Source organism: Erinaceus europaeus, chromosome 15 (genome assembly GCF_950295315.1).
Source record: "Erinaceus europaeus chromosome 15, mEriEur2.1, whole genome shotgun sequence".
Taxonomy (NCBI): Eukaryota; Metazoa; Chordata; class Mammalia; order Eulipotyphla; family Erinaceidae; genus Erinaceus; species Erinaceus europaeus.
In genome coordinates, this window is record NC_080176.1 from 78,397,337 (window position 1) to 78,466,589 (window position 69,253).

At 43.2% G+C, this 69,253-nt stretch overlaps 1 protein-coding gene across 3 annotated transcripts; it reads left to right on the plus strand.

The window, feature by feature from the left end:
• The first annotated feature begins 8,627 nt into the window (after positions 1-8,627).
• On the plus strand, positions 8,628-57,981 carry SERPINB12 (serpin family B member 12). Of its 3 annotated transcripts, none has more exons than XM_060173981.1 (8): positions 8,628-8,652; positions 42,205-42,390; positions 46,406-46,540; positions 48,993-49,133; positions 51,687-51,804; positions 53,409-53,551; positions 54,269-54,436; positions 56,029-57,981. In XM_060173981.1, exons 2-8 carry the CDS (start codon positions 42,205-42,207, stop codon positions 56,431-56,433), a joined length of 1,296 nt encoding a protein of 431 aa, XP_060029964.1. In that variant the 5' UTR covers positions 8,628-8,652; the 3' UTR covers positions 56,434-57,981. The 3 variants fall into 3 exon arrangements, with proteins under 3 accessions (XP_060029964.1, XP_007523992.2, XP_060029963.1); XM_007523930.2 differs by lacking the exon at positions 8,628-8,652 and adding an exon at positions 30,082-30,106; XM_060173980.1 differs by lacking the exon at positions 8,628-8,652 and adding an exon at positions 31,786-31,924.
• The last annotated feature ends 11,272 nt before the right edge of the window (positions 57,982-69,253 follow it).

Below are 69,253 nucleotides of genomic sequence, written 5' to 3' on the forward strand. Positions count from 1 at the left end.
TAAAGAATAGGAAAGCTATCAGGAGAGGGGATGGGATACAGAGGTCTGGTGGTGGGAATTGTGCGAAGTTGTATCTCTCTTATCCTATGGTTTTGCCAATGTTTCCTTTTTATAAATAAAAAAATTAAAAATAAATAAATAAAAACAAAACAAAAAACCCACCTCACATCTAAAGATGTCCATGAAAGAAAGGACTGGATGTTTGTGGCCATTTCTAAGTGAACTTTAGGGATGCTTGAATCTTTCAAGATTCACTACACTAATTCTAAGACTTAATTGGTTTTGGCAAACACATTACTTACCTAAAGTTACATTTATTTACTATCAGTTGGGGGAGATTTCGGAAAAGTATTTTGGGGAACAGAGGACCTTAGAACCTTGCTTTTGGTGTTTCTATCTAATTACAGCTACTGAAAACAAAACAAACAGAAGAGGAGATATTTAAATTTATTACTGAAAAAGAAAAAAGGGCATAGAACAAAATCTCTCTTCCCCACCTCTCTTTCTCTCTTCCTCTCTCTCTCGTCCTCCCTTCCTTCCTTTTTCTTCCTTCCTTCCTTCCTTCCTTCCTTCCTTCCTTCCTTCCTTCCTTCCTCTCTTTCTTTCACCAACAGGGTTATAGCTGGGAATCTGTGCCTGCATGACTCCACTGCTTTACACTGAAGGGATGAATAGAGGAGACGCCACAGGTCTTACCCCACTGCTCCTGAAGCTTCCTCTCATAGCTGCTCCCGTGTGGTGGTCTGGGGCTCAAGCCAGGGTTCTCCTGCATGGTGTGCCCTTCCAGGTGAATTTAATTGAATAATTGAAAATTCTTGAGCTGGGTGGTGCTGCATCTGCTGAAGTGCACCCATTACCAAGCTCAAGGATCCCCACTCCCTACCTGCAGATGGGACACTTCACAGGTGTCTATCTTTCTCTCCCTCTCTCTAGTTCCCCATCCTCTCTGAATTTCTCTTTGTCCTATCTAGAAACAATAAAGAAAATGAAAATTCTTATATTTTTGTCAACTGAGGCTTCAGTGCTATGGGTTGACTTTTTTTTTCAGGGAGGGAGCGAGGGAGGGAGCGAGGGAGGGAGAAGAGAGGAGAGAGACAAGACCAAAACCTCCTGCGCTCAGTGTGGTGGGGGCTGGGGTTTGAACTCGAGTCACATGCGTGACAGAGCTGGCATCTGCCAAGTGAGCTATCTTGCTAGCCCTGAAACTGAACTTTTTTTTTTTTTTTTTTTGCCTCCAGGGTTATCGCTGCTCCCGGTGGCCATTTTTCCTTTTTGTTGTAGTTGTTGCTGTTATTGTTGTTGTTGGATAGGAAAGAGAGAAATTGAGAAAGGAGGGGGGATATAGAGAGGGGGAAAAAAGATAGACACCTGTAGACCTGCTTCATTGCTTATGAAGTGACCCACCCCCTGCAGATGGAGAGCCGGGGGCTTGAACTGGGATCCTTTGGCCGGCCCTTGCTTCGCACTATGTGCGCTTAACCCAGTGTACTACCGCCTGGCCCCGCCCCCGGAACTGAACAATTTAAAGAGCAAAAGTAGGGCAGGGGAGACAGCATAATGGTTATGCAAACAGACTCTCATGCCTGAGGCTCCTAAATCCCAGGTTCAATCCCCTGCACCACCATAAGCCAGAGCTGAGCAGTGCTCTGGTGTTTCTCTCTGTCTCTCTCCCTCTGTTTCTCTCTCTCTCTCTGCATCTCTCTAAAAAATAAAATAAATAAAAATATAAAAAAAAGAGCAAAAGTGGCTCCTGTGTGTGCAAGATTTAACTTTGAATTTCTATATCTGCGTTTCAAAATATATCACCTATCAAAAAAATCTCTCCATAAAACTTACTTTTAAGGGAGTGGGGCAGTAGTGCAGCGGGTTAAGTGCACGTGGTGCAAAGTGCAAAGACAGGCGTAAGGACCCGGTTTGATCCCGGGCTCCCCACCTGCAGGGGAGTCACTTCACAGGCGTGAAGCAGGTCTGTGGGTGTCTATCTTTCTCTCCCTCTCTCTGTCATCTCCTCCTCTCTTCATTTCTCTGTCCTATCCAACAACGACGACATCAAGAACAATAGTAACTACAACAATAAAAACAACAAGGGCAACAAAAGGGGATAAATAAATAAATATTTTTTAAAAAACTTACTTTTAGAAAATTTGACACATTTATTTTTCTTGGTAGAATAAGATCAAGCTTACATAAACCAAATGTGTTGAGATGCCCTAAAGAATCATTAATTGAGATGACTTATCTGACAGGTTTTGGCTTGTTGAAATACATGTCTTCAAAAAAGACAGTGCAACTGGACGCAGTTGTACCCAAGTCACCGAATCGTTGAAATATGGAAAGTTTGAATGGATAATAGTCTACCGAGAACAGTCTTCCCCTGAGACTGTGAGATACTTTACGATCCATACAAGAACTGTTTTTATCAGTTTTACTACTCATATAATGCAACTTTGAAAAGCGATGTGAAAACTCAGAAACAGTTAAAGACCATAATTTCTTTTTGATATTTATTTATTTATTTTCCCTTTTGTTTCCCTTGTTGTTTTTCATTGCTGTTGTAGTTATTATTGTTGTTATTGATGTCATTGTTGTTAAATAGGACAGAAAGAAATGGAGAGGGGAGGGAAAGACAGAGAGAGGGAGAGAAAGATAAGACACCTGCAGACCTGCTTCACCGCTTGTGAAGTGACTCCCCTGCAGGTGGGGAGCTGAGGGCCCAAACTGGGATCCATATGCTGGCACTTACACTTTGTGCCACATGTGCTTAGCCCGCTGTACTACTGCCCAACTCCCCAAAATCATATTCTATTAGCAAAAGTCATTCTTCAGAAAAATACCAGTGACATGTGCTTAGCCCGCTGTACTACCGCCCAACTCCCCAAAATCATATTCTATTAGCAAAAGTCATTCTTCAGAAAAATACCAGTGACATGTGCTTAGCCCGCTGTACTACTGCCCAACTCCCCCAAATCATATTCTATTAGCAAAAGTCATTCTTCAGAAAAATACCAGTGACACAGCTTTAAGGACCAGTCTATCTAAGTCACTATTTTCACCACATAATAGTAACTATGTTGTTTAAATTATCATTATTCTTATTCTTTTTCTTTTTAATGCTCAGATAATCATTTCAAGGATGTTTTCTTCTTTTAACATTTTGGCTAGTGTCCACATATATATTCTATTTGAAAAGAGAATTTCATTTTTGAGAATGATTTTATTATATCTGCTTTTATGGATATGATATTACATTATAATGTTATACAAGTTCCCACAGTTCAACGATGCAAATCAACATGTGTATTAAACCACACTGAGTTCAGCACTCAAAATCCAGTTTTATCCTTTACCAGACAACTAACTGATCTTACATCCCATCCAGCTCCCTCTTTTCCTCCACTCTTCTCATGACCACTAATTTTTCTTACAGTCCAAAAAAACCCAATTTACTTTCTTTTGCTCCAGGTCATCTGTTCTCCTACTCTACACAGCAACTATGAGTGAAATTCTGGTGTTTGTATATGGCTATCCTAAAGACCCACCAATCAAATGAAAACAGTTTTCACATCAAGTAAAGATTTTATGTGCCTTTATGTTTACGTCTATCTACATTTGTATCTTTCATTATTTTTGGTGTCCTATTTGTTTTAAAAATATTCTGGTTTTGAAGATTATTTATATGGTCACACAGTCTGTGAAAGAAATGTGAACAATTGTTTTTCTCCTAAAAGTCTTAGGAGAAAGGAAGGATGAGGTCAACCCATGCAATGTGGTGGAAGAGTAAAAATATTGTCAGCAACGGTTTTTACTGTTTGATACTCTTTCTTTTGTTAAATTTTTATTTATTCCCTTTTGTTGCCCTTGTTGTTTTATTGTTGTTATTATTGATGCCTTCATTGTTGGATAGAACAGAGAGAAAAGGTGAGAGGAGGGGAAGACAGAGAGGGGGACAGAAAGATAAGACACCTGCAGACCTGCTTCACCACCTGTGAATCGACTCCCCTGCAGGTGGGGAGCCGGAGGCTCCTTGCACTTCACACCACGTGCGCTTAACCTGCTGAGCTACACCCTGACTCCCTTGATTCTCTTTCATCTCCATGTTGGTGTTAGGAGAAAAGTTTCAGCTTTGATAAGTGATCCTGTCTGCTCTGTGTAGTTATTCAGAACGTGACAGACAGGAAGGGTTTGTTCATGCTTTCATCTTGATGCTGAAGCGGACATGAAGAGAGGTGAGGAGGGCAAGTCAGTGGAGGAAGATTCTGGAGCCAGAGATTGCTGAGAGTTGACATGTATGTGTTGTGACGACGTTGGAGATTCTGCAAGGCTTTGATTCAGCCACCCCATCTGATCCATTCAGATCTTAAGGAACACAGAGACTGCAACGTGCCTCAGGTCAAGGTTCAGGTGTGAGTCCTCTGACCTTCATCCTTTTGGGAGTAGTACAAGTGCTTACTTGGGAGAAGAGAAGTCAGGTAGTATCCTAAGCTCTCTCTTTTGGGGGAAGTAACACGTAGTTCTTGTGGTCTGTGCTGCTTTTGTAAACTGTAATCTCTAGTATTTATTCCTCCTCCAATGTAAAATAATCAGACGGAAATTGCTCTTCTTCACTATCTTCTGTTACACTAGATGGCGCTGTTCATCACACTATAACCCACTGTGCCTGGATCTCAGACTGGCAGCTTTCTCGGTAACAATTTTTTTTTTTTTTTAAAAACACAAAGTCAAGCAGTGCCCTGCTCAGTGCTCCATGCTCTTTTATTCTGGATAATAGAGATAAATTCCCAATTCAATGATCTTTTTGCTTCTCACTTCAGTATGAGATCCAGGAGGGCAGAGACCATGCCCCTTTGTGGACTGTGTCTCTGTACTGGATGAATTCACTGCCAGCCTGATCAAGGTGACGGAGGGTGGGGGGTGGGATGGGGTGAGTTGGGAAGTGTGTGTGTGTGGGGCGGGTGCTGTGTGAGGGCCACCTGAGGCCTTGGCTACAAAGGCTGCTGAGAGGCTTATCACCTGGGGCAGATGTCTACCCGCCCCATTTTGACAATCAAGATGAAGGCTGTCCTCGTTGATAAGGATGACTGCACACCTGGGACTTTTGTGTGGCGGTGAGGCGCCCATTTCTCAGGAGCAAGCTGGTGGCAGGAGCCTGCAAGCAGGTGAACTGAGGACATGCAACCTTCTCTTCCAGCTTTTGCTCTCTGGGACCATGCCTCAAATTTCAACTCTTGTGTCGACCCCTCAGAGGACTCCTTTAATGTCAAGTGCTTATTTTATTTTATATTTTTAATTTTTTTATTTATAAAAAGGAAACATTGACTAAACCATAGGATAAGAGGGGTACAACTCCATGCAATTCCCACTACCAGAACTCCGTATCCCATCCCCTCCCCTGATAGCTTTCCTATTCTTTAACCCTCTGGGAGTATGGACCCAAGGCCATTGTGGGACGCAGAAGGTGGAAGGTCTGGCTTCTGTAACTGCTTCTCCACTGAACATGGGCGTTGACAGGTCGATCCATACTCCCAGCCTGCCTCTCTCTTTCCCTAGTGGGGAAGGGCTCTGGGGAAGTGGGGCTCCAAGGACATATTGGTGGGGTTGTCTGCCCAGGGAAGTCTGGTCTGCATCCTGCTAGCATCTGGAACCTGGTGGTTGAAAAGAGAGTTAACATACAAAGCCAAACAAATTGTTGACCAATCATGGACCTAAAGGCTGGAATAGTGCAGATGAAGAGTTGGGGGGGTCCTCCATTTTGTAGATAGCTAGTAGGCATATTTTAGTTATATTCCAAAGGGCCTGTGACTATACTAGTTTTTTTTTTTCTTTTTCTTTTTTCCCCTGAGCCTGAAATCTGATATGCCAGTGGATTCAAGTTATTGTCTGGGGAGATGATGTCATTGTCTGGGGAGATGATGTCGTGGTCGGAAAAAGGACCAGAAAGCTGTTTATTTTTAAGGATCATCTAGTGGGTGAGGTACCCATTATTGAGAAAACACAGTGGCAGGGGCTGGCTTATTTGATTGTTTCAGGATCATGCTCTGATGTCCTCGAGTTGCAGGTCTGGAGGAGGGTGTGGGAGTGTGTGTGTGATGAACTTCAGTGGACCGGAGGCAGTGTGGGAAGCTGGGCACTAGGAAGCTTGTCTGTGGTGGTTGGAAACAAGAAAGGCATTGCTTTTCTTTTCTTTTAAATTTTATATTATCTTTATTTATTTATTGGATAGATTCAGGCAGAAATGGAGAGGGAACTGGGTAATAGAGAGGAAGAGAGACAGACACCTGCAGCCCTGCCTCACCACTCACAAAGCTTTCCCCTCCGGGTGGGAGCGGGGTCCTTGCGTGTTTTCACACGTGTGTGCAACCAGGCGCATCATCACCTAGTTTCCTCCACTTTTTTTTTTCTTACCAGAGCCTTGCTCAGCTCTGGCTTGTGGTGGTGCAGAGGACTGAACCTGGGACTTTGGCCTCAGGCATGAGAGTCTCTTTGCATAACCATTATGCTATCTATCCCCACTGAAAGGCACTTCCATGAGGAGCTGGGCAGAGAAAAAGCTGCAATGTGAACAAAATTCATTCAGCTCTGGTTTTGCTGGTTAGTTTGCACTTTCACAACCATTAGGTTCACATAGTTCATCAGTTCTGGGAATTTCTCAGCGGCTGTCTCTTTAGATTTGCCTCTTACTCTTTTTATGCTTCTGCGACTAAAACTAGGCACATAACTGCATATTCTATCACCTGTGCCTTTTGATACTATATATATAAAATAATTACATATATATAATATGTATATTCCCCCAGAGCACTGCTCAACTCTGGCTTATGGTGGTGTGGGGGATTGAACCTGGGACTTCAGAGCCTCAGGCATAAGCATCTCTTCGCATAACCCTTATGATATCTACTCCCACCTTTTATATTTTCCATCTCCCTATATTATTACATATTACACAAAGTCACGTCTTCACATCTCTCTTTTAATTCACATATTCTTCTTTCAACTTTGTCTATGTAATCTCAGTGCTTGTCTATCCTACTCCTAATAGTTCTGTTCAGTTTCTCTTTGGACACTCCTCAAGTACTGCAGAGTACTGGAAACCTCTCCTCTCCTGCTTGAGCCACTTGGCTCCAGGGTAAAGGTGAAAGACAGCCCCTGCACCTGCTGGGCGAAGAGTGTGGCTCTTCAACCTTGTATGCTCATCTGTTTTGCCTTCGGTCTGATGGGACTTCTTGCCTCCCGTGTTATTCTGGTTGACCCCCAGAGTTTAGGGTTGGGAGGCCGGCTCGCAGAAGCCAGGGGCACTGGACCTTAAGGAGGTGGAGTAAAGCACAAGCGCGCCCTCTATCGGCGCGAATTCCATCCGCAGGTGAGATGGCCCTTAACTGGTGGAGATACATGAGCACAGCTGTGTATGTGTGTTGGGGAGAGGGGGGCAGGTGACCCTCTGGCCTGGCTTCCTGAGCACAGAGTCTCGGCACAACACAATGTACATGGCAGGGGAATAAAAATTTTTTTTTCCCCTTTTGTTGCCCTTGTTTTTTTATTGTTGTCGTAGTTACTATTATTGATGTCGTTGTTGTTGGATAAGACCGAGAGAAATGGAGAGAGGAGGGGAAGACAGAGAGAGGGAAAGATAGACACCTGCAGACCTGGTTCACCGCCTGTGAAGTGACTCCCCTGCATGTGGGGAGCCGGGGGCTCAAACCAGGATCCTTATGCCTGTCCTTGCACTTGGCTCCACGTGCGCTTAACTTGCTGCACTACCTCCTGGACCCCGGGGATTTTTTAAATTAAATTTTTAAAGAAATATTTCATTTATTAGATAAAGACAGAAATTGAAAGGAGAGGTGGCGATAAAGAGCAAAAGAGACAGAGAGACACCTCTAGCCCTGCTTCCCCATTCATGCAGCTTTCGCCCTGCAGTTGGAGACCAGGGGCTTGAACCTGGGTTCTTGTGAATTGTAAGTGTGTGCTCAACCAGGTGTGCCACCACCTGGCCCCTCGCAGGGGAATTTTGTGGGCACAGCCTGGGCTGACATCTCTGAGCACCTGCTTTGTGTCTGGCATGTTCTCAACACTCTACACATGGTGCAGCTTCTGGGACAACCTCCCTGGTGACACAAGGCCCGGGTGGTGGAACCAGCACAGGACCTGCCTTAGCAGGAGGGGACGGTGGTGACAGGAGCCCATCCCTCCCAGCCCTGCAGGAGAATGACGGTTTCCAGGTAGGGTCAGGGCGAGGTGGATGGCATTGCTGACACGTGGATGCAAGAATAGGGTTAGGCAGGCACATCTGGGGAGCATGCAAGAACCTCGTGGGGCTGCAGGGTGCATGAGACGTGGGGAGAGAGGCTGCATCTGTGGGGACCCCCAGAAGGGCAGAGCCAGGACACTCACACTCAGGAGGTGACCCTTTGTGCCAACGGGGAGGGGATTAGCTGTGCCTCTTCAGAGGAGCATGTAGGGGGAGTGACGGGGGCGGGGCACAGGGGGGAGCTCAGGAGGGGCCAGGACCTGGTGGAGACTGTCATCAGACAGAATGATGACCGTGAGCCGAAACCCAGCTCCAATGACACGGGGAAGACTTGTTGCTGTTGTGTCTTACCCTCTGTCTACGTCTCTCTGTCTGCAAGAAAGTCGTCTTGGAGCAGTAAAGCCCAGGTGAGGATAAGAACAGCGTGAAGATGGTAGGAGTACAGGAGCAGAGGGTGAAACCAGCGCTGCCTCCAGGATTTCATACTTGGAGGAATGAGCTGACAGGCCATTCTGACAGGTGCGCCAAAGGAGGGAGGCCCCTGGCTGGGAGGAGGTAGGCTGGATTCCCCCTGGGCTGTGCTGAGTTTGACATATTGAAAGCTTTCTGCATGCCCAAACTGCAGCGCCTCAACGTGTGATTAAATATTGAAATATTCTCCAGTGATAAGGAAAGGAAGAAGTCAATAAGATAAAGTGGCTAAATGTTACTAGGACCTTCGCCTCCTTTAAGTTCTGGTCCTTAAAATCCTGAGGCTAATCTAACACCCCTCCCCCCTCCACCTAGCCACAGCTGTGCAGGAAGAGATGGCAGTAACCAAGTAACCAGTTCTCAGCCCCGCCCTGGAGTTTTAAATTCCTGTCTGTGGGACTTCTGGACCCAAGAGACTCAAGGACCAATGCCTTCCTAACACAGCCCGAGACATACCAGGGATGAACATTGAAGATGAGAGAGAGCCCCTCCCCCCACCTAACTTTGCTGCATTTGCTTCTGCAGTTACACTTCTTTTTTAAAAAATATTTTTAACAGTTTATTATTATTATTATCTTTATTTATTGGATAGTGACAGCCAGAAATCAAGAAGAAGGGGGTGATAGAGAGGGAGAGAGACAGAGAGACACCTGCAGCCCTCTTTCACCCCTTGTAAAGCTTTCTCCTTGCAGGTGGGGACGGGGGCTCGAACCTGGGTCTTTGCGCATTGTAATCCATGTGCTTGACCAGGTGCACCACCACCCAGCCCCAAAATTATGCTTCTTGCTCCCAGCCATCGGCCCCTATAACTACACTTTCCTTTTGTTCAGGGGCTAGAATTTGAAAGCACCAGCTCTCTCTAGACTCTGAGTTTCTCCCCCACAAACTCTCTTTGCTGAAGAAAGAGCTGTGGTTAATTCCTTCTTGTTTACAGTGACAATAAGAATGAGTAATTCAAATAACAGAAACAGCACTATGATATTCAATAGATTGAAAGAATAAAAATTCTTTGCTTTTTTCTTTTGCCACTGCTGGGACTCTGCTTGCACAGTTCCACCAGTCAGTAGACTCCTCCTTCCCCTTCCCCTCCTACTTCTCTGCCTCCTCCATCCCCCCTCCACTTTTTATTATCTTTATTTATTGAATAGATAGAGCCAGAAATAGAAAAGGAATGGGATGATAGAGGGAGAGAGACAGAGAGACACCTGCAGCACTGCTTCACCACTTGAAAAGCTTTCCCCCTGCAGGTGGGGACTGGGGGCTTGAACCGGGGTCCTTGTGCACTGTAATATGTGAGCTCAACCGGTGTGCTACCATCCAGCTTCCTTCATTTTTCTTCTTTAAGCTAAAAGGTAAGAGACAGAGAGGGGGAGAGATCCAGAGAGATAAGCAGAGACATCCACAGCACTGCTCCACTACTCCTGAAGCTTCCTTCCACAGGCAGCCCCATGTGGAGGCAGGGGGATCGAACCCAGACCCTTATGCATGGTAAAACGTGTGCTCTATGAGATGAACTATCGCCCCAACTCCCATTCCTTTCTAAGAGTAAACAACTGGGAAAATATTATTGCATAAACTGATGATGGTTCTCTCTCTTCTCTCTCTCTCTCTCTCAGAGAGTGACTTAGAGTGGGGAAAAATTCAAGCCTATATTAGTATAAAGATGCAATTAAAAATATTGGGATCAATTATTTAAGCACCAATGCCTTATTTATCAATTTGGGACACAAAGTTAGGTCACCTTTTTAAAAAAATTCTCTTCAGATTAAATGGCTCGCTCACTAGTTCATCTTCTTACATGAATGTCCTGCTTACCTTTTCCAGCTCCTCCCTCCCATCATACTTTGAAAAAAGTCACCAGCCAGGCAATTCTGCAGTGGTTGGTCACGCTGTCCTCTGATGCAAAGCCCGTTGGTGACTTCCGGCTGAGGTTACTGTGTGATTTGGGGAAAGGGTGAGATAGTTTTGTTGCCCTTCTCATTAGTTGTGGAGAACACAGCACTGTGAGTCTAGACTCTCTTAGGTTATTCTGCTATTCTGTGACTGGAGTTTATTGGTCAATTTACACATGCTTGTGGTCACTGTTGTTAAATATGTATTTTTATTTGTTAGGGTTGAGAGAAATTGAGAGGGAAAGGCAAAAGGGAGAGAGGGAAGGAGAGATGCTTACAGCACTGCCTCACTGCTTGTGGATCTTCCCTTTTGCAGGTGGGGAGTCTCGAGGTTTGAACCTGGGTCCTTCCACATGGTGATGTGCTTACTTAACTGGGTGTGCCACCACCTGGCTCCATTGTGATCCCTTTCAAGCCATGCCATAGGATGGCCATGCTTAGACTTGACTGTCTCTTCACTCTCCGTTCACACTTCCATGTCTCAAATTTTCATGTCTCCCTTCTCCTCCCCCTCCCCATTCTCCCTCTTTCTCCCCTTCCCTCTCCCTCTCTACCCTGTCTTCTCTTTCATATGGTGCTGGAAAATGAACCCAAGACCTCATGTATGTGTGATACTGCTAATTGGCCTCTCCAGTCCAATGTTCTATTCTTCCTTCTTTATTTTTTTGAGAGGAAGGAAAACTGCAGCAAAGGTGGGCGCGAGGAATAACATCATTGCAAGACTGGCCAGCTCCTCATGGGGTGTGAGTGCTTCCACACTACGATCATCATCTCTGGCATTATGCTATTCCACTGCAGAATACTGTGCCCCAGTATGGTTCCGTAGCCCCCATGCTCACTTGGTCGATTCCAAATTATATTCCTCCATGAGGATAATTTCTGGAATCATCCGTTCCACCCCGGTTCCATGGCTGCCAGTTCTTAGCAACATCGCCCCGCCAGATATTCGTCGGGATGCAGCATCATCTAAGTTCATTTCCCACGTCTCCGCTCAACCGGACCTGCCAATATACGTGGATATCTTCGCCCACCCTGTCCAACGCTTGACGTCTCGTCACCCAATCTGGTCCCCTATGCCTACACTGAACTTCTCTGTTCCAGACTCTTGGAAACAGAGCTGGCAGTCAGCTGAGGTAAAGAACAAACACCTCATCACAGACCCCTGCCAGCGTCAACCCGGCTTTGACCTAGCACATTATGATTGGGCCCTCCTCAATCGCTATCGAACAGGCCATGGCCGGTGCGCCGCTATGTTCCATCGCTGGGGAGCCAGAGATGACCCGAACTGCCCCTGCGGTTCCAGACAGACTATGACCCACATAGTCAACGACTGCCACCTCTCCAGATTCAAAGGAGGTCTCGAAACTTTACATCAGGCTCAACCTGATGCTGTTGACTGGCTACAGAAGAAGGGCAAACGCTAGAAGAAGAAGAGGAAGGAGAGGGAGAGACACCATAGCACTGCTCCACTACTCAAGGAATTTCCTCCTGATCCTGTCCGTGGTGCTTCCTAGTGCTACTTGGAGCTCAAACCATGGCCCTCACAAAGACTTTGAAGTGTGTGCTCTCCTGGGTGAGCTATCTCTCCAGCCACAGTGAACATTCTTTGAATAGACTTTCCATAATGAATTTACACTAAAAATCTTATTATACTTTGTATGCATGTTTAGTTTTTACAAATAAGCTCTGCCACATTTCCCCCCTCACCTTTCTATTTTATTAGACAGGACAGAGAAATTGAGAGGGAGGGGAGGTAGAGAAGGAGAGAGAAAGAGAGACACCTGAAGACCAGCTTCACTGCTTGTGCAGGGGTGCACCCTTGCAGGTGGGGACACGTTCTTTCTACCGCCCTACCTTCCTCTTATCTTACCTGATCCCCTTTTAATCTGGATTCTGGGGTCCTTCCCTCAACTTCAGAGTAGAGGAGGCTCTCCTCTTAGATCTGAGACTTGCTTCTGTTGTTTGTTGAAGGATGAATGATTTTTCCTTTACTTGCTGGATGCTAATCACAACAGTAATCGGGAGAAGTCAGAAACTGCTGCCACTCAGCTGTCCTTGGAACTGTTCTTATCTTCAAAGAGCTACTCTTGATGCCTCCTCTCAGTTTATATCAGTCTCATGGGTCAGCAGCGACTCATCAGTCACTCTCAGGTGGGGTTATACACTGTGCTGATTGACTGAGGTCCTTCCTCAAGGGTTTTCCGGTGGCAAGGGTATAATTAAGTGCAGTATTTCCACCGCAAGGTGATAATTAGAACAGTATTTTCAACTGGGAGGGTTGGGTTGGTGAGGGGAAGATGAGTGGTCAGTCCTACAGGTAGTAGGGTGAGAAGCTCAGAAACTCAGATTGTATTCAGCAAACAGTTCTTGGTCAGCTGCTAAGAAGGTCATATATATTTGTTATAAGAAATGGAATTCACAGGAGTCGAGCGGTAGTGCAGCGGGTTAAGTGCACGTGGTGCAAAGCGCAAAGATCCGGGTTCTGCAGGAGAGTCACTTCATAGGCGGTGAAGCGGCTCTGCTGGTGTCTGTCTTTCTCTCTCCCTCTCTGTCTTCCTCTCCTCTCTCCATTTCTCTCTGTCCTATCAGATCAACAACATCAATAACAACAATAATAACTACAACAATAAAACAAGGGCAAAAAAGGGGAATAGATAAAATAAAATAAAATAGAAAGAAAGAAAATTAAAAAAGAAAAAAAAAGAAATGGAATTCACATTTAACCACTTGCTGCATGGTAGGGAGAAGGAATAACTCTTCAAACTCATTTGAGCGGGTGACATATGTGTGGGAGGTCAGGTATATTTACACCTATTTTGGGGAAAGTGTGACATGTTAGCCCCAAGATAGCATAGTCCTATAAAATGTGTTTCCTCAATGAAACATAAAAGCTCACTTGAGTTTTCTAGATTGCTATAGACCTGTCTTTTTTTTTTTTTTTTTTTTACAAAGATTTTATTTATTTATGGGAAAGATAGGAGGAGAGAGAGAACCAGACATCACTCTGGCACCTGTGCTGCCGGGGATTGAACTCGGGACCTCATACTTGAGAGTCCAAAGCTATATCACTGTACTACCTCCTGGACCACTAGACCTAAGTCTTTATTGTAAAATCACAGCCCAGTGGGGGTTGAGTGTTTGATCAGGTGTTCAGGGATCTGTTGGGCATCATTCCTGGCGTTTTCCAAACTCCCAAAGCATAGGAGCATCCAAACAATGCTTGTTGTGGCCCAGGAGGTAGTGCAGTGGATAAAGTGTGAGTCTTTCAAGCATGAGGTCATGAGTTCAATCCCTGACAGCACATGTACCAACATGTGATGTCTGGTCTTCTTTTTTTCCTGTTATCCCTTTCATTAACAAATGAATAAAATATTTTAAAAAGTGCTTGTTGATAATAATGAGTCAACATGCACAAATAGATTAAGGGCATTCCTCCAGGTACCTAGTTCTTTTCTTGAAAGATGAATTTTGTTTATTTCATACATGCTGGAGAGAGAGTTTGGTGTAAGGGAGAGAAGTCAGAGCAGAGAGAAATACTTGCAGCTAATGCTGATGGGATCCTCAGACATTTCACACACTCTACTAATTGAACCAACTATGCAGCTGCCCTTTGGATTATTTAATTTTCTCTTGCTTCACCAATTCTAGGATCTTTAAATCTGAGCTGTCTCAGCCTTTCTTAGTTTTTAGTCAACACAGTGGATAGCCATTTATGTCAACTTCACAGGGAGAAAAAAACAACCCCACCAATGTGTCCTGGAGCTCTGATTCCCCAGAGCCCCACCATACTAGGGAAAGAGAGAGGCAGGCTGGGAGTATGGATCGACCTGTCAACACCCATGTTCAGCAGGGAAGCAATTACAGAAGCCAGACCTTCCACCTTCTGCATCCCACAATGACCTTGGGTCCATGCTCCCAGAGGGATAAAGAATAGGAAAGCTATCAGGGGAGGGGATGGGATACAGAGTTCTGGTGGTGGGAATTACGTGGAGTTGTACCCCTCTTATCCTATGGTTTTGTCAATGCTTCCTCTTTACAAATAAATTAAAATTAAAAAATAAATAAAAAAAGAAAGAGAGAGAGAAAAAAAAGAAAAACTGACAGAGACAGAGGATGAATCTGTAATCATCAAGCTTGTCTCAGTGTGAACCATCCTAGGACTTTCACTATAAAACTCAAATAAAAATTTTTGGATGTAAGTTATAGTTACAGAATTTGGGGTCACTGTGGATTCTAAAGCAAGGCAGTGAAGGTTTAGGGTCTCACGATCTTGAAAAAGTCATTTGACCTCTCCAAGTTAACATTTTTTTAATTTTTAAAACTTATTTTTATTTATTGGATAGAGACAGCCAGATATGGAGAGGGAAAGGGGAGATAGAGAGAAAGACATAGAGAGACACCTGCAGACCTGCTTCACTACTCATGAAGATTTTCCCCTGCAGGTGAGGACTGGGGGCTTGAACCTGCGTCCTTGTGCACTGTAACATGTGTGATCAACCAGGTATGCCATCACCCAGCTCCCCAAATTAACATTTACTGATCTAAACAGAGATAGCATTTCTTATCTCCCATGTAGGGTTTAAAGAGATTAAGTGGGCTGTGGGGGAAGGAGATTGACACCTTGACAGTGGGTGTGGCCATCCAATTTGAAGAGAGGTGAAATCGTGCCCCTAAAATGTGTCCCATCTGGTAAACCAACATTACCTCGATAAAGTAAAACACAAAATCAAATAGATGAGATCAACTCAAAAGATTGATTCACAGTTCAGGGCCTGAGAGTGGTAAACATTCAACAGACTCTTGTCACTTGCTTTTTTTCCACCTTTCTAAACAAAATATCACGTTGCCCTTATTATAAGCATAAAGAATTCACAGTAAGTGCCATTGGTTAAAGAAATTATTTTAAACCAAGACAGTTGTATCTATGAATATCTCATTTCTACCAATGCTGAGCCTGTCATTTAATTATAGTGGCAAACACTTAGGCCACACCAAGCCCTGGCAGCTGGAGTCCTGAATCAGCACAACTTGAGATCTTCCAGCTGGTGAAGTCTAGGAACAGCTGCCCTTCAAGACTATGGAGTAACCATGTATAACAATGACTACTGACTGAAAAGACACATCTGAGTTCTTGCGAATAACATTGTAAACAATACAAACCTACCATATGGTTCTTGAAGCCAATGGCTTCCAGCTTGTTCATTTGCCCTTTATTCCTGGTAGTCAGCTGGGTTCCATCCTCCTGTTACCTAGGCAGGATACCAGCTTATATCAATGTTTCTCAATCACACATTGCGCTATATTACTCAGTCATACATTTTTATTTTCCTTTATTGGGGGGGGGGTGAATGGTTTAAAGTCTATAGTAAACTACAGTAGTCTCTACATGTGTAACATTTCTCAGTTTTCCGCATAACATTCTAACTTCCCACCTAGGTCCTCCTCTGCCATCATGCACCAGGACCTGAACACTCCCGCACTCTCCAGAGTCTCTTATTCTGGTGCAATCCACCAACTCCAGTCCAAGTTCTGCTTTGTGTTTCCTCCTCTGTTGTTATTTTTCAACTTCTGTTTCTGGGATCATTCCATATTCATCTTTCTCTTTCTGACTTATCTCACTTCACATGATTCCTTCAAGTTCTATCCAAGATGAAGTGGAGAAGGTGAATTCACCATTTTTTAAAAATTTCTTTATTGGGGCATTAATGCTTTATATTTGACAGTAAATACAATAGTTTGTACTCACATAACATTTCTCAGTTTTCCACTTAACAATACAACCCCCACTAGGTCCTCTGTCATCCTTTTTGGACCTGTATTTCCCCCGTTTACCTACCCTAGAGTCTTTTACTTTGGTGCAATATACCAATTCCAGTTTAGGTTCTACTTGTGTTTTCTCTTATGACCTTGCTTTTCAACTTCTGCCTGAGAGTGAGATCATTCCATATTCATCCTTCTGTTTCTGACTTATTTCACTAAACATTATTTTTTTCAAGTTCCATCCAAGATGGGCTGAAAACGGTGAAGTTACCATTTTAAATAGCTGAGTAGTATTCCATTGTGTATATAGACCACAACTTGCTCAGCCACTCATCTGTTGTTGGACACATGGGTTGCTTCCATGTTTTGGCTATTACAAATTGTGCTGCTGTGAACATAGGTTTACACAAATATTTTTGAATGAGTATGTTTGCTTCCTTAGGATATATCCCCAGGAGAGGAATTGCAGAGTCATAGGGTAGGTCCACTTCTAGACTTCTGAGAATTCTCCAGATAGTCATACACTTTATTGTATGGTAGGTTTGTATTGTTTACAATGCTATTTGCAAGAACTCAGATGTGTCCTTTCAATCGGTAGTAATTGTTATATGTGGTTACTCCACGGTCTTGAAGGGCAGCCGTTCCTATATCTCACCAGCTCAAGTTACAGAACTCAGTCACATGTTTTAGTTCAAAACATTCAGGAGGACCAATTACTAGCCTTTACTCCCTGGGTTGCTAGTACTCAGATATCCTCTTTTATAGGTCTGAAAATACTCCCAGTTGGTATGTTCTTGGCTGTCCATCCAGGTTAGAGATATTTAGAGACAGTAATCTTTATTATAGGAAAGCTTTCATTTAGCATTCACTTACTTGACCAAGTCAACTAGGTGATATACCTTCTACTTCAAATGGAGTGCTGAAGACATTAAATTAGTTTCTGGCTGGAGTTTGAATGTCAGGGACCTAGGATATATATATATGTGTGTGTGTGTGTGTGTGTGTGTATTTATATACATATATATGTGTGTATATATACATCTATCTCACAGTATATTATAATGTAGATATATAGTATGTAATAAACACTCAGCAGGTACTTGTGTAATGCATTAATCAGCAGTTAAGTTTTCGCTGGTGGCAGGTGTAATGAGAGATAGACATAAAAAGGTGTGACACTCTCCTGAAATTTGATAGGGTTGTAAACCAATAGATCAGCACTAAATTTTGATTTTAAGAAGTTGTGTTCTTGTGCTTGGGCTTCGTAACCTTGGTAGGGGCACAACTAGTGGATGGAGGGGTTGGGTATCCCCTGGTGAAGTCTGGGGGTCCCTGGGAGTAGTGAGATTTCAGAAGTAGAGATAAGAGACTTGGCTGACATTTGCTTACTCTGCAATGTTGTTTTCTACCCCACCCTGTATTCATCCTCAAGGCCAGAGTTGTTTGAGATGAAAAGATTGTCTCCATGGAAGATGAAAATGATTCTTGAGGCCCAGGATGAGTTTGCTATTAAGAACAAATGACACTGTGCTACTTCTAAGGGTAGTTCACAATCAGGTGGTTCCGAGTCTGGCTTTTGGTGACATTTTAAAAATGAAGCTAATTTGAAAGGATCGTGTTAAGTTAGATAAGTCAGAAAGAGAAGGATGAGAATGGGATTATCTCACTCATCGAAGTTGAAAAACAAGAACAGAAGGGAAAACTCTAAGCAGAACTTGGACTGGAGTTGGTGTACTGCACCAAAGGAGAAGACTCTGGAGTGGGGGGAGGTTCAGGTCCTGGAACAGGATGGCAGAGGAGGACCTAGACGGGGTTGAATTGTTATGTAGGAAACTGAGAAAGGTTACACATGTAGAAACTACTGTATTTTACTGTTGACTATAAACCATTAATCCCCCAATAAAGAAATTTTAAAAAATGAAGCTAATTAAAAAGTTAGTAACAAACAGAGTAGCAACTACAGCAGTCAGTCCTTCTACTTTCTACACCCCATAAAGAATTTTGGTTTAGGAGGCTGGGAGGTAGAATACCCAGTTAAGCACACATAGTATTGTGAGCAAAGACCTATTCAAGGACATGGGTTTGAGACCCCACTCCACACCTGCAGTGATGACACATCATAAATAGTGAAGCAGATCTGCAGGTTTCTATCTTTTTTCTCTCCCCCACCCCTCTCAATTTCTCTCTGTCCTGTTAAATAAAAGGGAGAAAAATAATGGATGTCAAGGAGCAGTGGATTCATAGTGCTGGCACTGAGCCTCAGTGATAACCCTGGAGGCAAATAAAAGAAGTGGTTTTTTTTTTTTTTTTTTTTTGTCCATATACTCCCAGAAGGTTAAAGAATAGGGAAGCTTCTGATGGAGGGGGTGGGATATGGAAATCTGGTGGTGGGAACTGTATGGAATTGTACCACTATTATCTTATAGTCTTGTCAGTCATTAAGTCACTAATAAAATTTTTTAAAAAAAATTAGGAATATGACAACAATAATATTAGTCATAGCAAATACCTATCAGTGTTCTTGCTTTTAGGGACTGAAATGTATTTGTATAGTATGTGTCTAAGTTTTCTTAACTCTGATAAAGCTGACCTTTAGAGTCAGCTTTACCTTTCTATTACCTTTAGAGTAATAGAAGTTCCTAGTAGCTTCAGTCTTTGGCATCTGCTAAACATTCAGTACATTTTCTAAATGAGCCAACCAAAATCTAAGTTCTTTTTAGTAGTAGGTGTCATGAGAAATTACCCATGCAGGTGTGGTGCTGTCCTCTGACATTTTATAGCACTGGAAATGAATCAATGAAATCTGATTTTAAGATACTTGAGTTTGGGAGGATGCCTGCTTTGTCGTGTTCATGACTCAAGGTTCAAGGGCCTGGCTGCCAAGGCACTGGGGAAATTTTGGTGCTGGGGTGTCTCTCCTTTTCTCTCTCTCTGTTTCTGCCTCTTCTTATCTGAAAAAAAGTTGAGTCTAGAGCTGTGACTTCCTAGCAATGATAAAAATCAACCAACCAGCCAATCAAACAAACCAAAAACCAAATGTTGTAGATTTCTGATGCCATATTTCTTTTTATTTTATTTTATTTTATTTTATTTATTTATTTATTTTCCTCCTCCAGGGTTATTGCTGGGCTCGGTGGCTGCACCATGAATCCACCGCTCCTGGAGGCCATTTTTTTCCCCCTTTTGTTGCCCTTGTTGTAGCTTCCGTTGTGGTTATTATTATTGCCCTTGTTGACGCAATTCGTTGTTGGATAGGACAGAGAGAAATGGAGAGAGGAGGGGAAGACAGAGAAGGGGAGAGAAATTTAGACACCTGCAGACCTGCTTCACCACCTGTGAAGCGACTTCCCTGCAGGTGGGGAGCCGGGGGCTCGAACCGTGATCCTCACGCCGGTCCCTGCGCTTTGCGCCACATGCGCTTAACCCACTGCGCCACCGCCCGACCCCCCAGATTTCTTGATATTTGTTGTTAGTAGACATTCTATTGCTTTTACCTTCTAGAGCCTCCATGTTTACAGTACATGTCTGGCTGATTGCTAACAGGTGCCCAGTAAGTAAGGCTTCTGATTCTCCTTTGGGTCACAACTCCCTCTCCCTTAAGGCAGAAGAAGTATGCAGAGTGTCAAGAGTTATAATGGCAGCCCACAGGCTGTGGAGGTTGATACCCAGTACTCTCTGTCTTTCCCTCTAAATTTCAGGTTTCTCCTGGTACGGACTGTATTCTGTTCACTGATGTGTCCCTAGGATTTTATGCTGATTTGGTCCTCTATAATCATCCTGTTTTGACAGAGTGAAGAATCAACTGGATGGCATTCTTCTGTGGTCAAAGGAGACTAATAAAAAGGCATAGCCGGCATGCCTCTAGGCAGATGGCATAACAAAGGGAATAAAAGAGTCGCAACAATTTGGTGCTTGAAAGATAATTTGACTGAGATCTACACCCATATTTCCCAATTTGTAGACATGTGGATGAATAGTCTATGACTATTCTTTTTCACCTAATAGATTGTTACTGGAAGCAGAGCACAAATCAAGAAATAATTGATTTTTCTAGAGAGGCAACTTCAAGCAAACCATCAAGTTATAACATTATCTGAAACAAATATTTCTGTCTGGAAGCCTCCTCATGCACAACTGGAAAACAGCACTCGTGGGCACAGGCCACATTATTAACTGATGTTTAATGACCACTCTTTAGAAATATGCTATCACTGCCATTTAGCAAAGTAAAGGAGTCTGTGGGAAACAGAAACAGAAGAAGAACAGAGAGGGTGTTAGAAAACTCTTTGAGTGGTCTAAGAGGTGAGGCAGTGGATGAAGCATTGGACTTTCAAGCATGAGGTCCCAAGTTCAATCCCCAGGAGCACATAAACCAGAGTGATAATCTGGTTCTTTCTCACTTCTCTTATCTTTCTCATTAATAAATAAATAAAATTGAAAAAGGAAAAATCATTAAGCATTATCAACTTCTATATTATATTGCTCTATTTCATGAACTTGTATCAGTTGTTGTGTTGTTATCATTTTATTTTGTTTAATAAATTAAAAACGACTATTCGGTTTCTCATCTTAGAGATGAGGCAATGCTTAAGGGCGAGTGGAGAGGAAGGAGACCAGCAGGAGATGAGTGGGATGGAGGCTTTTACTGATACCTTTTCAGGAATTTCCTTGGGTGTTATAATGGAAGTCTCACCAGATGTTAATTTTGGTTTTGTCTTGTTTATTTCTGGAAGCATCCACAACACATAGAAAAATGGAAGGATTGGGGGTAGGGATAAATAGCATAATGGTTATGCAAGGAGACTCTCATGTCTGAGGCTGTAAAGTCCCAGGTTCAATCCCCTGCATCACCATAAACCAGAGCTAAACAGTGCTCTGGTTAAAAAAAATAAGTAAATAAAAGGAAGGATTTCAAGCACTTGAACTTCTGCTGGAAGTCTTAATTTACTGAAAGCACCAAAAATATCTTGTATTGAGATGTGATTCATATAGTGTCTGAGGCTCTACTCCCTACAACATCATAAGCCAAAGCTAAACAGTGCTCTGGCAGAGAAAGAGAGAGAGAGAGAGAGAGAAGAGAAGAGGAGAGGAGAGGAGAGGAGAGAGAGACAGAGAGAGAGAGAGAGAGAAGAGAAGAGAAGAGGAGAGGAGAGGAGAAGAGAGGAGAGAGAGAGAGAGAGAAGAGAAGAGAAGGAGAGGAGAGAGACAGAGACAGAGAGAGAGAGAGAGAGAGAACTGACATGTGATTAAGCTCACCATTTTGGTGGTGCCTAGTAATAATTGAGTGCAGTCACCATCACCAGTCAATTTCAGGACATTTTTGTTACCCTCCCCAAAGTAACTCCAATCATTGTAACCACGACTCCACCCACTGTCTCTAAGGAGTTGTCTATCCTGATGCAAGTGAAATCACCTACTAATTAGGGATTTGCGACTTGCTTTTTTTACTTTGCACAGTTTTTTCAAGGTCATCCAACTTGTAGTATGCTTTAATACTACATTTTTTAAGTTCAAGTAATAGTCCATCATGTGTGTAGATAACTTTTTGCTTGTCCACTTATCAGCCAATGGACATTTGAACTGTCTATACTTTATGGTCATTATGAATAATGCTGCTATGAACACTGTTCTAGAAGGTTTTATGTGAATGCATGTTTTTATTTCTCTTTCTCTTTGTTGGGAAATGAATTTAGGGCCTTGTATATACACACCTCTGAGCTACCTTTCTTGCCTATATTTTCATTTTTCTTTTTAAAATTTTTTAAATTTATGTTATTTTAAAAATATTTTATTTATTAAATAGAGACAGCCAGAAATGGAGAGGGAAGGGGGTAACAGAGGGGGAGAGAGACAGAGAGACACCTGCAGCCCTACTTCACCACTTGTGAAGATTTCCCCTGCAGGTGGGGACCAGGGGCTAGAACCTGGGTCCTTGCGCATTGTAGCATGTACACTTAACCAGGTGCGCCACCACCCGCCCCCTTCATTATTCTTTTATTGAGAGGAAGAAAGAAAGAGTGAGAGAGAGAGAGAGAGAGTGTGTGTGTGTGTATGAGAGAGAGAGAGAGAGAGGGGAGGGGGGAGGGAGAGGCAGAGGGAGAGGGAGAGGGAGAAGGAGAGGGAGAGAGAGAGAGAGAGAGAGAGAGGAGAAATAGACACAGAGAGAGTAGACACCATAGCACCATTCCATTATCTTTGGAGCTTTCATTGGTGCCAGAAATCGTGCTCACATTTGGTGCTGGGACTTGAACCCAGGGTCTTCTGCACAATACTGCATGTCCCTTACTGGTTGAGCTATTCCTGACCTTGCTCTTATTTCTTCTGAGCATATAGCTAGGAAGTGAATTGTTGGGTCACAGGGTGAGTGTTTTTGAGGAATGGCCAAATTGTCTCCTGAACGGACCACACTGACGCGCATTTCCATCACACATGTGTGAGGGTTCCAGCTTGTCTTTGCCAACACTTGTTGATGTCTGTCATGTTGCCTGTGAAGTGGATTGTGGTTTTGATGTGCTTTTTCCTAAGGAGTCACGATGAGTGGCATCTTCTGATGTATTTAGGGGACACGTGCAATATCTCCTGTGGAGAAATTTCTACAGGAATCACATGCTCACAAAAAACTGGGTTATTGGTGTTTGCATTATTCAATTGTGAGAGTTTTCTATACATCTTTAATAGAATTCCCTTGTCAGATTTATGACTTAATAACTATCTTCTCCTATTTTTCATGTTGCATTTTCTGCTTCCTGATGGTGTGTTTTATAGCACCAAAGTTTAAATTTTGCTGAATTCCAATGTAGTTAGTTTTTCTTTTGGTGTTGTGTTTCCGTGGCATCTAAAAAGACACTGCCTAAGAATTTCTTCAGCTTTAGCTCTTACACTTAATCTCTTGATTTGTTATGAGTCAATATTTGTGTATAGTATCAGGTAGGACCCTGCTATATTCTTATGTTTGCTAATCAAGATAATTAAGTAGTGACATTATAATAAACATATATATATATATATATATATATATATATATATATATATGTGTGTGTGTGTGTGTGTGTGTGTGTGTGTGTGTGTGTGTGTAGTAAGAGTAAGACTTCAGAAACAAATGTACAATTCTGGTAAATATATATTTAAAATTTTTTTATATTTATTTGTTTTCCCTTTTGTTGCCCTTGTTTTTATTGTTGTTGTAGTTATTGATGTCGACGTTGTTAGACAGGACAGAGAGAAATGGAGAGAGGGGAGGGGAAGAGAAAGATAAAGATCCTGGTTCAAGCCCCCACTCCCCACCTGCTTCACTGCTTGTGAAGCGACTCCCCTGCAGGTGGGGAGTGGGAGCTCGAACCAGTATCCATACACAGGTCCTTGCGCTTTGTGTCCATGTGTGCTACTGCCTGACTCCCTCTGGTAAATTGTCGTTAAGGTTTGGGGCTCCAGCAGGCCGGGCTAGTGAACAGAGACTTGAGGGCACACGGCTGAGCTGAGAAGCTATCTTTCTTTATTCACGAACAACGATTCATAAACTAACCCAAACTAATCACCACACAGATCTGTCCTGCATCCTTCTCCTCCAGCAGCTGTGCCAGAACTCCCCAACTCTGTAGGGGTTCCAGGGGTGGGCAGAAGGGCGACAGCAAAAACTAGCAGGGGCCATACCACAATTTCCCAGAGGCGGGGGGGGGGGTGAGACCAAAACCAATGTGAAGCATACAACAGTAAATATTTTTTCAAGAGTCTTGGAACTATCCAGTGGGGAAAAGAATAGATTATCAGTAGTTGGTTACGGGGCAACTGAAAAAATAATAAATTACTTACCCTGAGAAGAAGATTTATCTTTTAGGTTGATAAGCTCCATAAAAGACAGGTCTTATGTAAATCTTGGCATTGCCAAAACGTAACTCAAGAGAATGGTAATACTAGGAGAAATGAATGAAAAAAGAATAAGGATTTGCATTTAACTTTGGCTAAAAAAAGAATAAAATATGAATGCCACAATGGAAGACCTCTCGGTGTGAAGACATAAGTTAAATTTCAAATGTATGGAATGAGGATAATTAAAGTATGTGCCATAAACGTGGAAATACATGAAAAAATGCCAAAAATCATTAGCCTTTGTTCTGAAACATTAAACAGGATTATAACTCAAGAGGATTGAAAGCAAGATTCTGATCCCATAATAACCAGAACATCTGAAGAAAAGAAAAAGAAAAAAGAAAGCTTTGTATATAAAGGAGCAAGGGCTCTACAAATGGGCTTGTGGCTCAGTTGTGGTTTGAAGGCTCTGTGTACTTGTGAGGAAAAGCAGCTAGTTAACTGACAATATTTTGGTGGCACCTGTCACGGCGATGAGAAATTGTCCCCATGTGCCAACAACTTCACTGTGAACCATCATTGCCACTGGGGGGAAAAAAGAATGAATATTCTACCACAGTATAAAAAAGTTTTCACTTCCCTTTAGGAAGAAAAGTGTGGAATCACTGAACCACTGAAAATCTAATAATGTGGGAGTTAGGATTTGGAGATGAGAGAGATCTCATCAAAGTGAGAACTCAAACTGTACTTTCTAACAGTAGGAGTGATTTTATGTGTCAATTTTTAAAAGTAATGAATCAATCTACTAATAAATAAATGAGATCAAAAGAAGGCAAAAAAATCAGATATTTCTTTTGCCTCCAGGGTTATTGTTGGGGCTCAGTGCCTGCACTATGAATCCCCTGCTCCTGGAGTCCATTTTTCCCCCACTTTGTTGCCCTTGTTGTTATCATTGTTATTGTTGTTATTGCTGTTGTTGTTGTTGGATAGGACAAGAGAGAAATTGAGACAGGAGGGGAAGACGGAGAGGGAGAGAATGAACTTAAGCAATCTCTAAGAAATTAAGAAACATGCATAATGTTAAAAACATAAAGTGAAGACAAGAAAAAGCAAGCAAAATGCTTACACTAAAAAAAGTTGAATATTAGGAGGTACTGTATGTCTGAATATTTTTATTAATCTCATCTCCATAAATGAGAGAGAAGGAGATAGATACATAGATAGATAGATAAAACTGGATGGCTATAGGAAGAGATATAGTAATGTACCAGAGAACTCTTGTCTGGGCTGTGTCAAGAACTTTATCCTCTCCATTCTTTTCTTTACTCAGCAAGGATTCTTCTTCCTCCTTGCTTTCCCTCCCTCCCTCCTCCCCTTTCTTCCTTCCTCCCTCCCTCCCTCCCTCCCTCCCTCCCTCCCTCCCTCCCTCCCTCCCTCCCTCTCTTTTTCCTTATTTTTCTTTCATGGAGCTGGAGTCTTTTGTATGCATGCTATCACAGGTAGTTTTTTATTTTTAGAGAGAAAGAAAAGAGAGGAATAAGGGTCTTGAATATGTTAAGGTGTGTGTCAGATGCATTAATCTCCCACCTCTCCCTTCACTTGCAATGCCAGCAAATCCCTATCATTCTTTTTTGGTAAACACATTGACAATTGGTGTAGAGTGTTTCTATGTTGCGTTATGTTTCCTATGTCACAAACATAGATGTTTGGGGGTGAGCAACCACTCTACCAGAGACTCTTACTGGGAAGGGATTAATCAGGGAAACTTGTCATAGGGATAAAATCCATGTGCATTGATTTTTTTTTTTTAAGTTTAATATTGGACACTAATAGAACCAAAGAAATTCGGACTTTGAGGCTTGCCCTCTAAGTTTGACAGTGATATATTGCCTGGGTGCCACTGGAGAAACCCAATACCAATACTTAGGGAATTGCAACAGGGTTACAGTCACAGGGAAAAACACACCAAAGAATGGTTTCAACTTGTCTTTGGTGTTCCTTCAAGAATACTCAGAAAATTAAGTGGCTGGGGAGTGGGAGATAGCATAATGATTATGCAGACACTCATGCCTAAAGCTTTCAGATCTCAGGTTCAATTCCCTACACCAACATAAGCCAGAGCCGAGGAGACCACTGGTTTAAAAAAAAAAAAAGAAAGAAAAAGAAAAGTAGGTGGTCACATGCTGTTCCAACTCCAGTTGCCACACTGATGGAAAGAAGCTCAAAACCTGACTTGAACGAATTTTAAATCGAATGGTCTCTTGTCTACTTTTTCAGAGGAGAGCTTCATGTTAGAGGAATGTCCAAGAGTACCTATCTTTTCTAGTCCTCTGTAATGGACATTTCTTTGGAGAGAGAAAGGCTAATCACCATTTTTAGGAGAGCAAAGCTGACCAGTAAATCATGAAGTTGAAATGAATCCCCTTTCATGCATGTGATGTTTCCTGGGCTACATTTGTCATGATGATGATGATGTGGTCAGGCTGGAGAAGGTTCATGAATCTTACCCATGAAGTCAGCATCTAGATATTTCTACTAAGGAGACCCTCTGAGGTCCAGACAAAAAGGTCCCAAACAAAGAAGTTTAATAGTCCTGATGCTCTAAATTGGAAATTGTCTGCTGGGAAATTGTGCAGATGCAGTCACATCTGCCATGTTGTCCCCTCAGGCTACTGCTAGTTCCTGCAAGAGTTGGGACATTCTTGGAGTGCCTGTTTCGCCATGTTGTGCCCTCAGGGCATTGTCTATTTCCCCACGATATTTGGAGTGCTTTGGTTACTCCTCCCCCCTCCCATTCTCACGAGAGTTATTATCCTATCCTGGAGTGCTATGGTTACTCCTCCCCCTTCCCATTCTCGCAAAAGCTGCTCCTATAAAAGCCTTTCTTCTTCCGCATCTCATTCTCTTGCCAGCGCTCCACTTCGGTGTTCAGATGCAGGAAAGGTTACTGCGTGAGGCGGCCATTTTCTCTACCTCCACGTGGCCCAACCTGCTTCTCTAGCACCCAACTCTGAGGGGCCAGTGCAAATAAAGATTTGTGTTCCCTCTTTGCTCCAGACCTCCTCTATCTCTTCTCCACGGCCTGCACAACAACAATTGTCTAAATGTTTAATTAACATGGATGAGCAATTTATGGGACAGATATATTCTCATTAAGATAATTAAGTAAGAATTTACAATATGAAGAGAGATTTAGATCAAGGTAATAAAAGCAAGACACAGAGCTGCAAATGTAGTGTGACCAACTATGGGAAAAGAGAGCATAAAGAAAAGTGTGTGTGAATTTTGATGAGCTGATAATCATTTTCATTTGTATTATTATGCTTATTTTTTCTTAAACGACTTGCTTTGTCAACTTATTTTTACTACCCCAAATTTCTGATCATTTCCATAACTCAAAGAATTTTATTGCTTGTATACTTACGTTTTCGGTTACGTTGCCATTCGTTGGGTTAAATCTGAGTCATGACAGTCTCATTTGATGTTCATGAGTTAAGCACCACATCAATTTTAAATAATACTAGCTATTTATTTACATGAAAGAGGGAGAGAGAAAAAGAGATGCCAGTGCATCAGTTTGCCTGTGTGGTGCTGAGAAATAAACTGGGACCTCCCACTTTTCAGTCCTACACTCCACCCACTGGGCAACCTCCTGGGTCAATATTACTTGAAGTTCCTCTAGATTTTCTAATTTGTAGGAGTTCACAATGCAAAGAGTCCATGGAACCACAGGGTTTCTTTTATAGTGGGACAAGGTCTTCATTGCTGAGATGATTATAGATAATATGATCCATGCTCATTCTGGCTCCAGACCATGTGTTTCCACACAACAGGAGGGTACTGTGCTGAAGCAATAGAAAGAGGAAGGAAATTCTTTCTATGGACATTGACTGGCATAGTTTTGCTCTAAGACTGTATAATAGATTCACTGACTTTTAAATATCTCCAACAATGTATTAATTCTTCTATTAAAATATGAACCGGGGGGTTGTGTGATAGCACAGCTGGTTAAGCGCACATGGCGCAAAGCGCAAGGACCCGCAGAAGGATCCTTGTTCAAGACCTGGCCTCCCCAACTGCCGGGGCGTCGCTTCACAGGTGGTGAAGCAGGTCTGTAGGTGTCTATCTTTCTCTCCCCCCTCTGTCTTCCCCTCCTCTCTCCATTTCTCTCTGTCCTATCCAACAACGACGACAACAATAATAGCTACAACAATAAAACAACAAGGGCAACAAAAGGGAATAAATAAATAAAAGAAAGAAGAGAGAGATGAGGGTCTCTCTCTTTAAAAAAATAAAAAAAATATGAACCATATATTCTAAAAACTGATACTGGGGCTTTCTCACTCTGGGAAGATTTTTCCATATACAAGAAAGAAAGAGACAGGGACAGAGAGAGAAGGACACTCCAGAGCCCAGTGAGAGCCAGTGCAGTGGACTTGAACCTGGGTCATGCGAGGCAAAACAGGCACACTCAGCAGCCAGCTGTCTTGTCAGCCCTGAACCAGGTTTTGAAAATGAGCCAATGTAGTTCTACAAATTATGCAGGGAAATTAATCCCTTTGCAATAGCCCGAGGGAGAGAGAGACTGAGAAACTAATGGGGAAATGGTGGGTGGGGGAGATGAGAAAGAGATGAAAAGCTGGCACCTGGGAGATAAAGGGAGAGGCAAGAAGGACTGACTGCTGAAGATGTTCAGAGATTTATCCTGGACAGCTGGGTGCTGCCTTTACCACTGGGGAGGAGAGAGGAAGCCATTTGTGAGACCCAACTTCCTTTTCAGCGACATCTATTTCTTCTATTCATTGAGGATGAAATGTTGGCTTATAAGATTATAGTCAGGCTGGCAAGATAGTGCAGTTGGATAGGGCACTGATTTGGCATGCATGCAACTCAGGTTCAAATCCAACCCTTGCCACATTGAAGGAAGCTATGGTGCTACTCCCTCTCCCTCTCCCTCTCCCTCTCCCTCTCCCTCTCCCTCTCCCTCTCCCTCTCCCTCTCCCTCTCCCTCTCCCTCTCCCTCTCCCTCTCCCTCTCCCTCTCCCTTTCCCTCTCCCTCTCTCTCTCCCTCTTTGTCTCTATCCAAAACAAAACAAAACAAGACAAAACAAAACAAAACAAAACAAAACAGTAGTCACAGAGGCCTTAAAGTCCCTCAATATCTGTACAGAGTAGCCTACCCCCAAAGTGTCAAGATGCCCCCATCCATAGGGCAGGCCCTGTACCTCCTTTTAGTTGTTTATGCCATCCTACTCCTTAGTGACCTGAAATCTGCTGAAGTCTGTTTTTATTTAAATTTACTTTTTAATGTTTCACAGTGCCGTTTTTAGATCCCATGTAAGAGTGAGACCTCAAGTTCACTGTGCTTTAGACTTTGACTTTTCTGGCCCAGTGGCTTCTATTCTCACTCAACCCTTCTGCTGAGAGTAGTTGGGACCGACCAAGAAGAGCATTTCTCAGGTGTGGAGTAGATTCCATTGACAGATTCTGAATCAGGCACGCCCCAGTTGTTCAGGGCTCCCCAAGTCTTTGAGGAAATGAACACGGAACAGAGACAGGAAGTCCAGGACTTTCTGCTTTCCTTTCTAATTTGTGATTTCTTGGTCTCAGACGGCTTCTGTGGGATGACTTGGAAAGACAGGATGCTGTGTTCACTGAACTTTCCCTTTAAGAAGAATGATAACACAACCTTAGAGATAATTACTTATATTTAAAATCCATTGAGTTAATAACCATAAGTGGCTATCTCACCCCCCCCCCCAGGTTAATTATTCTAATCCAATCCTGGTTTAGAAGTCACAGAAATGCTTGCTCAGCACCTCTCCAGACCAACTTCCATTGGCTGTAGGGCTGAGTTGCTCCCTCCTCTGTGAGAATGACTTCCTTCACAAGAGCTCAGATCTCAGCTAGTGAGCTCTGCACAGGCTTTCAGGTACGTGCAGGGAGGCCAACCAGCTATTGCTGGTGGGGTTGCCTTGGGAATGGGAGGTAGGGGCTCTTTGCCCTGGTTTTGAGGTCCTTTGTTTGCAGATCTTTGTTTCAGGGGTCAGAGGGACCAGTGATGCTACTTCTTAGCATCTAGACTGTGAGCAACTTAACCTGGTCCCAGCTTTTTTTCCTTTGTCACATTGGGATAATGATAATCTTCTTCTCTGGCTATTTGGAATGAAATAATAATAATTAATGAAATAATGGGGTGGTAGGGTCTTATCCACATGAGACCCTATTAAATGTCAACAACATCTAGATCCAGGGGTGTGGGCACACAAAGGGATCAAGGGCAGGGATAATCACACCCTTGTTCACTGTGTGCCCAGTAGAATCTTTGGAATTGACATGATATTCACCCAATGAAGGCTTCAACTCTCTCTATATTTTCATTTTTAACTTGTGATTAATAGTTGTTTACAAGATTGCATACCTACCACCAGAATTCTGCATCACCACCTTCCCACCAAAGGGAACCACCACAGTTCTCACAAAGTTTTAGAAACAGTTTGTTGGCTTTTGATATTGTTGTTATTATTTGCAAGTTCATTTCTCTAGCTTCCCCACATGAGTGGAACCACCCAGTAGCTGAAGGCCTAGACTGTTCTTTCACTACAGTACTCAAGAGGCATAGGGTTTGACCTGCATTTAAGATCTAATCCATAAGCACATTTAGGAAGCCATTTGTCACCAGTGCATTATACTGTGGAAACTTCAAAGGGTTTAAGGACTATGATGTTTTGTTGTTCAAAAGCAAGATCAGCAAACTTCCCAGTAAAGGGAGAGGTAGTCATAGATATTGTGGGCACTGCAAAATCTGCTCACCCTTATGAGACTTTGTCCATGTCCTCTCACTCTAAGTCCCCAGTGGTGCTTGGCACCCCTACCCACTGGGAGTGATTTATGACGTTCCTATATGATTTAGCTTATGGGGCGGATTGCATCACAGTTGACTGAAGAAGCACACCACACCAAACCTTTAGACTTGTTGAGCACATTCACATAGTGATATCTCCCTTGGATGGTTTGAGAGGCCAAATAGATGCAATCCTTGATTGAAGATATTCAAACAAACCTTGGGACCGCTCAGGCACCCAGCAGTCTCACGTGTGTGAATACCAATGGCCACAATAACAAGTGGGACTGAGGGAGTTTGGGGGCTCCCACTAAACTAGAAGATGCCAATTTTATTATATATATATATATATATATATATATATATATTTTTTTTTTGTCTCCAGGGTTATTGCTGGTGCTTGTTGCCTGCACTACAAATCTGCTTCTCCTGTGGCCTTTTATTTCCTTCAATTTTTTTTTTGGATAAGACAGAGAGAAATTGAGAGGGGAGGAGAACGTAAAGAGGGGGAGAGAAATTAAAGCAAAAGAGAACGCCCAAGACAATGGGTATATGAAGTGAAATAGCTTTTTGCTTCTCTAGCTATCTGGTACAAAAAAAAATGTGAAAAGTGTGGGTCAAATATTATCATAAGGGACCCAACTGAGAGAGCAAAGAACATATAAGGATAATAATAGGTCAGATATTTAATTTAGTTGGTAGAATTGAGCATAAAATCACACATTTCTTTATTTTCCCTTTAATCAATCGTTCAATTACTGGTTTACCCTGCCTTCAAACTGACACTTGGAACTGGGCCAGGTCCTGTGGGAGGGGCCTGTATTCTCACTCATATATTTTCATCGCTGACAGCATGTCAGTTGAATTACCTGGTCAACTGTTCGCAGCATCTCTGAAGGCAAACAGGTAAATCATAGCCAAGCTGACTATTATACTATCATTTGTATTTTTTAACAGTAAATACTGAATTAAGAAATGACACAGCAGAAACACAACAGAGATTTGGTTGAAACCAAAGGTTATGCCACTTCTGTAAAGTCAAATGCCTGTGAAGACAAGTATTTGTTTCATGGTGCTTTGATGCCAGGCAGGAGGTAGCAGGGTTCCCTGTTGCCTTGCTCGGTCCCCAGGTAGCTGGCCATATCCTGGATGCATCTGATTTCTTTAAATGTGCATGTTTGAATACTGTTTTCTTTCTCTACTTATGTAACAGACTGTACTTTGTGTTGTAGTCACTTATAAAGTATGAATGGATCCAAAAGTTTACATGTAAAATAGAAGTCAAATTTTACAAAGTAAAGATATGCTTTATTTAGAATACCTATCCTTAAAATGACTGAGTTTATGTTTCCACTGCAATGTAAGTTAGCGACACATTTGATGACATAGTCACTAGTATTCCATTGTCTTCATGAAGTTTCCTCTTTAGTTGGTTGTAAGCAGATTTATGGGTTTACTCTAGTGGAATAACAGCATCTTGTCTAAAGATGAAACTTTGTACCTGGGTTATTAGTAGTTATTTGGAAGTTATGGAATTGATAGGACATTTGCAGCTGATGATGGAAGTTCCATTGTGAATATATTGGGTTTAGTTGATTTGTCTTGTCTAAACCTTTACATTTTTACCATCAAGAAAACCGTATCTTAAGTCCTATGCTCTAGCACTGAGTGAGCTGTCTCCTTGGCTAGAAACTACATTTTGAAAGTAAACTATTGATAATATAGTCTAAAACTTATGAAATGTTGGTTATGTTGTGTATGTCACACTCCTATTGATTACTACTGCCTACTGAATGCATAAAGTTTATATGAAACATTAAGTATCACCCTAACATTTCAGCTGTTACAACTATTTACAATGAAGAATGGGCAGATCCTAGCACGGAAACCCATAGAAGCTCCTGACACGTTCTGCTGTTTTAGCCCTTGTAATCTTTCTGGTGGAATACAACAGTGGATAAAAACATGAAATCAGTAGAGCACAGGACTTGCATGCCTGAGATTCCTGGCTCAATCTCTAGTACTGCCACGTACTAGAATGATACTTGAGTTAGTCTTGTTTGTCTTGTTCTCTTTCTGTCTTGTGAAATTCTCTCCCATATGTAATAAATACATATAAAACATTAAACCTAACCTTAAGAGAAGTATGTTTGGAAGCTCATAGAAATACTTGTATTTGGATGAAACACGAAAAACATGACCCAGTGAATAGTTCACCTGGGGATGTATCTGCTTTGCAGGCAAGGTACCCAGGTACAAACCCAACCCCCAGGGCACTAGCAGAAACTTCAGTGCTATAGTTCACTCTCCCCTCTGCATTGCTGTCTCTGTTTCTCTCTTTCTGTCTGAAAAGTCTGCCCTGAGGTTATGGCAATGACAAAAACAATACAAAACAAAACCCCCAAGCCAAACAAAACAGAAACAGACACAGAATAACAAGGGAAAACTATATACAGATATGAAACATATATTGTATATGTGAATAATACAATGTTCATGAACAGTGAACACGAGCATAAATCTGAAAACATGTACACTTAAGTGTATATATACATTATGTTTGCACGAGTGCTATGCACATTGGAAAATAAAGGCAATTGATTTGTCAGTGTTGCAGAAGCAAAATTTAGATTTATTGTATGGAAGACAGAATGTCAAATAGAGATAAATATCATTACTAATATTCTGCCCTCTGCATAATTTGAATTTGAGAGTCCAGTTCAGTAATGGTTACTTTAGTTTCATTCATCCAAGTTTAGATAATGAATCACCTGCTTTTTTGAAAAAAAAAAAAAAAGATAGTATTTCAGCTTGTATCAAAGTGCTATTTCTGGAGTGAAAAATTTTCCATCAGCTCCTTCTTATGCAGATATGTGTGTAGGAGGTGAAAATGGCAGCTCTGACATTATGTCAATCATAATTTGGGACAAGGTGTTCGCTATCTTGAAATGCCAACCTCTGTACACAGTTGAGTAGATAGCAAGGCAATGTGGGAAAGATTTTCAAAGCGAACATTCCGTCTAGATAAGCAAGTTGATGTAGACCCAAGAGGTTTTGGGAGGGCAGCCTTTGTTGCCTGAGCTGTGTCCTGGCAGAGAGCAACTTAGACTCTGTGGTGCAGGAAGGAAGAGGGTAGATTTTGATCCAGGCTCAGTTTACTTATTTGCACACCAGCAAAGCTGCTTGGTGGTTGGATGTAAAATGAAGGTAGTTCCTAGTTCTAGAAAGTTTTTTTTTTTTTTTTTTTTTTGCTATTGTTGAGTGAGAGATAACATTTGTCAATGACAAGCATTCTGTAGACTAAAATTAAATGGTAACTATTACGATATGATCATCACTGGTGAGACCTGTACTGATTTCCCAAGCCAGTTGCATTTTTGAGGGATTTGACAGCTTCAAATGATTATTTCATGTTAATGTGAAAATATTGATGATGGAAGAAAATTGTGTTCAAGTTTTTCAAGTCATACTTTATCAAGAGACAACCACCTCTGCAATCAGCCTTCACTTGCCAACAGGAATTTTTTTTGTGTGTGTGTGTGTGTTGGATGCTTTCCAGAGTAGATTAAGGACTTCCTGTTAAGACTTAGGGAACACAGCCTAATTGTGTCTGGAAGCAAGATCTCACTGTGAGAGCCTACTCTTTAATTTTTAATATAATTTGGATTCTGTGTTAAACACAAATAAGTTTGAGTGATCTTAAAATTAGCTGTCATATTTCACTATATATTTAGTTCATTAAAAATTGACTTTATGGGGCAGGGGAGACAGCATAATGGTTATGCAAACAGACTCTCATGCCTGAGGCTCCTAAGTCCCAGGTTCAATCCCCCACACCACCATAAGCCAGAGCTGAGCAGTGCTCTGGTATTTCTCTGTGTGTGTGTCTCACTCTCTGCATCTCTCTCAAAAATAAAATTAATAAAAAAAATAAAAAAAATTGACTTTATAATAGTTATTATACCATGTACTTATAGATAACTATGTATATATGTGCTTAGCTATAAAAGATATCTTTATATAGTTATGGACACACATTTATATGTATATAAAATATATATCTTTTCTTAAACCTTATTCAGGAAAATTGAGAACATCCACAAGTTGGAGTTTATGTGGGCCAAGAGAGAGAGAAAGAAAAAAGGAGAGAAAGAGCCCTTCTTCTTCTAGCGTTTGCCCTTCTTCCGTAGCCAGTCAACAGCGTCAGGTTGAGCCTGATGTAAAGTTTCGAGACCTCCTTTGAATCTGGAGAGGTGGCAGTCGTTGACTATGTGGGTCATAGTCTGTCTGTAGCCGCAGGGGCAGTTCGGGTCGTCTCTGGCTCCCCAGCGATGGAACATAGTGGCGCACCTGTTCGATAGCCATTGAGGAGGGCCCAATCATAACGTGCTAAGTCAGAGCCCTTATCATGTGAGAGAAAAGAGCCCTTATCCAAGAGAGAGAAAAAGAGAGAAAGAGAAAAAAAGGGAGCGAGAGCCTTTAACTCACATGATGGCAGGTTCACCTGAGAGAGAGAGAGACAGAGAGTGACAAATATGTGACATATTTATGTACACATATATGGATAAAGGAGCATGAAAGGGGTTGGGGAGGGGGCCGGGTGGTAGTGCATCGGGTTAAGTGCACATAGTGGGAAGCACAAGGACCAACACAAGGGTCCCGGTTCAAGCCCCCAGCTCCCCACCTGCAGGGGGTTTGCTTCACAAGCAGTGAAGCAGGTTTGCAGATGTCTATCTTTCTCACTCCCTCTATGTCTTCCTCTTCTCTCTCAATTTCTCTCTGTGCTATCAAACAACAGCAACAACAACACCAACAACCATTTAAAAAGACTCCAAAAGCAGTGGATTCATAGTGCAGGCACCAAGCCTCAGCAATAACCCTGGAGGCAGAAAATGGGGGAGGCTAGGGGGTCAGGGGCAGCTCACCCTGTAGAGCTCACACCTTACCATGTGTGAAGACTTTGGTTCAAACCCTATACCGTCACATGGGAGCACCTGTGTGAAATAAGCTTCAACAAGGGTGGAGTGGGGCCATGGTGTCTCTCTTTTCTTTCTCTCTATTTTTGTCTCTACTTCTCTATCTTTCACCCTCTATCTTAAAAAAATGTTTTCTGGAACTTGAAAGAATCATGTTAAGTGACATCAGCCAGAAGGAGAAGAATGAATACAGTGTGATTACACTCATAGATGGAACTTAAGAAATGAGAAAAGAATAAGAAAGTACAGGGAGAAAAATTGACTTGCCGTGCTCTGTTGCAGAACAGCCAAAGACTCTAAGGGGGAGGTGAGAGGTGACAAAAGGACTTGCTGACTCAATGCATCATGGTGGAGGAGGAAGACACAGTTGGTGGTGGGAGGTCTTCAGACACCCACCAGGGGGAAATACAGTTGTGTAATGACTGCCTTGTAAATTGCTATTTACCACACACAAAAAAGGAAGAAAGAGAGGAAGAAGGAAAGAAAGGAAGGAAGAGAGACAGAAAGAAAGAGTCCACTAGAAAGATGAATTATATGACTGGAGAGTCCATACCACATATGCCAGAGCTAAGAAGTGCTCAGGTCTCTCTCTGTCTGTCTGTCTGTCTCTCTTTCTCCCTCATTCATGAGAACAAATAGATAAAACTAAAAAATACTACCTTTGTTGGGAAATTGTGCAGATGTGGTTGAGTTAGGCAGGGCCCACAAACCACCCTATGCTAGTATGGCCCGTCCCTTTATCTACATACCAATCTTCTGCTTTGTCTTATAAATGACTAAAGGTCTCCCCACCATGTTATCCCCTCAGGGTATTGCTAATTCCCGCCAGCTAAAACCATAGCAACAGTTGCTAAGGATGCTTCCACCTTCCCAGCATGCCTTTTGCCTCTCTCCACCCTAGCCATCTCCCTTCCGACTTGCCACTACTGGTTTTACCCTATAAAGCCACTTCTGTTTCTGGTTTCTCTCTCTTCCTCGCTCTCTCTTTTCTCTCCTGAGTCCCGACCTGGAGAAGGGCTGGTGTGCAGAGTGGGAGGCGGCCATTGCAGTCCACGTGGCTTAATCCACTGCACTCGCACCGGACTCTGGGGCACAGACATGACTAAAGAATTGTATTACCAAGCTGCCACGAGTTCCTGGTCTCTCCCGCCCGCGAAGCTAGCCCGGTATACCTTAAAAAAAGCAAACGTCAATGTTGTTTATATGACCCAAAATTTCAACAAAAATATAGTAGGTTACCTTTGATAAAAATAATTATAACTTAACAAAAGACTGTGAGGTCCTCTCACCTCAGACTTCTGTCATTTGACTTCTTCATCCTCAGCAGATTTGGTGCCAAGTGAGTAATGTGAGTCATTCTTCTTAAGAGAACATGTTGGGTGTAAAGGCATTTTTTTTTATCATTGTTGTGGTCATTATTATTGTTATTGATGTCTTTGTTGTTGGATAGGACAGAAAGAAATGGAGAGAGGAGGGGAAGACAGAGAGGGGGAGAGAAAGATAGACACCTGCAGGCCTGCTTCACCGCTTGTGAAGCAACCTCCCACTGCAGGTGGGGAGCCAGGGTCTCAAACCGGGATCCTCATGCCGGTCCTTGCGCTTTGTGTCATGTGTGCTTAACCCGCTGCACTACCACTCAACCCCCTTGTACAGGCATTTTTTTTTAATAAACTACTTCTTATTAGTGATTTAATAATGATGAACAAGATTGTAAGATAACAGGGGTACAATTCCATACAGTTCCCACCACCAGAGTTGTGTACTCCACCCCCTCCAATGGAAACATCCTTATTCTCTATCCCTCTGGGAGTAGAGACCAAATATCTTTATGGGGGAGGAGAAGGTGGAATGTCTGGCTTCTATAATTGTTTCTCCGCTGGACATGGATACTAGAAGGTTGATCTGTATCCCCAGTTCTTCTTCTTCTTCTAGCGTTTGCCCTTCTTCCGTAGCCAGTCAACAGCGTCAGGTTGAGCCTGATGTAAAGTTTCGAGACCTCCTTTGAATCTGGAGAGGTGGCAGTCGTTGACTATGTGGGTCATAGTCTGTCTGTAGCCGCAGGGGCAGTTCGGGTTGTCTCTGGCTCCCCAGTGATGGAACATAGCGACGCACCGGCCATGGCCTGTTCGATAGCGATTGAGGAGGGCCCAATCATAACGTGCTAGGTCAAAGCCGGGTTGACGCTGGCAGGGGTCTGTGATGAGGTGTTTGTTCTTTACCTCAGCTGACTGCCAACTCTGTTTCCAAGAGTCTGGAACAGAGAAGTTCAGTGTAGGCATAGGGGACCAGATTGGGTGATGAGACGTCAAGCGTTGGACAGGGTGGGCGAAGATATCCGCGTATATTGGCAGGTCCGGTCGAGCGTAGACGTGGGAAATGAACTTAGATGATGCCGCATCCCGACGAATATCTGGCGGGGCGATGTTGCTAAGAACTGGCAGCCATGGAACCGGGGTGGAACGGATGGTTCCAGAAATTATCTTCATGGAGGAATATAATTTGGAATCAACCAAGTGGACATGGGGGCTACAGAACCATACTGGGACACAGTATTCTGCAGTGGAATAGCATAATGCCAGAGATGATGATCGTAGTGTGGAAGTGCTCGCGCCCCATGAGGAGCTGGCCAGTCTTGCAATGATGTTATTCCTCGCGCCCACCTTTGCTGCAGTTTTTATGAGATGTTCGTGAAATGACAGAGTGCGATCGAGAGTAACGCCAAGATAGACTGGCTGGGCTTCATGCCGGATTCTCGTATCGCCAAGCTGCACATTAAGCTCACGCGAGGCCGAGGCATGGTGTAGATGGAAAACAGATGCTACCGTTTTTGCAGTGCTAGGGATTAGTCGCCATTTTTTACAGTAATCAGATATCAGAGACATGTCTTTCATGAGTGTTTCCTCAAGGATGTCGAACTTGGATGCCTGAGTTGCACAACAGATGTCATCGGCGTAGATGAACTTCCTTGAAGAAGTTTCTGGGAGGTCATTGATGTAAATATTAAATAGTGTAGGAGCCAGAACAGAGCCCTGGGGGAGGCCACTTGAGACAAGTCTCCCCAGTAAAAACATTTTTCAACATATCTGAAGTGTGAAGAATTATTGAATTTCCAGACACACCCAGGACAAGTATTTCTAGCACCATACCTATCTCAATCCAGTTTTACTAGCACAGAAAGAGAAGTATGGTCATGTACACATTTGGCAGAGAAAACACGGGGATAAAATTGGATCATAGGCTGAAAAGAGGGTAAGTACCCAAAATAGAGTGGCTAATGTTTTCATCAGTCTACCATACCTTGAAGGACACTAAGGGAAAGGATAGCTATAGAAGAAGGAATACTTAGTTTGGGTCAAGTACATACAAAAACTGTTTTCTCTTCTGTAAAAAGGCAGTGATAATAGTTACCTTGAGAAGTTGTAGGGCTGAAGTTGATATGTGTAAAACCCTGATTTCCTTGGGCAGATGACCTCACCAGTGTGTTCCAGTACCTCACCTCCCCAGAGTCCCAGCCCACTAGGGAAAGATAGAAACCAGCTGGGGCTGTGCATTGATCCACCAATGCTCATGTCTAGCAGAGAAGCAGTTACAGAAGCCAGACCGTCCATCTTTTGCATCCCATAAAGAATTTTGGTCCACACTCCCAGAGAGGGATAAAGACTAGAGAAGCTTCCAGTGGAGGGAATGGGACACAGAACTCTGATGGTGGAATCGTACCCCTATTATCTTACAATCTTGTTAATAACCATTAAGCCACTAATTAAAAAAACATTCTTATCACATTCTTTTTCCTATGTTTTCTTTTCTTCTTAAAAATATTTTATTTATTTAGTTTGGCTAGAGACAGAAATTGAGAAGGACAGAAGAGATGCAGAGGGGGAGAAAAAGACACGCTTGCAACACTGCTTCACCACCTGCGAAGTCTCCCCTATGCCGATGGGGACCAGGGTCTTGAACCCAGGTTCTTGCACACTGTGTGCACTCTACCAGGTGCACCACCACCTGACTACAGCATCCGTCACATTATAAAAAAGTCACCTAATTTTTTTTTTCCAAAGCACTGCTCAGCTCTGACTTATGGTGGTTGGAGGAGATTGAACCTGGGACCTTAAAAACTCAGGAATGAGAGCATAACCATTATGCTGTCACTCCCACCCTTGAGTTAGGTTTCATAGATTGAAAATCCCTATATTAAACTGTTTGTGGGAAGACACAAACACCGATGCACCTAATTCTGTTAAAATTGATTTAACGTGTGTTTACAATAATATAGGATTTTAGGAGTATAATTTCACACCTATATGTGTGTGTACAAGACTTACTACACACACCACCAAAGTTTCAGTGCCATCACATTAGAGAGATGATCCCTGAAGATCTTCTGGGCATCTTCTCAGTCATTGTGCATCAAGGGGAGAGGAGTTAGCAGAACCAGGGAGAGAAGGAGGTGGGATGAAGTTTCCCTGGTGTTAGCTTGGCCATGGGAAAATGGTAGCCTGTGGCTCTACTTTGCCAGGGTAAAGGACGTATTATCGTGAAGTGGGTTGAATTATGTACACCTGCCCCCCCCAAAATCTGTGGAAGTCCTAATCCCTAAAATAAAGTTGTTTCAGATGTAATCAAGTTAAAACTTTTCAGATGTAATCAATGAGGTCATGCTGGATGAAGGTGAATCTAATTACTAGAGTGATTACAAGGGAATTTACACATACACACATACACACAAAGGGAGAGAGAAGAGAGAGACAGAGAGAGACAGGAAGAGAGAGAGAGAGAGAGAGAGAGAGAGGAGAATCCTGTGATCTTTAGAGAAATGCAAATTAAACCTACACTGAGATTTTTACCTCACACTTATGAAAATGTCCTACATTGACAAAATGACAGGTGTTAGCTAGATTGTGGAGAAAAAAGAAGGGACTCTGTTATGCTATTCGTGGAGATGAATACTCATGCAGCCCCTTTGGAAGACTACATGGAGAGTTCTTAAACAATTGCTTTATGATCCAATAACACCATTCGGGCATTTATCCAAAGTACACTCAAACAGCAATTCAAAGGAACATATGCACCTCATAGCTGAACTATTCACAATAGCCAGAGCATGGAAGCAGCCTAAATGCCCATTAGATGACTGGCTAAAGAAGTTATGGGATATATATCCCATGGAACACTACTCTGCAGTAAAAAAGTTGATATTGCGTCCTTTGGGACGAAATGGACAGAACTGGAGGTGCTTATGCTTACTGAGGTAAGTGAAGAGATGAAAAGACAACTCCTGAATGGTTTTACTCATGTGGAGAAATGAAGCACATGAACTTGTAAAAGAAACACACACCAACCAGGACTAAACAGCTGTTTCTAGAGCTTTGTGAGAAGCATAGTGGTTTGGTTGGAAGGGCGGGGAGCACAGAACTTTAGCTGTGGGTACAATGTGGAACTATACTTTGTGACCTTACAGTCTTGTACAATGCTACTAATCACAAGTAAAAAGTGATTTTTTAAAAACAGGGGCTGGGTAGTGGTGGTTCACCTAGCTGAGTGCACAAGTTACAATGCACAAGGACCTGAGTCCCAACCCCCGGTCCCCACCTGCAGGGGGAAAGCTTTATGAGTGGTGAAGTAGGGCTACAGGTGTCTCTCTCCCAATTTATCACCACCTTCCCTCTTGGTTTCTGGCTGTCTTTATCTGATAAATGAATAAAGATAATTTTAAAAAGTCATGATGCTAATAGAAATAGTAAAATAATATTATAACAAACCCTAACATTGTATGAAGACAGAGGCAAAGATTCTAGTGATTTCTATAAGCCAGGGAGCACCCAGACCTGCTGATGACCACTGGAATCTGGAAAGGAGACATGAACAGATTCTCTGCACCCATCCCCAAGAAATTCCACAAGGCACCAATCCAGCCAACACCTTGGTCTTGGCCTTCTAGCATCTGGAACTGCAGCAGAATACATTCCTGTTGCTTAAGTCATTCATTCTGTTACATCAGACCTAGGAAAGGAATTCACATCAATCAATGAAGGTCCATGCTTAGTGGTGTCTTGGTGTCAATGTCACCACAACATCAATGTTTCTTGGCCAGGATGGCGGTGACCTGGGCTTCCTGTTCTTAACAAGTTGTGTAATTGTACTTGGTGGCATCTAGGGTAAACAAGAACTCATCACCATGTGACCATCCTTTCCTCTCTCTCTTGGTTTCAGATGGTCATCTCTTTCACCATGGATTCCCTCGTCGCAGCCAATAGCAAGTTCTGTTTTGATCTCTTCCAAGAGATAAGCAAAGACCACAGTGGTAGAAACATCTTCTTCTGTCCTTTGAGCCTCTCGGCTGCCCTGGGCATGGTCCGTCTGGGCGCCAGAAGCCGCAGCGCCACCCAGATCGACCAGGTGCGGGTCAGCTGACATGGGCCCCAGAGAAGTCAAGGCCTGATGCTGTCTGATCAGGTTCAGAGTTTCACCACGTCTGTCCTGGAGCCTCTGAATATACCTGTCTTTTCTTAGTCCAATATTCTTACCAGGCCGCATTATACTTCTACTTCCTTTTGTCTTTTTCTTGCCTCCAGATCTATTGCTGGGGTTGGGTGTTGGCACCATGAATCCACTCGTCCCTGTGGCCATTTTTTCCCTTCCTTCCATCCATCCTTCCTTCTTTTCTTTTTCTTTTTCCTTTTTTTATTTTTATTTGACAGAAGATAGAGAAACTGAGATGGGGGGAGACAGAGAGGGAGAAAGAAATATGCAGACCTGCTTCACCTCCTGTGAAGCATTCCCCCTGCAGGTGGGGAGCTGGGGCTCAAACCTGGATTCTTGCGTGGCTCCTTGTGCTTAGTATTGTGTGAGCTTAACTGGGTGAGCCATAGCTCCTTCTTCTCTTTCTCCTCTTCTTTCTCCTCCTCCTCCTTCCCTTCCCCTTCCCCATCTCCTTCTTATTTAATACAGTGTCAAACAATACACCTAGGACTTCATAGTCTTTATTTTTGAGAGAAAGAGATAGACACAGAAGAGAAACACCATAACACTGTTCTGCCAGGTGTGAACCTTCCCTAAAGCTGTCCGTGGTGCTCCCATGTGGTGCTGGGGCTCCTCTCAGGGCTTCATACATGACAGGATGTACACTCTGCTGGGTGAGCCATCTCTTGGCTCAAGCCACCATGTTCATTCTCATAGTTCTCCAACCTCACCAGTCTCCTTCATCTTTCCTGTGTCTCTTGGCCTGTTCTCTCTCTAGGCCTAGAATTATCCACAGCAAGTTTGCCAGACGTTGTGTGTGTGTGTGTGTGTGTGTGTGTGTGTGTGTGTGTGTGTGATCTTTCTTTCATCTAGTCGATAACTATTGAGGAGCACCGGTCTTGTGCCTAAGGATCTTATGTCCTTCTTTCTGCCTCGCTTCCTCTCTTTCACTTTGCACTGAATTTCTCAGAATGACTTGTTGAATTTCTTTCCCAAATTTGTCCAGAATGCAGGCACTTCCCCCCCATTTCACAGGGACCTGACTCTTCACCATAGCTTCTAACCTGGCTGGACAGGCACCCCTGTTTCTGCTTGTGGCGTTCTCTACTCAGTTACTAGAAAGATTGTTTTCTTTCTTTTTTTTTAAAAGTGTTTTTTGGTTTTAATATTTTTTATTTAAGATTTTATTAATGAGAAAGATAGGAGGAGAGAGAAAGACCAGATATCACTCTGGTACATGTCCTGCCAGGGATTGAACTCAGGATCTCATGGTTGAGAATCCAGTGCTTTTATCCATTGTGCTACCTCCCAGACCACAAAAGATTGTTTTCTTTTTTTTTTATTCCCTTTTGTTGCCCTTGTTGTTTTATTGTTGTAGTTATTATTGATGTCGTTGTTGTTGGATAGGATAGAGAGAAATGAAGAGAGGAGGGGAAGACAGAGAGGGGGAGAGAAAGACAGACACCTGCAGACCTGCTTCACCGCCTGTGAAGGGACCTGCCTGCAGGTGGGGAGCCGGGGGCTCGAACCGGGATCCTGACGCCGGTCCTTGAGCTTAGCGCCACCTGCGCTTAACCCGCTGCGCTACAGCCCGACTCCCAAAAGATTGTTTTCAAACCTCAGTCAGACACTGTTTCTCATCTGTGCAAAACCCGGTCTTTTTACTTCATAAATGCTAGAAAGTGAGTCCTGAAAATGGTCCAGGAAGGATTTGGGGATCAAATAATCTGTGGGGTTCCATCTCCCCCCTCATTTCTCTAGCCATACTGACTGACCTGTAATTTCTTTGCACAAACCCATTTTTAACAGGGTCTCTGCTGGACATATATATATATTTTTTGCGGGGTGGCTCTCCCACACACATAACTGTTCACCTATTCCTTCAGGACTTGGTGTGAGTTGAATTTCTCGAGGAGACCTACCCAGACCTTCTGCTGTAATGCTATATCCTGAATCCTAACTCTCTTCCCTGGGCCACACACGCCTGCCTCATCTTCTAATTTACTGCAACGACTGCTATGTCTACTGTTCTGTGTAGATGTATCACCTCCTAGAGGGCAGGGACTCTCTCCCCTAGAAGAGAGCTTAGTTTATAGCAGCTGTAGAATGGAAGAATGGCACCGACATGAAAATCCCCCCTCCCTCCAAACTACAAAGACTTCAGGCCGGTCTTAAAATCCCTCCCGATCTAGCGCTTAGCACAAGGGCTGTACGTGAACATGATGCTTCTCCCTAACAAAGAGGAGCATGTTCTTGGATTAAGACAGAGCATGTTAGGACACTTCTGCTTTACTGGCTTACTTGGATTAGGCCTGCTCCTCCATTAGCTAAGCACACCTTTACAGTGGAGTTGGCACCTACCAGATCAGGCTTCAGCTGGTCTCTCTCCAGGCACCAGGGTGCCATCTGTCCACAAACCTGCCTTGAGCAGAGCCAGACATGCCAAGTGCCTCCTGCCTTTCTGCATCGCCTCTTCTTGCTTCTCTGCAGCGCTCTGGGCACTTGTACATTGCTGTCCTCACGTGCTCCATTGATTTGAAGTTCTAGATTAGTGGCATCTATATTATAAGCTCAATTTGAACCACACATGTCATTTAAAGTCACACTAAGAGAATCTAGAAAAACAGATGAGACTAAATTTAAAAGCATGTTTTATTTGACTGTGTTTAACCAAAAACATGATCACATCAACATGTAATCTGTAAGAGACTTAAATGACATATTCAAACATTTTCATACTAAGTTTTCAGTATCTGGTGGGCATGAATAGTCAACCCAGGACTGGATGATAGCTCACTTGGTAGAACAAGTACCTTATTAAGTCTGAGACCCTGGGTTCTGATGCTAGCACCACAAACATAAGCAACACAGATACCATAGATAGTACTAAGGGGAACTCAATGCGTGGCAGAGTGGCTTTGGTTTATTTTTACCATCTCTATCTCTATCTATCTCTATTTCTGACATCTATTTCCCAGTCTATGTGCACAGAATAAGAAATATCCCATCCAAGGGACCATGGGGTGGGACACCTGGTTGAACGCACATGTTACAATGTGCAAGGACCCTGGTTCAAGCCCCCATTCCCCACCTGTGGGGGGGGAGCATTTTACAAGTGGTGACACAGGGTCTTTATCTGTCTCCCCACTCCCCTCTTAGTTTCTCTCTGTCTCTATCCAGAAAACAAATAAATAAAATACTTAAAAAATAAATAGTCCATTCAGATTGGTTCAAGAGACTCCGATGGTAGTGGATACCTACATTCTTTTAGTGCAGCGATTCCAATCTTTTCCTTCCTTTCTTCTTTTCTTTCTTTCTCTTTTTCTTTCTTCCTAGAGCACTGCTCAGGTTTGGCTTATGGTAGTACTGGGGCTCGAACCTGGGATTTCAGAGACTCAGGCATGAAAGTCTTTTGCACAGTCATTATGCTGTCTCTCAAACATCCACTTATTCCATTTCTTTTTTTAATTTTTTAAACATTTATTTAATTTATTTATTCCCTTTTGTTGCCCTTGTTGTTTTATTGTTGTAGTTAAAATTGTTGTCATTGTTGTTGTTGGATAGGACAGAGAGAAATAGGAGAGAGGAGGGGGAAGAGAAAGATAGACACCTGCAGACCTGCTTCACTGGTTGTGAAGTGACTCCCCTGCAGGTGGGGAGCTGGGGGGCTCGAACTGGGATCCTTACGCCGGTCCTTGTGCTTTGCTCCACCTGTGCTTAACCCGTTGCACTACAGCCAGGCTCCCTACTTATTCCATTTCTAAATGCAGTCCTGTGCAGTTTATATTTCCCTCCACCCCAGCTCCCAAGCCAAGTCAAAAGGCACCTCTGTGTTAAGTGATTGCTGACTGTCTTATCTAACTATAAAACCACCACCATCTTCTGTTTCTGAAGCTCTTCAGATGCGTTGATGCTAATCTTGTCCTAAAGACTGTGTGCTGTCATCACACAGGCGCTTCACTTCAATGAGTTCTCCCATGATGAGAGCAAAGAGTCTGACCCATGTCTGAAAAACCAAAAGCAAAGAGCAGTGGCTAGCGGTTCTCCAGAAGGGCAGGAAGAAAGGCCTGTGTCTGCAGATGAGCAGGTGAGTGACTGTGTCTAGAATCATTTGCTCATGACAAAGGGAACTAGATCACAGATCCCATATGTTCCCATTTTCATACTCAGTGATGAAACTTAGTGCTTATTGCTTGAAAGCCAATACTGAAAGGACAAACATTGGGAGGGAAAAACGAGCTTATTCAGGTGATAGCAACCCAAGAAGATAACAGACTTATGTCTCTAGAAACCAACTCTCTCCAGACTGGGATTTAGGATATTACAGGGCAGGAAAGAGAGTGGGAGCTTGGGAAAGCAACATGTTAAAGGGCGAAGTCAAACCACCATCCACTGCAAGGAAGCAAAAGATGTTTATTCACGAATTTGAATCCGGGCCAAGTGGCATCAGACAGCAGTCTGCCAGCTCGACCTTGAACAAAGCTCAAACCACACTATTTATAGGATTTCAGAGCTCACTCCAAGGGAGGGGGTCATGCAAAATGAGGATTCTATAATATATCCAATGGTACTCTATAGAAAACACGGGGTCCAATCATTTCAAACATGACAACACACTGAGCAACCTATAGAATTTGTCTAATTTCAAGCCTGTATGCAAAAAAAGGTTACCTCATTCTTTTGTCCTTTGCTGGGACCACCCGGCCATCTGTTTGCAATTTATCCGGCCACATACTGTAACTTATTGGGTTACAGCATCCCTCAGACCCTATGCAAAGGCTCTGATAATGCTTGCCAGATGCAAGATCTTTCAGACAAAAATAACTGATGGCCCTCGCTATCTAGGTTCTGTTTGATAAGGGAAAAGGGCAAGGAATTTTCCACCTCACTGGGCAGGAGGGCAGAAAGCAACTATACTTAAAACTTTAAAACTACTGCATCTAACACAACAGTGTGCTGCTAAGCATGTAGGGATCCAAGATCACGTCTCTGACAATAGCGGCTGCTATGCTCCCTTCATTCTGTTACGCCGTCAGAAAGAAATTCAGATGACATTGTGCAAGACTGGAGATGTTCATGAAGGACTTCAGACACTTTTTCAAAGACCACTTCTTGTCTGTTCTCTACTTTCCAACTGCAGCTGGTCCCTGGTTTAACACACACACACACACACACACACACACACACACACACACACCCCACACCACACTCCTACCCGCCATCTTTTTTTCTAGCTGTTATGGCAAAGTAAAGATAGAGTGGGAAAGCATGAAGTGAAGACTAGTGAGACAGTTGTTATGGAAAAGTAGGAAAGTAGAGACCACTTGGCAGACCCCAAGTGAAGTCCTTATTAGTGCAGTGTGGCTGTCAGCAACTCAGCTGCTCTGTTACAGTAGAATGAGCAAGACTGAGGATGAAGGGAGGAATCACAGTAAGATTTTCATTTTCATTTTTTTTTTTGCCTCCAGGGTTATTGCTGGGAATTGGTACCTGCTCCTGGAAGTCATCCCCCCCCCCATTTTGTTGCCCTTGTTGTTTTATCCTTGTTGTGATTGTTATTATTATTGTTGTTACTGATGTCATTGTTGTTGGATAGGACAGAGAGAAATGGAGAGAGGAGGGGAAGAAAGAGAGGGGGAGAGAAAGATAAGACACCTGCAGACCTGATTTACCGCTTGTGAAGTGACCCCCTGAAGGTGGGGAGCCGGGGGCTCTAACTGGCATCCTTATGCCTGTCCTTGCACTTCACTGGCCATGTGTGCTTAACCTGCTGTGCTACTGTCTGGTCCCCTTTGTTGTTGTCAGGGTTGTACTATTCTGGGTCTGCTTTTTAACTAACTAACTAACTAACTAACTAACTAACTCTTAATGACAAAGAGACACAGGGAAAAAGATACACACAGAGAGCAACCGGAGCCCTGCTCAGCTCTGTTTTATGGCGATTCTGGGGAATGAAGCTGGGACATTGGAGCCTCAGGCACGAAGTCTTTTTGCATAACCATTATGCTGTCTTCCCAGTCCTACTGGGCCTACTGTTTTGGATTGAAAGAGGACGACAGAATCAGAGACAGAGGAAGAGAGGAAAAGACCCCACAGCCATCAAGGCTTCCTCCAGTCTAGTGGGGACTGGATTGAATCCAGGCTGTGTACATGACAAAGCAGTTACATTCTCTTGGGGAACTTTTCTCCTATCCTCCTCCATCCACTGTTGTCTCTTCTGGCGAAGCAGCCCATTGTTCAAGTGAGCTATTTGCCAGCTCCTGTTGTCTCTTCTGTTTCCAGCAGAAAGCTGTACTGACAAACACAACTTCTGTCATTTACACTCCTTTAGAATGAGGAAGAGGAGGGTGGAGAGAAGATGATGTCCTTCTGCATCTTTTTGAATCCAGAGGATAAACCAGGTGCTGCTGTTTCATGGCAGACTTGCCAAGCCCTCAGGCATCTTTCTCCCGACCCCACCTGAAGCAGCTCACTTCATTCCCCTTCTTTGTCGGCTTGTGCTTCCACGTGACAACACTCCGTTTGCTTTCTTCTCTTAGGACAGCTGTTCAGAAGACGAAAGCGGACTGCTCAGCTGCTATTTTGGGAAGCTTCTCTGCAAACTGGACAGCACCAGAGCTGATTACACTCTGAGTATCGCCAACAGGCTGTATGGAGAGCAAGAGTTCCCAGTCTGCCAGGTGAGGGGAGTGGTGGCGTGCGCGGAGTGTGAGCGGCTGGCTGACTCCCCTCCCTCCCCTCCCTACAGGACAAGGTGCTATGGGCTGGTGGCACACCCATGACCCCTCTCTTTCCTCCCGTACCTCCACCCAGTTTTCAAGTTGAGGAATTTTCCCAGGGCCACTGTGAGTGGAGCAGAGTGGAGGGAAAGGAGATGGTGTGACTAATGGGGCACCAGTGGGTTTGATGATGACTCAGACACCATTGTTTTTCCCAAACCACCGACGCAGTTGATCCTAAGGTTCTTCTTTGAAATAAATGTTTGTGGCACCAATCAGCTCACACCTCCAAAGAAACTTGTTCATTGCAGAAGCAGAGGGGTGTCACAGAAAGAGAATGCCATTGGAGCCAGATGGCTGAACTTCATGTCCAGAATCTGAGCCTCAGTTTCCTCTCTGGCCACTGGGCGGCGCCACACCCACAGCAGTGAACACCTTAGGGTGAGGCCACAGGTCATAAATACCCAGAACTGGTTAGGGCAGGTCTCCTCTAGTGGAGTTGGGCGTGGGTAGGTAGACTGTTTTGACTCCTGCAAGACCTTCCTCTTACAATGGAAACAAGATATCAGGGCTGGGGGGTCGGCGGTAGCACAGCAGGTTAAACGCACATGGGCAAGGATACCGGCTCCAGTCCCTGGCTCCCCACCTTCAGGGGAGTCGCTTCACAGGCAGTGAAGCAAGTTTGCAGGTGTCTGTCTTTCTCTCTCCCTCTCTGTCTTCCCTTCCTCTCTCGATTTCTCTCTGTCCTATCCAACAACATGATAGCAATAGCAACAACAATAATAATAACAATAATAAACCACAAGGGCAACAAAAGGGAAAAAAAATAGCCTCCAGGAGCAGTGGATTCTTAGTTCAGGCATCCACCCCCAGCAGTAACCCTGGAGGTTAAAATATATATATCAGGGCTGGAGACCCAGCATAATGGTTATGCAAAAAAATCTCTCATGCCTGAGGCTCCAAAGTCCCAAGTTTAATTCCCAGCACCACCATAAGCCAGAGCTGAACAGTGCTCTGGTCTCTCTCTCTCTCTGTGTCTTTCTCTCTGTATCTCTTTCATTAAAATAAATAAAATACTTTAAAAGGCATAAACACCTCTCCACAACTTAGAAAGCTTCTCCTGGTGCTGTGTATGGTGATCCTATGTGGTACAGGGCCCTCAAGTCTGGGTCCTTGTGTGTGGTAATGTGCTCTCCCAATGAGTGAGCTTACTCCCCACCCCCACTTAAGATTTGGGGCCTTTCATAGTTTCTTCAAGCTCCATCCAAGATGGGGTAAAGAAGATAAATTCACCATTTTTTAAAAATATTTATTTATTCCCTTTTGTTGCCCTTGTTGTTTTTTTATTGTTGTAGTTATTATTGTTGTTTTCGTTGTTGGATAGGACAGAGAGAAGTGGAGAGAGGAGGGGAAGACAGAGAGGAGGAGAGAAAGATAGACACCTGCAGACCTGCTTCACCACCTGTGAAGCGACTCCCCGGGGTTTGAACCAGGATCCTTATGCCGGTCCTTGTGCTTTGCGCCACCTGTGCTTAACCTGCTGTGCTACAGCCCGACTCCCAAATTCACCATTTTAAATAACTGAATAGTATTCCACAAATGAGTAGTATATAGACCACAACTTATTCAGTCACTCATCTGTTGTTGGATACCTGGGTTGCTTCCAGGTTTTGACTAATAAAAATTGTGCTGCTGTGAACATAGTTATACACAAATCTTTTTGGATGGTTATGTTTGATTCCTTAGGATATATCTCCAGGAGAGGAATTGCAGGGCCATAGCGTAGGTCCACTTACAGCCTTCTCAAAGTTCTCTAGACTGCTCTCAACAGGGGTTGGGCTAATTTACATTCCCACCAGTAGTGCAGGAGATTTACTTTGTGGGGCTTTAAACCTGGATCCTGGCACATGGTGATGTGTGTACTGGCTTCCTATGTTGTGAACTTTCTGACCAGAATGTCCAAATAAAAGAATCCACATTAAGGGATTTGGGCGGCAGCGCAGTGGGTTAAGCATAGGTGGCACAAAGTGCAAGGACTGGCATAAGGATCCCAGTTCGAGCCCCGGGCTCTCCATCTGCAGGGGAGTCGCTTCACAGGTGGTGAAGCAGGTCTGCAGGTGTCTATCTTTCTCTCCCCCTCTCTGTCTTCTCCTCCTCTCTCCATTTCTCTCTGTCCTATCCAACAACACCTACATCAACAATAACAATAATAACTACAACAATAAAAAAATTGAAAAAAAAGAATCCACATTAAGAAAGGCTGTGTCCAAATAAAAGAATCCACAGTAATTGTAACTGTGAATAGCTTCATGTATAATCATTGTAGATTCTACACTGTCACCAGACCTTACCATGTTTATAAGAGAATGAACCAGAGACCACGCAGGCTCCCGTTTACAGGACAGCTCACATCCCCACATCCTCTCGCTCAGTTGCTCAGCACTGCCTGCCTCCTGACCATGAGTCCACCTCTGTGATGCTATCACCTCTTTTCCATTTCCTCCCCCCCAACAGGAATATTCAGATGCCGTGATTCAGTTTTATCACACGACAATTCAAAGTGTAGATTTCCGGAAAGACACTGAGACATCCAGACAGAAGATTAATTTCTGGGTTGAGTCTCAGACCCATGGTAAGGAAGAACAGATACACTGCAATGGGAGGGACTTCTGCCAAGGGACTCAAGATAGTCTTTTCTGATTTCAAACCCTCACATGCTCCCGTGGGAAATGGTGCCTCCTGTAGGTGTCTGTCAGCAGATGAGAGGCTGTAGCTACTCCTGCTGCTACTTCCTGGCTCTGTCATAAACATGAAATGCCTGTCAGCCAAGCACAGTGCCAGCAAGTTGTTCACTTCCCATTATTTTTTATTATTAATATATGTATTTTTTTGGGGGAGTGGAACCCAGGGCCTCTCACATACAAGTCATGTGCTTCTCCACACAATTAATCCCCAGTGCTCTCCTACTATTTACTTATCTATTTTTTAAAGATTTTATTTATATATTAATGAGAAAGATAGGAGAGAGAGAGAGAAAGAACCTGACATCATTCTGGTACATGTGCTGCCAGGGATCGAACTCAGGACTTCATGCTTGAGAGTTTAGTGCCTTAGCCACTGCACCACCTCCTGGACCACATTATTTATTTATTTTTTAGAGAGTCAATAAAAAGAATCTGAGTTATTGCTGGGGCTTGGTGCTGGCACTATGATTCCATCACTCCTGGAAAAAGTCTTTTATTCTTTCTCTCCTCTTTCTTTCTTTCTTTCTTTCTTTCTTTCTTTCTTTCTTCCTTCCTTCCTTCCTTCCTTGATTTCTTTCTCTCTTTCTTTCTTTTCTTTCTCTCTCTCTCTTTCTTTCTTTCTCCCTTCCTTCCTTTCTTTCTCTCTCTCTCTTTCTACCTTTCTGTCTCTTTCTAATTATTATTAGCTAGGACAGAGAGAAATTGAGAAGGGAGGGGGACAGAGAGAGAGGGAGAGAGAAAGATAGATACCTGCAGACTGCAGACATGCTTCACTGATCATGAAGCAAATCCTCCTCATTGCAGCAGGGGCACGGGGGCTCAAACGCAGGTCCATGTGCATGAAAATATGTGTGTTCAGCTGGGTACACCACATCCAGACCCCCAGGGAGTGTGTGTTCAGAAGTTCCTACACAATAGATGATGAATATATAGCTCAGTATACTTCCACACACTATTGTTTATAGGAAGGCATGTCCACTTTACGGTGACAAGTGCTTAAAGATGGGAAGTTTGCATGATAGTTCTTTTGTTTTCAAGGAGATTTTAGAGTGATCAAGTGATAGTAACAATAGTTTGAAAGATGAGCACAACCTAAGATGTCTTCTGACAAATTCCCCTCTTAGGAATAGGCAGAATCAAGGGAAATGTCTCAGTGACAGCATCTAGAATTGAACCCTGTCGGGGTCGAATCCCTTGGCCCCACTACACGCCTTCTCTTTCTCCCATTTCCTCCCCACCTGTGCAATGAGCAGCTTGCTTTTCTTGGGTAAGTTCTTGAATGGCACCTGCTCTACTTAGCCTTGGGGATGCAGTCATAAGGTCCTGCTCTATTTAGCCTTGGGGATGCAGTCATAAGGTCCTGCTCTATTTAGCCTTGGGGATGCAGTCATAAGGTCCTGCTCTATTTAGCCTTGGGGGTGCAGTCATAAAGTTCTGCTTGCATGAAGATCTTCAGTACAATTCACATTCAAGATGAACTTTTGTTTTAAAGGTAAGATCAAGGAACTCTTCGACAAAGACACAATCACTGATGACACGGTTCTGGTGCTGGTGAATGCTGTCTACTTCAAAGCCAAGTGGGAAAAGTACTTTGACGCAGAGAAAACCGTGGATGCCCCGTTCTCCCTCAGTGAGGTATCACACACACACTGTACCACAGGATTTTCTGGCCATTCCACTCACAACTTCCACTAAGGGTGGTTGGCAGCATGTCTACTAAGACTTAGCTCTCTGGGTTACAGATTACATTAATAATAAGAACATTTTATGACTATCATTTAATTAAAATATTTTACTATTTCTTATTGTATTGGATAGAGAAAGAGAGAAATTGAGAGGGAAAGGGGAGATTGTCTATTTTTTTTTTTAAATGCAGCAGCACTAGAGAATGAACTACAACAAAACAAGGGCAACAAAAGGAAATAAATAGATAAATATTAAATAACAACAACAAAATAAGTTGGTGGGTACTTACTAAAGACTCCCATTGGTTCTGGGATGGGATTATTCATACCAGCATGACCAGGGAGGTTGTGTGAAAATAAGAGATAAGGATGGGCCAGTCATGGAAAATAGAAATCTGGCTGGGTTTGTTTGCACTGCTTGAACTGTAGGTAGACTCTGGGATAGACCATCCACCAACAATGGTCTCAGAAGTTCAGAATCTATTACAAACACGGAGAGAAAGAGTGTTGATATTGGTCAAACCAGGGGGCAGAGGTCTCTCATAGGTCAACTCACTGGCAAGGCTGGTGAAGGCCCTTTCCATCTGAGTGGACCCCTGCTTTCTGGAAGTGAATGTGTGGACTTCTCAAGGCTCTTCATGATGGCTCTTCTTCCTGTCAACTGCAGAATGAAAACAAGACAGTGAAGATGATGAATCAAAAGGGCGTCTTCAGAATCGGGTTCATTGAGGAGGTGAAAGCCCAGGTCTTGGAGATGAGGTATTCTGAGGGAGGGCTCAGCATGTTCGTCCTGCTGCCTTCCGGCTCGGGAGACCACTTGAAGAACCTGGAAGAGGTAAGGCTTTCTTCTGCGGCCTCTGCTGCTGATTCCTCTACACATGTTTGGTGAGCAGCACTAGCTAGCTAGCACAGATCATCCCAGGGGAGGGAAGGTGGTATTGGAGATGACAAGGATGACAAGGAAGGAAAACATGGGGACCTAAATTTGGTGAGATGTTTAATCTTCGTGTATTTACAGTTAAATAGCAGTGATGGCAGTGGGTGTGGTGGGCTCAACTGGTAAAACTTGTATGCAGGGAGTTGGGTGGTAGTGCAACAGCTTAAGCACACGTGGCACGAAGCGCAAGGACTGGAGTAAGGATCCCAGTTCGAGCCCACGGCTCCCTACAGGCAGTAAAGCAGGTCTGCAGGTGTCTGTCTTTCTCTCCCCCTTACTGTCTTCCTCTCCTCTCTCCATTTCTCTCTGTCCTATCCAACAACAACAATAACCACAACAACAACAATAATAAAACAAGGGCAACAAAAGGGAAAATAGTTAAAAAAAAAAAAGACTTGTATGCTGAGCGAGTGGCATTTCTGACATCATATGGACTGGGTTGACTTTCAAGATTCTCTCTGTCTTTTGCCATTATTATTGTTGTTGCTGCTGCTGTTGTTGGATAGGACAGAGAGAAATCGAGAGAGGGGGAGACAAAGAGGGAAGAGAAAGATAGACACCTGCAGACATGCTTCACTTCTTGCAAAGTGACCCCCCTGCAGGTGGGGAGTTGGGGCTTGAACGGGATTTTTGCTCTAGTTGATCCACTACCACCCGCCCCCTGAGGTTCTCTCTCTCTCTCTCTCTTCCTCCCTCTCTCTCTCTCTTTTTCTCTTCCATGTGAAATTCTGCCTCTCTGAAATGATAAAAAAATCTTAATAATAATAAAATACTTTTAAGAAGAAACAAAGTCCAAGCATTTGGCGGTACACTCCTCTCTGATCTTATATAGTCTGCATAACAGATCTTTCTAGACTAAGGGATCTGGACTGAACACCTTTATCTCTTTCTGAATCCTGACTTTCATTCTTTAATTCAGACTACTTTGCTAGACTGTAAATGCTCCTTGACACATGATACTAAAACTGGAACATTTTTCTCAGGAGCTAAGACTTAATGAAATGTGGAGACAGTTACACATCCTTTGCTCCATGAGGCTAAAGAGAGGTGAAGGGAGAGGGAAGAAAGGCACGGAGTTGCAACAGGCTTTATTCAGAACTGTATGCCAGTGCTGTGTTGTGTACTTTGCATCCGTTATTTTGTTCAGTGCTTGTGAAAGCCAAGTGGTTACCTCTGTTTAATCAGAAGAGGAAACTGGACTTCAGAATGTGAAAGCTTAGCTAAGCTCATACAACTGAATAAACGGTTGGGTTTTGAAAACTACCTTGTGAGACATTAGAGAACAGCAATTCAAATTGTCCTGTAAGTGCTAGAGAGGAGAGAGATCTTTCTGGAGTAGTTACAGATGCAGCGACAGTATTTCCAGGCTTAGAGGAAGAACTTGAAGACTACTACGTGCTGTTGACATAGACTCAGACCCTCTGAAACAGTTGGAGCTTTCTTTCTAGGATTATAATCTGACCTTGAATATTTTTCCCTTCCCCTTGTAGCTTGAAAAGAGTATCACCTATGAAAAAATAGTGGCCTGGAGCAGCTCAGAAAAGCTGTCAGAAGAAAGAGTAGCGGTCTCCTTTCCCCAGTTCACCCTGGAGGACAGCTACGACCTCAATTCCATCCTGCAGAACATGGGTATCACAGACATCTTTGACGAAGCGAAGGCTGACCTAACTGGGATTTCTCCAGATTCTAAGCTGTTCCTATCCAAAGTCATCCACAAGACTTTTGTGGAGGTGGATGAAAATGGCTCTGAGGCAGGGGCAGCCAGTGGGGCTGTGGGCACGGTGAGGTCCAGTGCACCCTGGGAGATTTTTAATGTTGATCATCCTTTCCTCTTTTTCATCAGACACAACAAGACCCAAACCATCCTTTTCTATGGTAGGCTCCTTTCTCCTTGAAAGTCTCAGACAGGGCGGCTGGCAGGAAATGGCAATTCCCCTGGGGTATACAGCACTGGCTCTTGTGAAACTCCATCCAACCAAATTCTGTCTCAACCCCAGCTCTCTTTCCTCCAGCCTTTGGTCTCTGCTTGCTCTATTTTTCCAACTCTGTAGCTGATTTCCACCCAAGTCCATTAAAATCAAAAGGCTTTTGCTCCCTCCCTAATTCTTCCCCACCCCAAGCTTTCAAGCATATAAATCTGCTTCACTTGTGGTGACTCAGCTGCTGAGGGTGGAAGGTACTAGATCCTCCTTTGGCCTAACCACTGTCCTTTTGGGGTGTTTTACTCAGTCCTCAAATGGCTGCAGAAAGAAAACAGAGCAGAAAGACTGAGGCTGGGGAGACAACAGAGAAAATCCAGGAGAGAGGTGGGTACCCCAAATTTACACGAGCAGAGATCTTGTGCTTCTAAGCTCAGGGGAATGTAGGAGTGGGAGGAAACTGGGTATATACGTATTGACACACCGGACATCAGATGACACAGGAAGCCACTGGATCCTGCCTTTCCATCCAGCCTCGCTAACCTGCAGCCATGGCTCAGTCCCTATTGTCCATTGCCATCACTCTTGTGTTTTAGAATTGCTATGTGTTTTTCTCCTTTTCACATGTAACTGTGGTAGAAAGTTAGGCAGAAACTGTCACTGGTGCAGAATATATCTTTCCTATGTAACTGAATTGTTGGCACTAGATGTTTCTAAATTTTTAATGAAAGTTGCTACTGTTATTTCCCCCGCAAAGCTTAACTAGGGCTTTGTGCCTCAGTGATCTCAACATTCTTGGCAGAATCCTTTTTTTTTTTTTTTTTTCTTTTCTGAGATGGAGGGTGAGGGACAGAAGGGAAGGGAAAGAGAATGAGAAGGAGAGACACACTTCACTGCTCCAACCCCGTGGCTCTCCCCCTTTTGTCTGGTGCTCCTGTGTGATGATTGGGCACTCCAGTCGGAGTCCTTGTGAATGACAAAGTGTGCGCCCTATTGGATGAACTATCTTTATCTCTTTCTAGGAATTAAGCTTTATTTTGTATTTTTTTTTTTAATTGCCAGTAGGGTTACATATCCAGCACTCCTGGTGTCCATTCTTTGCTTTTTTTTTTTTCTTTCTATTTTTTTTTTTGATAAGACAGAGAGAAGTTGAAAAGGGAGGAGGAGTTAGGGAGAGGAAAGATAGACACCTGCAGACTTGCTTCTCTGCTTGTGAAGTTTCCCCCTTGCAGATGGGGACCAGGGGCTTGAAACTGAATCCTTGTGCATGGCAACATATGTGCTCACCTGGGCACTCCATCTCCCTGCTCTCCCGCTTCCTTCTTTTTTGACTTGGGATTACGTCATTAGGATACATTCTCAAAGAACAGGAATCGTCTATTTCCCCACTGTCTCTAATAAAATGAAGATATTGGGCTCAGTACACATTTGAGACCCCTGAGTTCACTCCATCATGCTTCATTAAAATAAAGACAAATAAAAATTTAATCAACTAAAATGAATAAAGAGCTATTTACAAAAAGTTTTAAATTTTCTCGTTTCCTATTGTAAAGATATATTTCCCCTTCTTAATTAAAATTTTGAAAAATTCCAATATAATTATGTTTATCGAAGAAAAGAGCAAGACACAAGTAATTCTAGATGGTGCTAGGCCCTGTGTCAAGGTCATGGGTATCCAGCTTAACACGTGGCTGTGAGGCCAGGTCGGCATATAAGCATTCCTTAACACATCAATCCTAAAAGGACCCCACTAGAGAGACTGTGTATTTAATTATCAGAGATAAATGTGAAGAGCTGGTTCACACTGTCTTGAATTACCAATAAAATGTCTGCATGCCATAAAAAAGTTTTCACGGGAAGAATAATGCATTAAGAAGAATGCTGGCCTGTCTCACAGGACAAAGAACTAGTTGGTGTGGGAGACAGCTGAGAGTAGGCACAGGACCCAAGGGATGGCAATCTCTCTCCTTTCAAAAACACTGCTAGAACATGGATGATATGAAATAAGCCAAAAGGAGCAAGATATACCCAGTGATTTCGTGCATAAGGGAACAGAATCAAATGTAAATAAACTTGTAATCAAGTTCAGTAGATCTGAAGAAGTTGATGAGAACTTCTTTAAACTTCTCTTTTAAATCCACTTACCACTGTTCTGGGTCAATGCCAAATTCATAAGATGAAATTGCTCAGCTGTTCTGTGAAAATTGGGGGCTGGTTGGGGGCAGTCCTATATCCTCAAGATATTGCTTAGTCCACCCTAACACCCTCTGTTCTGAGTGAGGAGCCCCTCATAAGACATTCTCCATGTGGTTGAAGTTACACGAGGTAGAAGCAAGGCCTCTTGCCTAGTGATATCCCATGGTTTTGTTGCCTTAGAAACAAGTGTTGAGTTACCAAAACACGTTCTGTTAAACATTGTCTCTTTGTTACCACGATGAAGTATGTTTCCAGGTTTGTCTTCTCTTAGAAGAGGTCTTGTGACTTGAAATTTCAGGGTTCTGTCCTAAGGAGATAGATAACTAATGCCAATATCATCCTCAATTATGTTGGCCGTCAGTTCACTGTAAAATGCTTTTGGTGGAACAAGGACTTTAGTGACACGATTTGTAGGTTTGTGTAGTACATCTAGATTGTTGGAGGCTTAGGGAGTCTTGGCCTCACCAAGTCACACTGGATGGAAGCTCTTGAGAAATGGGAGTTAAGTTCAAAAGGAAGAGTTCTTGAGTCTTCATTCTTGCACCAGGGAGTCTGAACTTCAATATGGCAGCCACATTGCCTGACAGCCAGGCTGCTGAGGAGGCTGCAGTTGTTAGAAAGCAAGCCAGAACTCGCAAAGCAGCGGGAAGTGAGCAACTCCATTTCTGGTTCAAGTATTCTTCCAATCAGCAAAACTGGCAGATAGAACGAGTGAGGCAATGAGGATTAAAAAATGATTCATTTACATGGATTATCAATATATGAAGTGAAAACCAAGAATACGGAGTATCCCAACTGGAGTCTGAGTACCCTCTAATTGACAAGCTCTGTGCCTTCCATTTTACTTCAGCTCAAGTTCTCCTGACAGTTTCAGACGTTATTAGCTCGTGTTGATTTCCCCTCAGGCTCCTGTTAAGGTTTTCCTGGAGCCAGGCAGGCTAGAACACGTGTTGCTTCATTCTCTGACTGTTGTTCACCTCTCCGGAAAAGTGTGGCACTTTGCAAATTACAGTATCGTTAATGTGAGGCGGAGTCCTGCTGCTAGGGCGGCCCGGCGAGGAGGTTGTGTGCTTGCTGTACTCTCCACGTTCCTCATCTTGCTTTCCCAAATACACTGTCTTGTTCTTTTCTTTTTTTCTTAGCTTTTATTTATTTATTAATGAGAAAGACAGGAGGAGAGAGAAAGAACCAGACATCACTCTGGTACATACGCTGCCAGGGATTGAACTCAGGAACTCACACCTGAGGGTCAGTGCTTTATCCACTGTGCCACCTCTTAGACCACTATACTGCCTTATTCTTTTCTTTTTTCTCCTCTCCCCTCCCCTCCCCTCCCCTCCCCTCCCCTCCCCTCCCCTCCCCTCCCCTCCCCTCCCCTCCTCTCCTCTCCTCTCCTCTCCTCTCCTCTCCTCTCCTCTTCTCTTCCTACTCAGTGAAAATAGAAGGGCCATGAGACAGTTCACTCTGTAGAGCATACACTTTCTTCCTATGTGTCAGGATTGGGTTTGAATCTCCAATGTTACCTGGGAGCATTGTGTGCAGCACCCAGGGAAGCTGCATGGCAAAGCAGAGCTATGCTATCTCTTCTCATTCTTTTTTCCCTCTCAGTCTCTTTGGGATAGAAAAAAAAAACAGCTGGAAGCAACGGAATTGTGCAGGCATGCACAATTTTCCCAATGGGAAAATAGATAAAAACAAACAAACAAAAAACCTAAGTCTCCTCAACATTTATGAACTTCTGAAGACAGTGAAAGAGCCTCTCTAAGTTGGAACGGAAGGCGTGTGACTGAAGACTGTCACAACTAGTTCATTTCCAAATGCAACAGAAAATCCTTTTTGGGGTACACTTCTGTGCATTTGAATGTAGAATGTTTAATCCCCTGCACCTATGTTGTACACAGCTGTTGGTATGCTTCTAATTCTGCTTCTGGGACCCCTTCTGTTACATTGCTTGACGTTGTGGTCTATTTACATGGTCATTCTGTTACATTGATTTGGTCTCGCTCCCCCTGCCTCCGGGAGATTTTGGTTTAGTCATCGTTGGTTAGCGCTTCTTAGCTTCTTCCTTCTCCCCGCCCCCTATGGTAGTATTCCCTTGGTTCCTGACGCTGCCACCAGAGGAGAAGGATGCAGGACAGAATGGGGTTGTGATTAGATTAGATTAGTTTTTTGAATCGTATCCCCGCTCTCTCGTAAATAAAGAAATACTGCTTCTCCGCTCAGCCATGTGTCTCTGGTAGTCTCTGTCTCCAGCCGGAAGCCAGCCTGGCGAAAACAACACATATCATAGGAATTAAATTCATGCTGCTTTGAGTAGAAGCCAGTGCAGTCAAAGACTCCACAAAGTTAGTAAATAAATTCCTTCGGTAAAAATACCATTTCAACTGATGATCAGAAGATGAAGAGAAGGTCCTAATTTTCAATGTCCACAAATTGCTGACATCTGTGTTAGGCATGGGGCAAGTTTTACTATTCTGAGTAACACTGGAGTCATATAATCTGGAAATTGGAGTAGTAAAATATTTACTGAGTATTAACTGTGTGCCAGTATTGCTCTGACCTTTGTATAAATTAATCCTCTTTTAGTCTCTCAATCATCCTGAGATTATTACCTTTATCCATAATTAGCAAATGAGAAAACTTAAGTAAATTGACTAAATTCATTCAGGTAGCAATAGCTGAACTTGTTTGGCTAAGCAGATATTATACAGTGACTATATAGCCCTACTCTAGGTAGAAATAATGACTTCATGAGTTTTTAAAAAAATATTTTATTTTATTATTTTTTAACTTTATTTTATTTGATAAATCAGAGAGAAATTTAGAAGGAAGAGGGAGATAGACAGGGAGAGAGACAGAGAAACACCTGCAGACCTGTTTCACTGTTGATAAAGCTTTCTCCCTGCAAGTGTGGACCAGGGGTCTTGAAGTCAGGTCCTGTGCACTGTAATGTGGAAGAGGTTTTTAGATTCTATTTTTTTTTTGCATCAACTTATGCAGTGCTGCTACCCTAGCTCCTCTGCAGCTTTCATTTCTTCGAATGAGCAAAATGATCTCTAATGTCCACATGAGAAAAAGAAATTGGAATTGTTAACCTCTTGAATTCATTATTTCTATTTAGATAGTTGTAGACAGCTGTGGTAATGATACTGTGTAATTTCCAGCCCAACAAATTAGTTCAAATCCTAGTTCAATCATTGATACCTTTCTCAAGATAAAATGTGTGGCAGATCCTGACTTCATTGGACAGACAACCTCATCAATGTGTCCTGAAGTCTCACCTCTCCAAAGCCCTATTCCCCCCCCCCCCCCGCCCCACCCCAGGGAAAGACAGAAACAGGCTAGGGGTATGGGTCCGCCAGCCAACGTCTGTGTCCAGAAGAGGAACAAATACAAGAGCCAGACCTTCCACCTTCTGCACCCCATAAAGAATTTTGGCTTGTACTCCCAGAGGGATAAAGAATAGGAAGGCTTCCAGTGGAGGGAATGGGACAAGGAGCTCTGGGAATGGGAGCTGTGTGGAACTGTACCCCTGTGATCTTACAATATTGTTAATTATTATTAAACCGCTATTAAAAACACAAAGACAAACAAACAAGAATAGTGAAGTTTCCAGTGGGAAAGCTGAATGGGATATGCAACTCTGGTGGTGGGAACTGTATGGAAGTGTACCCTTTGTTATCTTACAAACTCGTTAATCACTACTAAATCACTAATAGAAAATACCATACAATTAAAAAAGCATGTGGCAGTGTTTAGGGTGGAGAGAGCCAGAGTTTAAGCTTAGAGATGCAGAATCCAGGGAGCCAGTGAGCAAGGGGGCTGCTGGTTTCATGATTTCACTTGGAACAGTCAGGAGGCTTTCCAGGTACCATGTGGAGAAGGAGAAGGGTCTTTGGTCCCAGAGCAGAAAAGTGAAAGTGTTACAGAACCACAGAAGAATCACAGCAACCCTCCCCCGGTGATCATCAAAAATCAAACATGAGAATGATAAATAAACAAACAAAAATGACTTTTTTCCTTCTCTAGGTTATTATTATTTTTCCCCCTATATCCATTAGGCATCTTCTCCTGTAGGCATCTTGTTGACTGAGGTGATAATATTATTTCTCTGATTTCAGACAGACCTCATGACATCTTTTTCTCATGGTGGCTAACTTCTATGCTGAGCTTTTGAAATTATGTTTGCAGCACTCTTCATGTTCATATGCAATTTCATTCCCAAGGTTGTGTTATGTGACTATTTGATCACATGATAAAATTTTGATTTTCACTGTTTTCCCTGACAGTATTTTGCTATATTTGTTGGGGACTGTTTTATTTTCATACTGAGATGTGAAGGATTTTCAGACTAAAGATGACAAATATCTTGAGGAAAGCATTGTTTCTTGGCTTGAAAGTGAGCTCTTCTGTTGACACAGTTAAATCGATACCATTAAATAGCTCACTTATATGTTGTCTTAAGTTAAGTGGCTATACATTTGAAATTGGGTGACTTACAATATATTGAGGAAGATTGGTGCCAAAAGAAATGTTGCAGACAGAGGCCACAAGATTACTTGGATATTTCTTTATTCTTTTTGGAACATCTAAGTGAATCACCTGTTTTCCAACAGCACCAAACCTCCTGGGGTTTCAACTGAAATTGCCTTCATCAGTTCTGATGGAATCACATTTTATATCGTCTTGTCAGAACAGTCATGGTAAATTTTTTCCTACCTTCCAGATTTTTTTTCTTTATTGGGGGTATTAATGATTTATGGTCAATAGTAAAATTCAGTAGTTGGTACATGTGTAACATTTCTCAGATTTCTGCATAACACTTTAACCCTATGACACATATTTTTTTGGCATAGAAAACCAGAAATAACATTATGCCTGTTCCAACTACCCAATACTATTTTTCTAAGTCATAAATAAAATTCGTTGTTTTTCATACCTGAGGCTCTGAGGTCCCAAGTCCAACATTCTGGAAATAACCTAAGCCAGAGATGAGCTATATATATATATATATCCCTCCAAATTTTATTACTTTTTTTTTTCTTGCTGGAGCTTGGTGCCTGCACAATGAATTCACTGCTTTTTTTTTTCTTTTTTGAAAAAAATTCTTTATTGAGGGATTAATGGTTTACAGTTGATAGTAAATACTATAGTTTGTACATACATATCATTTCCCAGTTTTCCATATAACAGTACAGCCCCCACTAGGTCCTCCTCTGCCATCATGTTCCAGGACCTGAGCCCTCCCCCACCCTCTGCCCCAGAGTCTTTTACTTTGGTGGCAAACATCAGCTCCAGTCCAAGTTCTGCTTAGTGTTTTCCCTTCTGGTCTTGTTTTTCAACTTCTATGAGTGAGATCATCCCATATTAATCTTTCTGTTTCTCATCTGTCTCACTTAACATTATTCCTTCAAGCTCCATCCAAGATGGGGTGAATTCATCATTTTAGATAGCTGAGTAGTATTTCATCATGTATATAGACTACAATTTACTCAGTCACTCATCTGTTGTTGGACACCTGGGCTGCTTCCAGGTTTTGGCTATTACAAATTGTGCTGCTATGAACATATGTGTACACAGATCTTTTTGGATAGGTATGTGGGTTCCTTAGGATATATCCCCAGGAGGAGAATTGCAGGGTCATAGGGCAGGTCCATTTCTAACCTTCTGAGAGTTCTCCAGACTGCTCTCCACAGAGGTTGGACCAATTTACATTCCCACCAGCAGTGTAGGAGGGTTCCTTCATTCCCACAACCTCTCCAGCATTTGTTGCTGCTTCCTTTTCTGAGGTGTGACATTCTCACAGGAGTGAAGTGAATCCATAGCTCTTAGTGGCCATTAACCTTTTTTAAAATTATATCAGACATAGAGACACCAAGGGAGGCGGGGATGGAGACAGAGAAAGAGGAAGACACCTGCAGAGCGGTATCACCATTATTTTAGTCTTCCTTGAAGGTGAGGCTAGGGCCCGAACCCAGTTCCTTACTCATGGTAACGGGCGCACTCGACTCAGTAAACCACTACCCAACCCCCTTGTCCAGGTAGTTTTCGGGAGGTGAGGAGAGGAGCATTTTTTTTTTTTTTCCTGACAGAATCAAGACAGGGCAGGGAAATATGTTAATTTATCATGTGACTGCAGCCTGATGCTGTGGAGAAATTCTGGAGGGCAGATTGCAACACAGAAGAGCCCTATTTTCATGTGTGTGTGAGGGGGCCGCCCTGTCCTTTTCCCACCCGGAGGCTCCTGAGTCACAGTTTGCTCCTGCTGGGGGTGGGGCGCTGTGGCTGCAGGGCCAGGTCCTTCCCATTATTTATTTGAGTCGTCCCACTGAGTCAACGGCAGCTGAGAAGTCAGCCAGAACAGCAGTTGGGAGACAGGAGCCCTGATTGTGAAGGACTCTGACTGGGACGCCTTCATCGAAGAAGAAACACGCAATGAGCCAGCAGCAATAAAAGACATGCGGAGGTTGTGAAGGAACGTGGGCTGGAATCAGGAATCAATTAGTATTCAGGTTCAGGGCTTCACTGTCTTCTCACTCATAAACCTAGGAGTTATTTTTTATGGTTCTTAATCATCAACACATTTTACAGCTTTGATACTGTGAGGAAAAGCCATCAGATGGGCAAACAGGGTGGGGATCAGTAACAGGAGGTTGTGCTCACAATGGACAGTCAGGAATGAGGAGCTGTCACCACTAGGAGGAATCTCCATGTCCAGCAGTTCACAGCAAGAGTCCACCTATTGCCTGACAATGCAACTGGCTTCTAGGGGAGGGACATTAAGGGGAAGAGAGGGGTTCTAGGTGGGGGTGCACCTGATTAAATGCTCACATGAGGACGCGGGTTCAAGCCTCTGGTCCCCACCTGCCGGGGTGGGGTGAGGCTTCACAAGTGACTGCAGGTGTCTTTCTCTCACCTCTCTCTCCCATCTCTCTATCTCTATCTAATAATAATAAATAAAAAGTATACAAGTCAGAGAGGTGAGAGATGCCGCTAACTTGGGCTGTGAAATATGTAAGGAGTGGCAGCCATCAGGGTAGATAGGACATTCTCATTCTGTGTATTACATGTGACCCATGGCAGAGGAGAAGGTGGCACAGTGATATGGTGTCAGTATCCAAGGGGTACATGTTCTGATATCTGTACACACTGGAATACTATGCAGCTGTCAAAAACAATGAAGTGATCTTTGCCATGTGGTATCATGTTAATTGAGATAAGCCAGAAAGAGAAGGACAAATACCACATGTTCTCACTCATCAGCGGAGCCCAGGAAGTAAGGACAGCAAGGGAATATATAACATGAATTTGAACTGCATGTGATGGACTGCACCAAAGCAAAGGATTCTGGGGAAGGAGGGAAAGAAATAAGATGGAGGGGCTCTGGAGTCCTGCAGGAAAAGGATCTAAATTGGTGGAAAGAGGGTCTTGCAGACACCTATTCTGGGGAGATGAGAGGTTACGCCCATGTGTGAACTTCCGTATTGTAAACTACTAATCACTCAATAAAGTTAAATAAATGGAGGGGGGATGTAATGTGTGGGGCTTTGCATAAGCTGAGGTCTAGCGTGGTGCGGGCCATCCAAGGGGTGGCCCCTGGATGCCTGGGAGGCACAGGCCTTTCATCAGTCTCCCCAGGGGTTTTTGCCTCTACGGGTTGAGAAGGAAGGAACCTGCGTAACAGGTCCCAGTCCCCTGTCAGTCTCTCTCGATTACACAAAGACCCACCTCCCCCTCTGTGCTAGCTGGTGGGTTTTGCTTCCTCATTCTCCAAGCTAGCTTGCCCCAACAGTTACTGGAAAGACCCTGTTCCCCTCTCTCCTGGCCATATATGGTATAAACAAGTAACTGTCTCTGAAGACCCCCAGTGGCCCCTTCCTCTCTTAACATTCCTGACCATATATAAGGCTAAGTAAGCCATAGCTGCCCTGCTCTCCCCCCCCCCCAACCTATAAAACCCCTTGCTTGCCATACAATAAACGCACTATTCAGAGACAAATAGCATCCTGGGGTGATCCCTGGCTTCCTCTCTTGCCATGATCTGCAGGGAAAGACTCCCTGCTTGTACTCACCCCTGCTGACCTTGATCTGACCTTTTCGGCCCCCCCCCCCTCTGGTGTGCAGAAGAATGGGGTCAGCTGACTCGGTTGGATTGAGAAACTGGGTCCTTGTCAGGACCCCAACAATAATGCAAAGAAGAAACGAAGTTCCATGTCACTAAAACACAAGTGAAGTTAGAGGCCATTTCTTTCTTGCATTTTACTTGTCAATTAATTATGACGTGAAAGAAAAGTGCAGTGGAATCTCTTGGGTATTCTGAACTGCAAAGAAGGTAAGTCCACAGGGAGCCTGGCAGCCAACTTACTCTGGTGCTGAAAAGCAGCCTACCCCTAGCAAGCCAAGGCCCCCCCCTCCCAGAATACATTATGTCAAAGTTCTTTCTTGTGAGCATTTTGTGATTATTTTCTTGGTGCTGAGTTAAGGGCGTTATTATAACTTGAATTAAATGTGTGACTCAAAGATGATTAGTCTGCCAAAAAGTATTTTATTCGGTGCAAGAATGCAGTAGGTAGCTTCATCTGGTAAATTTTGTCACTGTATGCTATAAGAAAGCATTGATGCAGGGCTGGCCAGTGGTGCGCCTGGTGAAGTGCAAATATCACCAGGTGTAAGGACCTGGGATTGAGCCCTCTGCTCCCCACTTGCAGGGGGAATGCTTCAGGAGAAGTGAAGCATGTCTGCAGGTTTCATATCTTTTTCTTTCCCTCTCTGTCTCCCACTCTTTTCTCAATATCTCTCTTTCCTATCAAATAAATAGAGGGAAAAAGAAGAAGAAGAAGAAGAAGAAGAAGAAGAAGAAGAAGAAGAAGAAGGAGAAGGAGGAGAAGGAGAAGGAGAAGGAGAAGGAGAAGGAGAAGGGGAAGGGGAAGAGGAAGAGGAAGAGGAAGAGGAGGAGGAGGAAATAAAAAAAAGAGATCATCTAGAGTGGTGGATTCCTAGTGCAGGCACCAAACTTCAGCAATAACCTTGATGGAAATAATAATAAAAAACATTGATGTCAATTATGTTGGATTTGAAGTTAGGTGTCATTTGTTTAATAGTTATCTTTACAATATGCTAACTTGATGACTTTTTCTAACTGAATTTTTTGTAGAAATTCAGAAACATTTGTATTGGTCATATGTCTTCATAATTTTTTTTAAACCAGAGTTCTGCTTACAGTGGTAGTGGGGACTGAGTCTGGGACCTTTGGTGCCTCAGGCATGAAAGTGTTTTTGTGAGAGGCAGTAGCGCAGCTAGTTAAGCGCACGTGGCACAAAGTGCAAGGACCGCAGTAAGGATCCCAGTTCGAGCCCTGGGGCTCCCCACCTGCAGGGGAGTCGCTTCACAGGTGGTGAAGCAGGTCTGCAGGTGTCTTTCTCCCCCCCTTTCTGTCTTACCCTCCTCTCTCCACTTCTCTCTGTCCTATCCAACGACGACATCAATAACAACAACAATAATGACTACAACAACAATGAAAAGACAACAAGGGCAACAAAAGGGAAAATAAATAAATAAACATAAAAAAGAAAGTGTTTTTGTGTAACTGTTATGCTATAGCTCCAGCCCCGTGATTGATTTTCTGATGGACTTTGAAATAAATGCAGCAATGAGGGCACATTACCAATGTGCATTGTGGATAAAGTTGAGTAGAAATGAGAGAAAGGGCCTTGTAGTGGCACACCCAATTGAGTGCACACGTTACCATGCATAAGTACCCAGCTTCAAGGCCCCAGTCTCCACCTGCAGGAAGGATGCCTCGGGAGCAGTGAAGCAAGGTCAGTAGGCCTTTCTCTCTTTCTCTCTCACCCTTTATTTAAAAAAAATATTATCTTTATTTGTTTACTGGATAGAGATAGCTATAAATAGAGAGGGAAGGGGGAGATACAGAGGGAGAGAGACAGAGAGACACCTGCAACACTGCTTGCTTCACCACCTGCAAAGCTTTCCTGTAGGCAGGGATGGGGGCTCGAACCAGGTCCTTGAGCATTGTAATATGTGTGCTCAACCAGGTGCACCACCACTGGGCCCCTCTCTCTCCCTTTCTAGTTCCCTTTCTCCTCTCAATTTAACCCTGTCCTATTAAATAAAATAGAAAAAAAAAAAGACAAATGGACTTCTGGAAGGGTGGATTCCTAGTTTTGGCACTTAACCCCCATGATAACTTTGGTGGTAATTAAAAAAAAAAAAAAGAAAGAAAGAAAAGAAAAGAAATGGAGAAAGGAAGGCTTGAAAGAAGCAAAAGTGGGAGTGAAGACTATTGTGGTGACCCCAATGGGCAAATCCAGGTTTCCCTGTGTGAGTGGGTGGTAGAGAAATTTTGGGAAAGGGCAGAGAGTACCATCACAGAGAAAGAAATGATAAAAATATAATCAATCCTACTCAACAAAGAAGAAAGATCTCAAACACCATCACTAAACCAACTAGGAAGGGAGCCACAGAGAGACTTGGAAGTCAGCAGAAGCTGGGAAATAACAAAAAACCAGAGTGTAAAGCAATGAATTAGAAACCACCAGGATGGTTCCAAGGGTCAATAAAACCAAGAGCAAGGTCCTCAAAA

What these genes read in the sequence shown, in the direction of transcription:
- SERPINB12 (XM_060173981.1), top strand. Translation starts at nt 42,205, where the DNA reads ATGGTCATCTCTTTCACCATGGATTCCCTCGTCGCAGCCAATAGCAAG. An exon ending in CTGTGTCTGCAGATGAGCAG is followed by an intron (nt 46,541 to 48,992) that starts GTGAGTGACTGT and finishes TTCTTCTCTTAG; the next exon opens with GACAGCTGTTCAGAAGACGA. An exon ending in ACTTGAAGAACCTGGAAGAG is followed by an intron (nt 54,437 to 56,028) that starts GTAAGGCTTTCT and finishes TTCCCCTTGTAG; the next exon opens with CTTGAAAAGAGTATCACCTA.